The sequence below is a fragment of the Triturus cristatus genome, chromosome 8 (genome assembly GCF_964204655.1).
Source record: "Triturus cristatus chromosome 8, aTriCri1.1, whole genome shotgun sequence".
In the NCBI taxonomy this organism is placed as follows: domain Eukaryota; kingdom Metazoa; phylum Chordata; class Amphibia; order Caudata; family Salamandridae; genus Triturus; species Triturus cristatus.
Window position 1 is genome coordinate 89,521,902 of NC_140591.1, and position 72,089 is coordinate 89,593,990.

Here is a 72,089-nt window from a genome sequence, read left to right on the forward strand (position 1 = left end):
ACAAAACGTGTTTCTGCCATTAATAAACTGATGAAAAATGCCTTGCTGTTGCCCCAGCAGGGGACTGGACACAATCTTCAACCTGGATGAATGTGTGATGGTGGAGAGCTTTCAGAGGTCTGACTGTCTGCAGCCACGATGGAAGGGCCCCGCACAAGTGCTGCTGGCAACACAAACAGGCGTGAAGTGTACAGGATATAAGAGTCACATTCATGCCACACAAGTGAAAAGTGACCCCTTGCCTCAGACCTTGCCTCCAGCTGCAGCCCACAGGATAGCTCCTACGACTGTGCCACCCCAGCCCATCAAGAATGCTCGCCTTCGATACAACCTGCGCCCAAGCCTTACAGTAAATCCATCTTCTTGACCCAACCTATGATGGTTTGATCTGTTTATTATAGATTGTGTGGTTGTGTACATAGATACATATGATATATCACCATACAAAACCATCATACAGAGCCAGGAGGTAAGTACCATGTCCAAGTCGTAAATCAACCACTCAAATTTCTAGTTACATCACAAGTTTAAGCATGACTGGTAATGGCAAATGGCATATTCTGTCAATCATAGAATCTCATCCCTCCGTCCAAAAAGCTGTACAATTACGTTGTGATACATTAAAGCTACAATTATGCAATATTTGTCAAGTACACGTTTCTCGTGGCTTCACTCCTCCATAGCACAGCAATCTATTTATGGTTTAAATGTTTTTATTTATTGCAATTCAAAAACAGCATACAATATACATATAGCTTCCACCTTGTAAGGCTGCGATATAACCACTGATCTAAGTGACTGTAGAGCACCATCTCACCAGTGTGCGCTTAGCAATCTATTTATGAAGTGAAACAATTTTTATGAAAACATCCAACGTGGGACAAGCAAACAGGGGGAGGGAAGGGAAGCAAGAGCCACACAGGGGTAGTGAAGGAAACACAGATCCCAGTTGTCACAAGACAAGAGCCTATCGATTATCACATGGGTGCGCAGCCCGACTGCAAGAAGAAATAATAATGTAGTATGAGGTACAAGGGACTCTAACTGCACATCAGTACGAGGCTTGAGCCATAGGTCTACCCCTATACAACCCACTATTCATCGGAGTGGGAACATTCAACGGGTCATCCGGCACCAGTAACCCTTGCACCGCACACAAGATAGTGTTCCATGCAGAAGAGATAGGAAAATGTTTGCAAACCCAACGTATCCTCCTGTACCAAAGAAACCGCTTCAGCCCTCACTCAGTTCAGCATGGAGAGGAACCAAGCTTTTGATGGCGGGGGCTCCTATGCCTTCCACCTGCGGGTGATCAACCGCTTGGCCACAATGAATCCCAGATCCAGAAACCGGGTGGATGCTTTATGCTCTTTGTGTGTTGGAAATACACCAGTGATGCACATCTCCCATGTCCGTGGCACCTCCCTATCTGTACAAGTAGCTAACGCCCCCAGCACCCACTCCCAGTAAGCATGCAGGGCAGAGCAGGACCAGAGCATGTGTAAAAGATCAGCATTTGCCAGCTTGCATCACGGACAACATGCATCCTGATTATCCAAGGAGAGATAAGCCCTGTGGACAATGTAAAATTGGATTAACTTAAACCAAGCGTTTCTGGGGACCTGCCTGGAACTCTCGAGGACCACGGAGCACTCCTTCTCCGAATATGGCCTCCCCTGATCAGCCTCCCACTTAACTCGCAGTGGCATTAAGTCTACTACAGTATGTCCCCTAATCAACTCCGCAAACCACTTCACCAGATGACGTCCCATACCCAGCACATGTACATATTGCATTAGAAGCTGTGCCGGGGGTTCCTGCGTGATGTCTCCCCAACACCGCCTCATCGCGGCCATCCAAGAAGCATGGTTTCGAAACTGGCCCGGGGAAATTCCATCCTTGTTCGTGATAGCGAGGAATGACCACAATGTTCCCTCTCCACATAGGTCCCCCAGGGTAGTTATGCCAGCACCAGACTTGTCATACCTAATAAGGGCATACCGGGAGCGTACGGTGTGGCGCGTCTGGTGAGACGGAGCGCCCTGCAGAAACATTTCCACGACGTCAAAACTAGTAAGGGGAGAGGTTCATTTGATCTGTTACAAGGGTGGAATATGGAAAGAATTTTGTCCAGGGAATACGGGGGATCACGCTCCGCCGAATCCGACAAGTGTAGTTCCTCCACCCATTTCGCCACCCACATGACTTGAGATGCTAAGAAGTAATGTTCTAAGTTGGGGAGGGCTAGCCCCCCCTCGAACGAGGTAGGTATAACTTAGCCAATGCCACCCTACACCTTGAATTGTTCCAGATAAAACCCCACACAATCCTCTCCAGTGAGCGGAAGAAGGACACAGGTAGGTAAAGCGGCAAGTTAACAAAATAATAAAGGAGACGCAGCAATGACCATTTTGAGTAATTCCACCCTACCTATGACCGTAAGGTTGAGCGTCTTCCAAAACTCAATCTGGGACTTGAGCGCTGTAACCGCCTGTATGATGTTGCCGTCCATAAGATCTTGATCCTTGTGGTAAAAGTGGATCCCCAGATATCTGAACGCTACCGGCTGCCATTGCACTACTGTCCCATCCACCTCCCAACTCGGATCCTCTGTACTAGGATTGAAGGGTGTTAGACCTGGCACCATTGGCGTGGGTCTCCCTTCCCTTTTTTGCTGTTGCCTCCTGTGTTTTTGCTATATGTTTTGCTGGTCTGGATGCTTTGGGCACTGTGCCACTGCTATTCAGTGCCACAGTGCAAGTGCTCCATATTGTAAAATTGTGGTAATGGATTAGTGGCTCCATGATGGGCCTATTTGGTTTACTTGTCAGACCCTAGTCCAGTGCACCATGTGTGCCCAGGGCCTGTAAATCAAATACTGCTGGTGGGCTTGCAGCACTGGTTGTGCCACCCACAGAAGCACCTTGTAAAGTGTGTCTCAGGCCTGCCCTTGCAGAGCCTGTGTGCAGTACAGTACTGCCATGTTGACTTGGTAACTGCACCCACTTACCAGTCCCTAAACCTTCCCTTTTCTACATGTTAGCCACCCCTAAGGTAGGCCCCAGGGCAGGGTGCATTGTATGTGAAAGGTAGGACATGCCCTGATGTGTGTGGCATATCCTGATAGTGAATTACAGCCATTTTCGTTTTTTCCTATTGCAAGGCTACCTGTTCCCATAGGTCAGAATGGGTAGTTTGATTATAACATCTTATAATCCTAACTGACTCAGGGAACTAGGTAGAAATTTGAGTTTAGCATTCCTGAACTCTTCTGTGTTTGAAAATACCACTTGTAGAAAGTAGGTATTTTCTTCCCTAACCATCCAAGCCTGCCTCTGCTAGGTTGTGTATTCCATGTCTGGTTTGTGAGTGACAGGGGCTGGGGTGGCTCCAGTAGACAGGGTGAGTCAGCACATGGCTGAATAGACCTATCTGCATGAGGAGTGGTGGAAGGAGTAGCACCTGGACCTGAATAGGGCTGTGCCTGCCTTCCACAATGCTGGCTCCACCTCCTGTGGTGTGTCTGATGACCCTGGCCCACACTGACAAAGGAAGAAGTTGTGCACTGGCAGAATGCACCCAGAACTGGTTTGGACTAGGTACAGACACTCTCTGCCTTCAGAGACAAAGGATTTGTGTGTATAAAAAGGGGGACCCAGACCCCAGAACTTTAGATCACTTCTGGGAATCAAGACGACCCTTTGCCAAGGAGAAGAACCAAGGAAGCTGAAGGAGGAGACTGCCCCTGTGCTGTGCTGTTGGGGTTGGCCTGCAGTGGTTACTTTATTTGCCAAGGAAAGGAGAAAAGGAACTTTGTGTGTACTTTTGCAATATTGAAGAAGAATCTCCAAGGGCTTGAACTGTGCTTGCCTCCTGCCTGAAGTCTCAGGGGTACAAGACTTCACCACCAGCTCCCCTGAATTCCCTTGCAGTGGAATTCTGCCTGCAGAGAGGTGCCTACTGTTGTTTGGGCCCTCTGAGAAGACTGCGAGACGCTGGGAGCTGGAAGCACGACGCAACGAGGAGAAGCGTGTCGCCGCCGCAGCAGTTGCCGTCGTATCGCCGAAGAAGCGTGCCGCCGCTGCTCGCCGTCGCATCATCGACTAAGTGGGTCGCATCACCGAAGAAGTGTGTTGCCGCTGCAGAGGTCGCTGTCGCATTACCGGAGAAGCTTGTCGCCGGGGCCTGTCGCTGCTCAGAAGTTACCGAGTTCGCCGCACGGCCGTTGGGCGTGCACGCATCACATCCAACATTCTCGCATCGCATCAAAGACGCCATTTTCTTACATCGCACCGGATCATCGCATCGCATCGAGGCGCCATCTTGTTGCATCGCACCGGATCACAGTAATAAACCGACGCATCACCTCTTCTCCAGTAAGGAACCGACGCATCACCTCCCCTGCGCTGCAGTAAGGAACCGACGCATCACCTCCCCCGAAGAAAGGAACCGACGCATCACCTTCACTGCGACCCTTTTGTTTGTATTGCGTGACGCATCCAAGGTACTTTGAGAGTAAAGTGTCGCATTTACCATCTACATTGAACTGAGCTATATTTACCATTTTAAAGTCTATTTTTGAGTACGGTATTGTGGATTTTTGTCGTTTGGTCTTGTGTTAAGTCTAGTAAAGATTACTTATTTTTCTAAACTGGTGTGGTGTCCATTTGTAGTGTTTTCACTGTATTACTGTATGTGTTCACAAATGCTTTACACACTGCTTCTGAGATAAACCTGTCTGCTCGTGCCAAGCTACCAAGGGGGTGAGCAGGGGTTATTTTAGAAGTGTACCCCCTTACCCTGACTAGAAGCAAGGGTCCCTATTTGGTCAAAGGTACCTACCTCTGCCAACTAGAGACCCCCAGTTCTAACAAAGGGGTATAGGCAAGATTTGCCCCAATGCACCCCTAGTCCAGACAAAGACGCAAAAGACCTCAATGTAGCAGGGATAACTGTCGGGATCGCCCGAATATCCTCAACATACAACAGAATGTAATCGGCATAAAGCAATGTCGCATGTGTGCCATCCCCAAGACGTATCCCCCAGTCCGGCGCCGTGGTTCGTAGCGCCATCGCTAGTGGTTCAATCACCAGGACGAAGATCATGGGAGAAAGGGGACACCCCTGGCGATTCCCCCTTTCTATCAATATAGGTTCGGAGAAGAGAGTACCAGGCCGCACCCGAACCATAGGAGCCCTGTACAATTACTCAATTAGGCTTATGATGTAGGGCCTGAATCCGAATCGATGGAGCACAGCAAACATGAAGCCATTCCACCATGTCGAAGGCCTCCAAGTCCAGCACAATACAGCCGGCTATCGCCAGTCCCTTGCAGCACAGCGCATCACCCTGAACAGCCGCCGTATATTAAGCGACGTGCTACTGGCCGGTACAAACCCATTTTGATCTTGGTGAACCAATTGAGGGATCAGTGGTGCCAGTCTATTTGCCAGGATGCTCGCTAAGAGCTTATTGTCTCCGTTCAGGAGCGCCAAAGGATGGTAAGCCCCCACAGAGGTGGGGTCCCTACCAGGTTTGGGAAGCGTGATCAGTGTAGCCTCTGTCATGAGGCAGGGAGGGCGAGGGTCTCAAGTGCCTCCGTGCATACCTTGAGCAATTGTGGGCTTAAGGGGTCAGCGTATGACTTATAAAATTAGTGGGGGAACCCGTCAGGGCCAGGAGCCTTCCCAGATGGCAAAGCCCTCATTGTACCCCGAACCTCATCCAACCTAAGCGGGGCATCTAGTTCCACTTACTGTTCCCACGATAGGAGCAGAAACTGAAGTCCCTCCAAGAACTGCTGTATCGCTCCCTCCAAGGTCTGTTGACCCGCTTTATATAGCTGCTTGAAATGTGTGGACAGTTCACCATGGATTTCTAGCTGCGTGTACTGGAGCACTCCATCAGAAGAGCGGAGAGCCGTAATTGGCCCACCCAACTGATTCTGTTTGATCAGCCAAGCAAGAAGAGGCCCCGAACGATCGGCTTTAGCGTGCACTGACGCGGAGTGCGCTGCAAAGTTGAGGCAGCGCTGTCAGTCAAGGAGCTCCGCATGTTTCTTGCATGCCTCCGCCAGGTCAGCCACTCCCCCAACATCTACTACTGCCCTAGATTCCAGCAGCAACAGACGTCTCTCTACTTCAAGCACCTGTTGTCGCAGCCCGCAGCCCAGCCCCAAACACTTCCCTCTCAAGGTGACATTCATGGCTGCCCACTCCACCAGCGTGGAGGAGGCTGTCCCGGCATTGAGTGCAAAGTATTCCCCAAAGCCTCACCGATCGCCTCACGAAACACCGAATCTTCAAGCATGGCCGGTTGAAGCCTCCATGTAGGGACTCCCGGGATCCCACCCTCCCAAGCCAACACAACGCAGTGAGGATTGTGATTGGAGTGGGTGTGCCCCCAATATTCCGATTTCGAGACATAAGGAAAGAGGCATGGGGGATCCAAAGAACCTATCCAGCCGAACGTATAGGTTATGAGGTGCTGAGATAAATGAGTACCCTCTCTCCCCCGGGTGATGATGACTCCAAATATCTACCAGATCCCAGCCCTGTGCCCAGCCCTTCAATACTACAGAGTTGGTCGTGGCAGCCGTGCCCCTGAGCGGCGGAAAGGATCTGTCAGTCCCCACATCCAAAACACTGTTAAAGTCCCCACCCAACAACCACGGGATCTCACACCACTTCCCCATAGCAAGGAAGAACTGGCTGAAAAACTGGCCCAGGTCCACATTCGGTGCATCCACGCTTCCCAGCAGTACGTGGCGTCCATCCAATTAACCCTTAACCAGCACATACCTGCCCTCCCTATCTGTAAGGACCTCATCCAGGGCAAAAGATGTCCCAGGTCGTACTCATATCAGGGCCCCCCTAGCAAACAAGGAGTAGTCTGTGGCATATAGTTTACCCTCCACCTCCGTTGTAACCGGGTGGTCTCCAGCATGTTTAGGTGCGTCTCCTGCAACAACGCTACGTGTACGTTGTGGTGTTTCAGATAGGAATACACTGCATACCTACGGGACGGCGTGCGGAGACCCCGGACAATCCAGGTCAGTATCACATGACCCATGGCAGAGCAAAGAAGAACATACAGCAGGGAACAGTGGTCCCCCTACCCGGAAACCGATACTTAGCAGTCGGGCGTGTGCATCACCAATTCCAGCGTCCCCCCCTCTGGCTCCCGCAACAAAAAGGGAATAGGAAAAACCAATTAGGTGGGAAAGAAACCATATAAGGGCAACCCCCAGAACATTGGGGCGTCATCCAAACACAACACATAGCAACCTAGCCGCATGTCCTACTGGCCCCGAAGAAATGGGGAAAACAGGGGGTTGTGCAACCATGCAGGGTATATTCGTCCAGTCCCCAACGAGACAGGTAATAATGCATTGCCATATCACAAATTCGGCATTCAAAGACAGCAGCCCCCCCAGGCCACCGCGACACTCCCAACATACCAGCCCTCCCCCAACCCGATATATGATAGAACACAGACTTTAGGAACATTAGCAACCCCCCACAGCAATTCATCCTCAAACTTGTCGGTCATAAATTTGACAGGCGGAGTAGTCTCAGCATGGCAGATGTTAAGTTCTCTGCCATGGCGACGGAGTCTTCTTTGTTAGCCAAAATGTAAACATGGCCCTTACTAAGAACTGCTCATTTTGTTATGCAATCTAAACACCCAGCGGTTTTCAACGTGGTGTAACTTGCATTCATTCTGTTCACTTTCCCATAATACAGTACAAAACATGAAAGTGACCACATGGCTAACATTACTCATTTATTAACATCTTGTGTTGGAAGTTTCGGCACCTAGGCAAACCTGCAAATTTTTTAAAACTAGACAACCAGTGGAGTCCAGGGATTTGTGCCTTGCGTGGCACTCACCAGGTAATTTTATCCAGAAGCCCTTGCAAACATTAAACTTTGGTAAGAAACACACATTTTCCTCACGTTCATGTGACGCAAGGACCTGGAATCTGTGGGGAGCCACAAGTTTCCTACCACCCTGAGTTCCCACACGTCTCCCCATATGAACGGTACCCCACTTGTGTGGGTGAGCTAGGAGACCATGACACAAAATGCCCTAAAGAGCTACGTTGAGAGATAAGCATTAGAGGAAGCTTCTATATTTGGAGTTGTGCTATGGCACCACACATGCAAAGCTACGACCCACAGACATATTTGAAAACTAGACAACTAGGAGAGTTGAGGGTGGTGTGCCTTGCATGGATCCCATGAGGTTTTCTTACCCACAATGCTCTGCAAACCTCAAGCTGTCTAAAACTATGCAATTTCTTCCCATTTCTGTGATAAACACTTCCGGAGTCCAACGGAATCTTCAACATTCCTACCACCCATTATTACCCGACTCCTGCCAGTAAAAACGCTGCACCACTTCTGGGGCTGGGCCTAGTGCTCGGGTGAATGGCCGGTAGAGATGGGTTCAAAATCTACAGCTACCCACGTTGAAAAAAAGAGTATGTTTTCAGTGGAAAAATGTTATGCATTTATGTTGTGTTTTGGCCTGTTTCCTTGCAGGGGCACTAGGCCTACCCACTCAAGTGAGGTACCATTTTTATCGGGAGACTTCGCGAAATGCCGGGTGGAAGAAAGTTTGTGGCTTCCTGCAGATTCCAGAACTTTCCATCAAAGAAATGTGAGGAAAATTTGTTTCTTTTTTCTCCAAGTTTGCGGTTGGCCAGGGACTCTGGGTAAACAAAACCTGGTGACAGCAATGCAAGTCATCCCTCCCTGGATACCCCTAGCTGTCTACTTTTCACAAATGTACAGGTTTGCTAGGTTTCCTTAGGTGCCGCCTGAGCTAGGGTACAAAATCAATAGCTACCCACATTGGAAAAAATGGTCAGTTTTCAGTGTAAACAATTTGATGTATCTGGGTGCGTGGCCAGGGAGGAGACGAGGCAAGACGTGTCGCCCCAACACTCTGCATGAGAGCCCCTATTCCCACGTCTCCATGCAGTGAATGTCGGCAGAGGTGGACCTGGGCAGGACCCCCCCTCCAGGCAAGCCGAGTGGGGAGTGAGTTGCAGGAGCACCAGACTCTGAGCCCAGGCATAGGAAAGGCCCTGATGGGGTGCGGCAGCGGGCGAGGCAACAGCCATTTTCCTGCTGAGCGCCAGGTCTGCAACGCACTACTCCTGTGGTTTGCGGGACCAAGCCTCTGGTGAGGCCAGACGCAAGGAGACAATATGGGTGCCCCAATGCCGATGGCCCCCCCCTTGAAAGGACTGGGGTTGAGGCCCAGGACTCCATCTGGGCCCTGGGCTTGTAGCAACATGGGCCGCATTGGCAGGCGGGCCCCCGTGGAGATCCCGCGGAGGCATACGAGGCAGTGTCCAAGCCCGCAACAACACAGGTGGGCCCCGATCAAGCCGTGGGCCCATGGGGAGAGGGGCAAGTGGCCCCGGACTGAGCCCCGGAGAGAGGATGGAGCTGACGGGCTATGATAAGAAAGTGAGCCCATCTGAGTAGTTTGAGGCCCTCGAGGTGGTGTTCGTTCGGGTGGGCCCTAGCACGGTAGTGGGCCCTCTGTGGTAATTGGTGGTAGCTGGTGGAGGATCCTGGTGAAAACACAAGTACAAACCGCTATTCTGACCTATATTGCTTTTTAACAGACCTATTCAGGTTCTATCCTGCCATCACCCCTACCATTGATCACTAGCACATCTAAATTAAACAACGTACAGTTTGTTCATTTTTTAATTTTCTTTGAATGTTTGAAAGAGACATTTTCATCATTTTATATTTTTTATAATTCTAGTTGAAATATATACAGTTAGCTCATAATATATTCAACAAATGTAACGCCAGCAAAATTACTGACAAACAGTGAGTTATTATAAACTTTGAAATTAATAACCCCACAGCAACCAGCAACCATTCATTCTCAGCACACAGACTAATTCATTCATCCTACAATCATCCTAATAAAAACCACATTAGATTCAACCCTGTGAGGGCTCCAGAAAATGCTCTAGAGAAAACAAGGATTGCAGAAGCAATTTCTGGTGGTACTATTTCTCCAGGGACCGCTTCTCAAGGGTTACACTTGGTCTTGGTCTACGCGCGTTTCAGTGGACAAGCCACCTTCTTCAGGACCAGGATAAAAGAAAAGGGAATCACAGACCCAAAGAAGCCTGGGGCTGTCTGCGGGTGATCAATCAGCCCGTATGGAGCATATTTCTAGTCGTCTAAGCAACAGGTATATCGTCTGAGAATTTGAGTGCTCACACCAATTCTTGTAAGCAAAAAATCCTCCTCAATAGCTTTTTACTCAGCTGTTCTTAAATCCAAGATAGACATGGCTATAAGTAGACCCTTATTTCAATAAAATACCAAACCTTGGCGTGTGATTCACGTTTCTATGTGTGTTTGTTCAACAACTGCATATAGCTGTTTGAACGAAGCTGTGTTCCGCACTCGATAGGCGTAAAAGACGATAATCCTGGTGAGCCAGTGGAGCATACGGGGCCAGAGTCGGCAGCAGGCCCGCACCACGAGGTAGTGGCAGCCTAAGAGAGACCCCCAAAGAGCAGAAAAGCGGGTGGGCCACTATTAGGTAGTGTGCCCGCCCAGGGAATCAATGCTGCCAACAAGTGGATACCGGGCTCTGTGTGTTCTGGTGGACCCCGGCCTGTAGGTGGGGCTCTCCTGTGTCCCCTAGATGGAAGGCACACGAGGAGCAACACCAGAAACCCCACGAAGGCCCCTGTGTGGTGTTGGCCTGGGAGCCAAGGGGGTCCTCCATTCCGGGTGGGGTGTGTAGCAGAGGCTGCAGACACTGGTTGATCCCATTTGGGAATCCTGGAAGGCACATAGAATGGGACTGAGGTCTGGAGGGCTTGTAGCTCCAAGTGGAATGCCTGCTGTGACATACACCCTCAGGAGAGGCATTGCTTCCTGGGACCCTTAGAGGGGGTGCATTGGAGCGTTTGTCAGTAGGCAGATTCTCAGGGAGTGGGTCCTGTGGGACCTGCTTGCCCCTTGCAAGATGGCGGCCAACAGGGCAAATTCCCCCCATGTCGCAGAAACCAGAGCCCTCGGCCCCTAGGTACAGAGCTCCTGGCCCACGAGGATATCCAGCTGCTGCTCTCTGAGTTCGACAAAGACATTACTTCACTTCAGCAGGACTTTACTAACTGATCTCGAACAATCCCTACGTCAAACAGACTTCCGTCTGGTACAAGTGGATTTAACAGTGGTGGACCATAGACAGGACAATGTGGATCGCACATCCCACATAGAAACAGTGGAACGAGATCAAGCTATGCTACATGACAAGCTCATGACCTTGAAAAGCAATCCAGAAGGAACAAGGTACAGATCAGAAGCAACGCAACCACGGTTCCCCAGGCGGACCCGGAGGCCCGCGTACACTCTTTGCCAACATACTACAGACGCCCAATGGCCAGCCATTCCTTCTCGATCGCACCCACCGGGTGTTTTTGGCCTTCCAGCAACAAAAGAATCTCTCCCCAGACACTCTCACTCGAGTTAATTATTTCGACATGAAGGAGAAAATCTTACAGGCAGCAAGAACCGATAGTGTTCCAAGGGGACCAAATCTCACTGTTTCAAGACATCTCTGCCTACACGGTGGCCTGCCGTAGAGGGCTCAGAGAAATCACACAACACTTTCAGACTCACAAGATCCAATATCGCTGAGTATTCCTCCTCCATTTCCACTTTAGCTTCAAAGACAAGAGGGTCACAGTTCGCACAACCCAGTAAGCCATGAGATACTGGGCATGCCGCCCCCTCCACATGAGGAAATCCCCCAAGTATCTGGAACTCTTCTACCAATGGACCAAGGAGGAGGGGCCTGGTGTTTCCAGACTACATGTTCGACAAGGAAGAAAGCCCATAAACAACGACGTCAAGGAGAAAGAGACCAAAGGCCGCTGTCGTCTGCAGCAGACATGCCACCTTGACCTTTCCTAGAGGTACATTAGGTCCCGAATAGGGGTATGAAGGGCGCTACAGTATCTGTCCTTCCCCTTCTGCTGGACTTTGATGCCCTAGGACTTTGATGCACAACTTTGGAGGCTGACTTGGGGGGAGGGCTCTCTTGTTCGTTCCAGGAGCTAGCCCCATCTTCTCCGGATAATACCTGATGATGCCATTATTTTCCACCCTTTTCTTGTTTCGGGAGATATCTTCTTGGACCCAGGCCTTGAGAGAGATTGGGCAGAACGTTGCAGTTATAGTTCTTCAGTTTTTTATTAATTTTTTTGTTGTTGTTGTTTAATTTATTGTTTATTCAAGTGGCACACACTTACATCATGGCCTGAATCGAGATGGTGGGGGCACATTTCTTTAACAATTGAGTACATGTAGGCAGGGGTACCCATACAGCTTGAAATGAGAACCCTACACATAGTCTCACTTAACTTGCAAGGCTTAAACTCCCCGATAAAGCAGAGAGCCTTAATAAACTGGCTTATGCAGAAGGATGTGGATGTGGTGATTCTCCACGAGGCTGACATTAAAATTGATACCAAATGCCTGCGTTCATATTGATGCCCAACTCAGTTTCACTCCTCATACACCAGTAAGTCTAGAGGTGTGGCAGTCCTCCTCCACAGAGACCTCTCCTTCAAATTAGACAGCACATACAGGGACCAAGAGGAGCAAAAGGTGGGCATATGGGGCATACTAGGCTCTACCAAAACAACCATATCTGTTTACAGATCGAATGGAGAGTGCTAGGAGTTTTACTCCAACTTATTCCAGAGGATCTACCGCTTGGGGTATATAGTGGTGGGTGGTGACCTCCAAATACTCCCCTAGACCCTGGGCTAGACCACAGTCTCATCCTCAACGTGACAGAGAGGGACTTGGAGAGAGACACCGGAGCAAGGAACAAGGGGGATGAGAGAGCAGATTCAAGGTGTCGGAGGCCCGTCCAGGCTTGCCGGAGGACTGTCAGGGCTGGTGGTGGTTGAGCCATGGCAGTCTCTCCTTGTCTCGACACCACCTCTGCTGAACGTCCTTCACGCTCTGACCTGTCGTCTTGGTTCTTGCCCATTCCACCCAGCTCCGCTCTCGCCCAAGGAAGTTTGGAGCAGGAGAGGGAAGGAGAGAGCAGCAGTCAGCTCCGGTCCGGAACTGAGGGCAGAGGGTGAGATTTGGGGCTTCAACAACTTTAGTGGCTTCAGCAGATAACGTTGAGCCACTGGGTAATGTGCATGGGCAGGCAATAGGATGCGGGTCCTCTCAGTGTAGCGCGGCGGCCGGCATTAGATCGGTGCAGCTTGCACTTCGCAGATGGGTCGGCTTGCTCACCCACTTGTTTCAGCTTACTGATCGCCATAACCTCCTTTAGCACCAACTAGCCAACTATCTAACCTTTCATCTGTCTGCCCAGTTGCTGCCTCGCTTGTTCTACTTGCCTTGCTACATCTAGCCACCTTAAATCTTCAAACTGTCTGGCCCTGAAAATTGCTAAGCAAAACCTGGGATCACTCGAACTGGGCAACCCGCCAGCTCCCACTGCGCTACACACATACTCAACCGCGCACATAAGACCACACCAGACTAGGGCAGCTCAGTTACTCAACAATTCGGGAGTTCGCAGCTATTGCCATACGCTATAAAAAGCAAAATCTATCATCTAGGCCAGCTGCGCCATGCTCTCCAGAAAAAACAGGGGACCAGTGGTAACTCAGAGCCCCAAGAGCAGGAGAGTCCTGACCACATCCAACCCACAGGACATACTACATCGCTAACTTTAGCAACTCCCCAACGACCAGAGCAGGCATGGACAAATTATTTGAAACTTCTCAGTTCAGGTTGGAATCAAGCTCATCGCAACTGAAAATTACAACAAAGTTTATATACTTGAAGGACGCAGCGGTGAGAATTTACACAATTAACATCACAGGGCTCCCTCCCCCACTTAGTCCTATTGTGGTGGTGCAACAACAGTGGGGGGATGCTGAACTGCCAACAACAAGCTGACAGGTCTGGCACAGGGGCCTCCGGAACTAACTCGAGGTCTCAATATGCAGGCTGATGTGACCCAAGCCGACACAGACTGGGAGGCAAAACCAAAGAAACCTGTAAAGCCTAACCCACCTCTACGAGAGGAACACCTAAGGTCAGCCCCTCGGGCCCCAAATAACCTCATGCCAAAGGCCCCAAAGGGTCCAGAGCAGGACAACTCCCTCAGTTCACTCAGCTCTTTGCTGGGAGCAGATGAATTGTCTCATCTAATAAACCGCCTGGAAGAGGATGAGACCAATTGGCAAGTTTTTGGCAAGACAGAGTCATACACGGATGGTGAGGAATCCACCCGAAATGGTCATCCAACTGGGAATGAAAGCCATGAGGGTAAGCTGGACAATGGGGAGGGCAAAGCAAAAGTAAATTGTCTCTGCCCTTGGATTCATCACTGAAAGAGAGAGCAGAACTTGCTGATCACACATTGGATCAAGTGAAAGATTTCTCATATCTAAATACTAAAGAATGGGGAAACTTGTTAGCTACATACGCCAATGATTACTCCACCTTACTTTAGCCCTATGCTAGCCTGACTGATACCCCGAAACAGGTCCCAGGATGCTTGTTCCGGTCCAGGAAGGACCTGGCCTGGCAGTTCAAGCTGGGCTGTTCCTATGAGTAGCAGGGTCAAGACTGATTTGCATATGGCTATGTCCAAACTGGGATGGCATAGTGTGCAAGATCTCTTGCCTGGGGGTTAGTGGTTGAAAGGTTTTGCCACTCCGTCCATCATCTTGTGTTTGCTGTTTTCGCTTTAAGTGGCCAAAGTTATGCCCAGATGGGAGTCCCTTGCTCGCTGTGGAACTAGATTGAAGCTAACCTGGCTGATGAGGATTTAATCCCCCAAACCAGTCCAGGATGCTTGTTTCTTATCCATGGAGGACCTGGTCTGACACTTCAGGCTGGACTGTTCTCATTGGGCGCAGGGTCAAGACTGATTTGCATATTGCAGGGTCCAAACTGGGGTGGCATGGTGAGCAAAAGATCAGTGGATTCAACCCAGATGTCTTGACTGGGGGTGAGTGGTTGGAAAGTTTCGGTACTCTGTTCATCATCTTGTTGTGTTGGTGTTTGCTATATTTGTTTAAAGTACCCAAGGTTATGCCCAGATGTGGGTCCCTTGTTCGCTGTGCCACTGTATTCAAGCTAGCCTGGCAGATGAGGGGTGTTAGGATGCTTGTTTACAGTCCAGAGAGGATCTGGCCTGGCAGTTTGGGCTGGACTGTTCCCATAAGGAGCGTGGTCAAGACTGATTTGCATATGAATGGGTCCATAGTTTTTTTTGCTCACCATGCCATTCCAATTTGAACCCAGCCATATGCAAATCAGTCTTGACCCTGTGCCTCATGGGAACAGTCCAGCCCGACCTGCCAAGCCAGGTCCTACCTGGACTGGAAACAAGCATCCTAGGACCGGTTTGGGGTTTCACCCCTCTTCAGCCAGGATAGCTTGATTCCAGTGGCATGGAGAGCACGGGACCCACATCTGGGCTTATCCATCCCACTCGGGGTGACAAATGCAAAACCAATAGTTAATGGACAGAATGCAGAACAATGTCATACATTCACCCCAGTACAGAGATCTGGGCCTAAATCCATAGTTTTTTTGCTCACCATGCCATTCCTGTTTGAACCCAGCCATATGCAAATCAGTCTTGACCCTGGGCCTCATGGGAACAGTCTAGTCCGAACTGCAATGGCCTGGCCAGCAAGTTGGACGATGTGCAGACTTTTGTTTTATTTACGCTCCTTTCAACTGGTGCTCCTACAGGAGATATGGGCGCTGGACCCTGTGCCGTTGGATGGTTTTATCAACTTTTCCACCCCTGCGACCAAAGCTGTCAAATATGGGCACTGAAACGGGAGTCTTGCAGTCTACATATCAGCACCCAAGGCATTAGATGGAAAAGAAGTTGGGAAAAACACAGATGGTTTGGAAATTGTGGAGACGGTCCTGAACTCATCAGAAGGCTCCTCTACCACCATTGTAATAGTGAACGTTTATTTTCGCCCCAGCCAAAAAAGCGAGGTCGGAGCTTTCAGTAAGCCTGGCGGATAAAATCAGTAGTCTAAAAGGTGAGAAAGACAACATTGAATTCATAGTACCTGGAGACTTCATCATGTGACTCATGGACTCCCACGTCCTAAAGGAAATCTTGATAGCACAAGAGAGATATTGGGCCAATACCTCACCAAGAAAGAATGCTATGAAATAAAAAAGACCATAGAGGCCATTTATTACTAGAGAATCTAGAACACCTCGGCCTTCGCATTCTGAATGGAGGCTTTGCCCCAGACAAACCACCAGGGCTCTCATGCTATTCCAAAACAGGAGCATCCATGATAGACTATACTCTGCTGAGTCTCACTCTAATGCAGCATGTAATCTCATATGGACAGTGACCATCATCCTCAGGCACTAGCTCTGTCAATTGCCTTTAGAGAAAACAGGCCGTCTAGGCTATATGATGTTACACAATCAATGACAAGCGAATTAAATGCACGCCCACTTCTTTACCACGACTTCTCCAAGCAAATGTTGCAAGTGGTGAAGGCAGGGGAACAAAGCCCCCTGAGCATCATGGAACGTTTCATTGCTGAATTTGCTGGACAGTACCCCAAACCAGTATCTGCCCAAAGGAAGGGCCCTGGCCGTTAGGGTACCCATCAACATGTTTGAAAGTGGGATCATCTAATCAGGGAAACAAAAAGGTATGTGAATCAACACTAGAGGGCATTAACAAGGGCACCGAGCGACCTGGAGCTGTGCCAAAAAAGAAGGGAATATTTTTGTAAGGAACAGTGGTCCCATTCAAGCAGAATAAATTGACATACCGCAATTAGTACATTGAAAAATTGGGTTTTATGTTTAAGAAAAATGCAAAGAATAATAGTAATTTACAATAAAATAGTAAGGAAAAAGTTGAACAGTGAGTGAGTTGGTGGCAGGGTAAAGGGAAATCAGCCGATTTCCGGTACCCAGGCAAGTGATTAAAGGGTGACTTTTTGGTGCACAAATAATACAACGGAGTTTAGACAACCATTTCTAAACTCCGTTGTATTATTATCTGTAATGTTGGAGTATGAAATGCTTTACTGACTTTTTGTTAATACTTACCTTCGTGCACCAAAAAGTCACCCTTTAATCAACTTTTTCCTTACTATTTTATTGTAAATTACTATTATTCTTTGCATTTTTCTTAAACATAAAAACCAATTTTTCATTGTACTAATTGCGGTATGTCAATTTATTCTGCTTGAATGGGACCACTGTTCCTTACAAAAATGTACCTACCCTCGGTCCCGTCTGACTCCTAGGGTCTCCTTGTTTCTTTAACTCAAAAAAGAAGGGAAGCCAAAAAAGACCTAAAAAAATCAAAGTGGGTATTTCTGAGTACTCAAAATGATTCCCTCTGGGCTAAGTCACTGTGCGACATTAAGAGAAATAACGCCACCAGTTTTTAGTGGATGATGAGCGACATGAACAACTCCCTACCCAGATTGGCAATTTCGAATATCCCTGAACTTTCATGGGTGCAGTTTTTATCTGGACACTTTTCAGGGGGCCCTGCCCATCCCAAGAGACGCCCCTGTGCCCAATGATCTCGGTGCGGAACACTGAAGCACCAACTCCTGGCTGAGGTGCAGCCACACACTGTTGATGAGGACAAAGAGGGTGTTAGGTGCTGCCGGGAGGATGGTGTGTTATAGGAATCTTGCGGAGCGCACATTCAACATAAGACTGGTAACAGAAAACAGCAGCTTGCCTCCAGGTTAGACATAGGCTTGTCGTAAAAGCCAAGTTTTTAAAAGATTCCTGAAACTCACATAGTTAGATGACGGTCAAGACCAAGGGGAGGCTGTTCCATGTTATGGGGGCTAATATAGAAAAGCTATCCCCACCTTTGCTTCTTGGCACCGTGAGTAAATTGAGGTGAGCCGATCTAAGGTGGTGAGTCGGAGTGTATTGCTGAATTCTGGAGGATACAAAGGCTGGTCTTTTGCCATGAAAAGCCTTGAAAATAGTGCAGACAGTTTTAAAGGCGGCCCTCCGGGCCACTGGGAGCCAGTGAAGCTTTCTCATCAGAGGCTTAGGGGCCCATTAGGATGGCGGCAAATCAACTGCCTGCCGGTACCGCGGAAAAACCAGAGGTACAATTAGGCTCAACCGCCCCAAAAAAACGACCGCTGTGGAATGAGGCAAAGAAAAAACGCCCGTAGCGGGCAGAGAAGGCCAAAACCCAACCGCGGCGGTTGGATTTGCAACGGAAAATCACCAAACCGCCGCCATCACAGCAGAGACACCGCACGGAAAATTAGGATATCCCCGATGTGACCGCGGTACGTTCCGCTGTTTCCGACCGCCGCGGTCGGCAACAGTGATGAATGGGAGAGCTGGCGGAAGAGCTGCAGCAAAGCCACCGCTGTGGATGCTCTGTGACAAATATGGCTTTCTACAGAAAAAACCCACAACAAGGCCACAAAGTGCACACAGCAAACTAGCCATGCACCCAAAAACACATAATACACCCCAATGACACAACCACATGGCAACGACAAAAATACAAATCCCAGGACAACCCACACAACACACCTGACAGCAACACCCACACAGCTGAGTATAAAACCAGCCTCTTCCCTGAACACAATCCTATGCAATACTCCACAACTGAAGGGCCCAACACCAGAGTACAAAGGAGAGGCAAATCAACATACCATCACTACTCACACCACACACAGCACCACCACCACCACTTCCACAACTGCACCTCTAACCCCTCTGCACATCACCACCACCCCCACCACTTACACCCCTGTATCTATAACCCCTTTGCACATCACACACCATGGCAACACAGAAACTGCCCAAATTCACAGAGAGTGAGTTGACAGTCATGGTAGATGAGATAATAAGAGTAGAACCACAATTGTTTGGTACCCTGGTCCAACAGACACCATTAGCCACAAGAGCACAAATGTGGGCAAGGATAGTCGATAAGGTCAATGTAGTAGAGACCACCCCAAGAACAAAAAAGGAAATCATGAAGCGCTGGCATGACTTGAAGAGGGTTGTGAAAGAAAAGAGGAGAAAGAACCGTGAGCTGGCTCAGAGGCCTGGCGGTGGCCCTCCCATTCCACCAAAAACATTCACTGCATGGGAAGAGAAGGTGCTTGCCATACTGCATCCAGAGAGTCTCACAGGAATACCCAGGGTAGTGCAGGCGGGTAAGTACAAACAAATGTACACCATTAGACTGCTATGTAATGACTTGCACAACTACAAAGCTACACCTCCTAGGCCCTATTCCATCCATCAGCACCACAATACCCCACACAGGTCTCACACATGTTACATACACTCCATCTGAATCACCCCAAAGGGAGCTAGCAACATTCCCAGGGTTGCATGTGTAGAGGCAGCCAGCACCACAACTCCCACCAGCCCCCTTGTTCCACAGCTCAGCAAGATGGAGCACCCCCCCCCCACAGCCAGAAGCATGTGGCAGCTATCACATTACCCTCATCAAACTAACAGGTAGGTAGCCATCTTAACAGAGAGGGGTGTCTGTGGGCCAGCACTACAACTCCCAACAGGCCCCCATGTCCCACAGTTCAGAAACATGGAACACTCCCCCCCAACCAGAAGTATGTGGCAGCCATTGTATCACAACCAAACTTACAGGTAGGTAGACCTCTTCCCTGGGACGGCTGTTTGGGGGTGGGAGGCCTGCAACACAACTCCCACCATACCCCCTATTCCACACCTGAGCAGGATGGAGCACACCTTCCCGAAGCATGTGGCAGAGATTGCATTGCTCATATCAAGCTAACCGGTAGGTAGCCATCTGATCAGGGAGGGGTGTCTGTGGGTGGGAAGCCTGCACCACAACTCCCACCGGGCCCCCCTGTTCCACCCCTGAGCAGGATGTAGCACTCCACACCCATCCAGAAGCATTTGGAAGCCATTGTCCCACTACAAACAAACTAACAGGTAGGTAGCCATCTTCCCAGGTAGGGGTGTTTGTGAGTGAGAAGCCTGCACTATAACTCCCACCATGCCTCCTGCCCCACCCCTGAGCAGGATGTAGCACTCCCCAACACCCCACCCAGAAGCTTGTCTCAGCCATTGTATCACAACAACCAAACTTACAGGTAGGTAGACCTCTTCCCTGGGAGGGCTGTTTGGGGGTGGGAAGACTGCACTACAATTTCCCACCAGGCCCCCCTGTCCCACCCCTGAGCAGGATGTAGCACTCCACACCCACCCAGAAGCATTTGGAAGCCATTGAATGGTTCACATTCACCTAACAGGTAGGGAGCCCTCTTCTCTGGGAGGGCTGTTTGTGGGTGGGAAGCCTGCTCTACAACTCCCACCATGCCCCCCTGTCCCACCCCTGAGCAGGATGTAGCACTCCACACCCACCCAGAAGCATTTGGAAGCCATTGAATGGTTCACACTCACCTAACAGGTCGGTAGAACTCTTCCCTGGGAGGGCTGTTTGTGGGTGGGAAGCATGCACTACAACTCCCACCATGTCCCCCTGACCCACCCCTGAGCAGGATGTAACACTCCACACCCACCCAGAAGCATTTGGAAGCCATTGAATGGTTCACACTCACCCAACAGGTGGTTAGACCTCTTCCCTGGGAGGGCTGTCTGTGGTTGGGTGGCCTGCCCAACAACTCACACCAGGCACCCTTGTTCCCCAGACCATCAAGATGTAGCACTCCCTCTCACCCAGATGCATATGTCAGCCATTTCACTCTCCACTACAAACTAACAGGTAGTCAGACATATTATGCTTTCTTGTCCTGAGCAGGATGGAAGCCTACACCACACACACACACACACACAGTGATGTGTCACAAAGCCCACCCACATGTGAAAACATAACAGATAAGTAGCCAGTACATGCACCCAACCATTCCTCTCACAAAGCATGGTGCCATATGACAACACCAGCCCTCTCATCGTACAAATATATACACAAATACCATTGCCACTCACAGTGTGCAGACAGCCAAGCAAATTTAACTTTCACAGCAACCAAAGTGTGACACACGAATTAACATGCTGAAGAAAGTCTGTGCACAATCATGCACAGCACTGAATGCCATGTGTAAGTGCCATGGGGCCAGAGCAACAAGGACCATATGAAAACAAAGAAAGCATGGTTGGTGTTACAAATTCAGATATGCACATGACATTAAAAAGGTATGCATGAGATGACAATGGCCAGTTCATGCCCAGATGTAACGTCTGCCTGGGCAGAGTAATCAACAAAGAGGCTTCACAGAAAATCTTTTTTTTTGCGCCAGTCCCTAGATGGCAACATGTCCCTGTAATCACAAAATATGCACGTGGCGCATGGAATATTTTGACACTTCACACCATGGACAAGTAATGCATGTACCTCAACATATTCTCAGGAGGCACAAAAGTGCGCATACAAACAATATGATGATTAGTTAACTGCGTAGTGTACAAACAGTGAATAATACACAGCTAACACAAAGCTTATGGTGTGCACTGCAATGACCATTTCCCATCTGATCCCACAGATGACCAAGAACTGACTGCAGAGGACAACACCAGCAACCTGCAGAGCCAGTCTCCCCCGGAACATTGACTCTCGGATGTTGACTACCGGGATTCAGAGGACCAGGAGCTCGGAGCCAGGCCCATCTGGTATGCCAGGGCGCAACAGGTCCCAGGACAACATCGTCCCCGCGCCACATCTGCAGCAACACCAACCTCACTGCAGACCCCTGCTTTTACGGCCTGTGCGTCCTCCGCCGCCACCACTACCACCACCACCACCACCAGTACTGCCTGCAACACTCTCCCTGTCCCAGAGGGTGACCACCCCACCCCACCAACTGAGGAGGGCAGGGAGAGGATGCAGGTGCCTACAGTGGTGAGGCAACAGGTCCGTGGCAGCAGAGCAGGTGGGAGGGGCAGGGTCACTCACAGACAATCAGAGCCTGGGACCCAAGCCCTGGCCAACATTAACAGAGTAATTGGGGCCTATGAACAGGCTCATGGACGAACGGGCCGGTCAGAAGACGTTTTCAGCGAGCTCATCCTGCTGATGAGGTCCATCGACACCTGCATGGGCCAAATTGTGGACCTCTTGGGCCAGCAAGTGGCGGTACTGAGAGACAGGCCTGCACCACAAACAAAACCTCCACCTCCCCCTGGTGGGCTGCAGGATGACAGTTCAACATCCTCCCCTGCGGCCACAGAGAGGGGTGAGTCTTCAGACCCCACTGGCCCTACAGCAGAGGCCACCCTGCCAAGCGACGAAGGGGCTGTCCCAAGAAATCCCTGGGAGTCTCCCTGGACAAAGCAACTGCCAAACGTAAGTCACAGAGCCAGCCATGATGGCAACACTCTTCACTACTGCATTGACATTTTGGACTGTCTTTCCCCACACTGCCTTGTGAATGGCATCTCTCTGTTGGACTGGGTCACCACATCAATGTGCTTCACTAATCACCTCACTGTAAATGTCCCCCCCTCATATGTCACCATTGCAAATACATACTCCTTACACACATGTTGTTGTTTCTACTCCGTCTTTATTTCAGGATGTGCAATCTTCACCATGATTACAATGTACCAGGAGTATGGAATGTATGTAGGCAAGGAAAGGCTGAAGGGACGTAGGAAAACACAACAGAACACGATTCACTAGTCTGGGTGTGGCATCACAGACATCACACAACACTTACCATCAAGCTAATCTAACATGCACACATCACAATGTGCAACAAGTGGCAACATACACATCCTGTAGATGTTCCAAACTACCTTGTCCCAGAAACATTATCAGCCACCACTGAGTACACAACCGGCTGCAGTCACAAACCTCACGTACACCTTCACAACAACAGCAACATCATCAGACAATGGGTCCGTTGTACATTGTTACTCACCTTCAAGTGAAGTAGCGGTTGATGAGCTGTTGACGCAGGTCAACACCTTCCTCCTGTACGCTGTCCTCGTCACTGGACATGGGTTGGTTTGCGGGCGAAGGACGTGGCTGCTCATCATCATCCAGGATCAGGGGATCTCCTTGCGAATGGCTAGGTTGTAGAGCATGCAGCATGCCACTATAATCTGATGCACCTTCCCGGGCGAGTAAATCAGTGTGCCTCCGATCTTGTCCAGGCAGCGAAATCGTGACTTCAGGAGACCAAAAGTACGCTCCACCACACAACGTGTCCTCATGGGCATCATTTTAACGGACATCAGTTGGTGTCCTGGGATTCCGCAGTGGGCTCAGCAACCAAGGACGGTTGGGATATGCAGAGTCACCTAGGTGTGAGGAACACAGAGAAACCCTGTAATGTAACTGTTGCAGAGGACAGCAAGTCACACACACAGCACACTATTTTACTATGCATACTCACAATCCATGCACGCTCAGGAAGCAGATTAGCCATCAGCTGTGGTACAATGCTGTTACGCATGATGTATGAGTCATGGGCTGAGCCTGGAAATTTGGCACACACGTGCAAGATAATCATGTCCGCCTGGCACACCACTTGCACATTTATGGAGTGGAAATGTTTAAGAATCCTATAGATGTGCTCACATGCCTGTGGTGGATCAAGCCCAACATGTGTGCAATCAATAGCACCAACAACATGGGGGATGTGTCCAAGGGCATAAAAATCTCCCTTCACAGCCGCCAATTCAGGCCCCCTGGGGAAATGGAATATCTGTCCTTGTAGATCATCATGGCGGACATGACATCACGCAGCACCAGGCTGAACATAGGTTGCGACATCCCACCTGCGCTGGCCACCGTGTGCTGGAATGATCCAGTGGCAAAAAAATGCAGGGCCGCCATCACCTTAGACGTTGGTGTGAAAGCTGTCGGATATGTTCTGCGAGGCTGCAGGTGGGGCTCCAACATAGCACATAGGTTCTGTAGGGTGGCTCTATCCAGACGGAATTTCCGGATGATCTCCTCATTCTCCATGTCTGCCAGCACTGTGAAGGGACGATGCAGATTTGGTCTCCTCCTAGTTGAGTTGAAAGTGGACACATGTCAATACAATACACCATGAGATGTGCACAACATCTTACGGTTTGACTGACACAACACCAACAATGTCTGTCATTACAATTGAGTTACAGAGCATCTTACATGTAGGGACACCTTCAGCTACACTACTCGTACACTTGTCCCCTTTCACACAGCAAGTACCTCCGAAGCAACATCTGACTATGAGAATGCACATAGGGATATGTCAACATCTAGTATGAGCACGCCTGAGAGTATTTCATCCAGCATATGTGTAACACTGCAACACTACTGTCTCATACCTAGCTGCTGTACCTCCCACACCTTCAGTCGTAAGTTGAACATGGCACACATCAACACCACAAGCGTAAACAACACGTGTGTGCATGATCCAAGAAAAGAAGACATTCAAATATGCACATTGGGACATACATCACTGTGATAGTCACAGCACTTTCACACATTGACATGTGTACACATTGGAGAGTCCATAAAAACACTGTTCTGTGTGCATGCCCATCAATATCACAAGTGACATGTGAGGGAGTACATGCCAATGTACTAAATCACATACACAAACATGGCATGTGTAGTCAGCAGTGGGTTAAATGTGACATTGGCATTGTGTGCACAATGATTTGCCATTAATCATGCGGCCACTGTTCACTGTTGAGAACTGCCCATTGGCCATTGACACAGCATGATGTATCCATAGGTGCTGTCAAAGTGCTCCGCCCCCCAAATCACGGTCACTCATGCCAATGTATGGCACCTGAATCGCGGTAGCTACCGCCTGGCACCAGCGGTGTGTCACCACCAATGCCCAAGACACAATCGCGGTAGTGAAAGGCATATGAGCATTGCCAAATGGTGGTTGACATGCTCTGCCACTCAAATCACGGTCACTCATTTCAATGTATGGCACCCAAATCGCGATAGCTACCGCCTGGCACCAGCGGTGTGTCACCACCAATGCCCAAGACGCAATCGCGGTAGTGAAAGGCATATGAGCATTGCCAAATGGCAGTTGGCATGCTCTGCCACTCAAATCACGGTCACTCATGTCAATGTATGGCACCCAAATCGCGGTAGCTACCGCCTGGCACCAGCGGTGTGTCACCGCCATGGACCATGCCCTTACAGCCAATGGGATCCGCATTCGCGGTAGCCTAATGCAATTTTGAAAATCGCGGTAGGCATGCTCCGCCACCGCGGAGCCGGTCATTGGATGCATTTGAAAAAGGCTGACCTAGAACACCAATTGCAGCAGCTTAGAACCACAGAAACTAGTCCAGGGGGCTATAAATGTGTGGGAGAGAGCCTCAAATTTCCACAGCTTCCAGTGCCTGCTGCCTGAGACCCCTCACCTACCGCTGCTGCTGCTGCCTCCAGGGACTGTTGCCTGCTACCCCTCAACACCAACAGCTTCTGCCTCCAGGGACTGTTGCCTGCCACCCCTCAACACCAACTGTAGCAGCAGCTGCCACCTGGCCACAGTGATGGCAAGGACTGAGAAGATCCGCGCCAGTCCCTTCACCAGCGAGGAGCTGGAGGTCCTGGTGGACGAGGTGATCACACACTATCCAAGGCTATATGGGGCCCCAAATGTCGTGGTAAGTCTTCAACAGTGTGAGTGAGAGTGCAGGGGGGCACACATGAAGTTGAGATGCTACAGTATGTGCCTGAGAGTGTGGGGTTTTGTCATGCACTGCCTAGCATGCTTTCCCCAGGGGGAAGGGGTGTGTAGCCTATGTCACACGTTTCCCTGCCTGCACGTCAAGATTAGAGGTACATGTATTGTCTTGTCAGTCATACAGTGACGCAGCAAGTTGGTAATGCAGGAGTCAGGACAGTGATTGCTTGTGTGAATGGCTGTGTGAGTCCCTGTTGTCCCTCTCAGTGTGAGCCCACCTGTCCTGCACAGTCACCACCCAATCTGACAAGGACACATCACTGAATGTACAGAGTGTGACATGTGTCTAATTTTCCTTACTCTCCATCAATGAGCCGTCTCAGCCCTGTAGATTGCACATGACCGGCCTTGTGAGACGGGTGTGGGTTTGTGAGATCATGTCCCTCAATATGACATCCATGACACAGTGAGCCATTCACTGGGCAAGGACATTGAGGGCTGCGCAGTGTTGGACACAGTGAGTCTACCCCCAAACTAATGTTGATATGTAATGTATGTCTTGCTCTACTTAAAAATGGACTGTAGATGTGGGCAGACTACACATGGCTTTAAGTGCTGGCATCCTGCATGTGTATAGAAATTGGCAGGTGCTGTGTCCACCCTCACACCTGCATGCATTTACGAGTGGTTCTCCCATGCTGATGTACCATGTGAGATGCATTCTTGTCTCTGTGAGACATATCTGTGGATTTGTGATGAGTCAGTATCATGCTACTGTACTGAGAGATATTGGTAGATAACACTGTGTCACTGATGTTTTCCCCCTCTTGTCTCCCATGCCTGCAGCTCAAAGTACACCAGCGTAAGGCCGTGTGGAGGGCCATTGCATGCAGGGTGCGGGCTCTGGGTGTCTCCAACCGACGGCGCACCCACTGTCACAAGAGGTAGGATGACATCTGCCGGCTGAGCAAGAACTTGGCCTAGATGACACTGGCTGATCCATCAGACTGACAGGTTGGTGCGGCCCAGCATGACACCACTAATGGCCCGCATCTTGGCCGTGAAACAGCCTGAGCTGGATGCACGTTTGAAGGAGCAGCAACAGTAAGCTAGCGGTGAGTATTCTGGGAAGGGTGACTTTGGCTGTGAGTGGTGGCATGTGTACACAGCCTGGGCTAGCGCTGGGCTATGTGATATTGGTAGTGTGATGCAGTGGCTTGTAAGTGGCCTCTGTGCTGGGTGCAGCTGTCATGCATTTCCCCTACCTGTACTTCCTAATGTAATTAGATTACTGGGCATTTACATTGCATTCTGAGTCGTGGGCTTCAGGTATCGTCTGCATTGGATTAGTCTGGTAAATCACATGGAAGGGAACGGCAGTGTGCCTGTTCTGAGTGTGCTTTCATCAATGCGTGCATTGCCTGACCGCAGATTTGTGAGTAACCCTGGGCGTAGTTTGCGTAGTAGCGCTACATGTAGCTAAGCAGAGTGCACTTCGTGAGATACGCGTAGCGCTACGCGAACTGCGTAGTACACTGTTCGCAATGATTGCACAGTGCCGGATGCTTGTCCGTACTGTGCAATCATTGCAAACGGCATCTTGCACAGTGCAAGCGGTCGTTTTCTGCTGCTCGAGTAGATTTTTACTTAACGTGGACTGGTAGTTTATCGTCGCTCACGGTCGCCAACTTGACGTTGAGGACCGCAAGCGAGCAAAAAATGCCAACTACGCTACACGATTTTGCACTGTGCTACGTGCAATTTGTGTAGCGCGAAGTAGCACAAACTACGCAAACTTCGCGAGCGTAGTGTAGTTGTCCGCCCAGGGTTATTTGTGAGGCTTGGACATCTGACGCCAATGTGCAACAGAAGTGAGTACACATAAGAATAGCTCCAAGGCAGATTCACCCACAACCTCGACTCCCATCCAAAGCCCAGTGAAGCAGGGGAAGGAGGGCACTGTAGGGGGAACACCTGGTAAACAGGGGATGGAAGTGCTAGGGCAAGGCCAGGCCAACTGAACTGCAGGATCCAGCATGTCCTCAGAGGGTGGGCCACTGTCTGCACCTGATGCAGCTTTGGTGGTGAGTGTGCCTGTTGTGTCCACACCACTTCCCATTAATCCCAAGACAGGGAAGACATTTCGTGTCCCCAAGAAGTGGAAAGGCACCTCTCCACAATCTCCCACCCACACTGTGTCTCACGGCAGCATGACTTCACCTCCACGTGCCACTATACCACCTGGTCCAAGCAGCCCTCCGGCTTCCCAAGCCACTGATGCCTCTGCCTCAGCTGGGCCTCTCTCTCCAACTGTCCCCGGCACACAGTCAGCTCCCAGTCCGACTGACAGAGAAGTCTGTGTGGTAGTCACCCTCACACACCTGTCTCTCTTACAGCGATGCCTGTACTGCCCATTCTTACCCCCTGACTGTGTTGCTGACCATGGCAGGGTACAGTCACACACATTCCCTGTGCAGCTTCTCATGGGCCCACTCTGCACTTTGTGCTGGCCACTGGCCTTGTTGTTCACTGCTGGTTACCCCTTGCCTGTGCAGCTTCTCATGGACTCACTCTGCCCTTTGTGCTGGCCACTGGCCTTGTTATTCACTCCTGTTTGCCCCTTGCCTGTGCAGCTTCTCATGGACTCACTCTGCACATTGGACTGGCCACTGGCCTTATTGTTCACTCCTGTTTGCCCCTTGCCTGTGCAGCTTCTCATGGACTCACTCCTGCACATTGGACTGGCCACTGGCCCTGTTGTTCACTCCTGTTTGCCCCTTGCCTGTACAGCTTCTCATGGACTCACTCTGCACATTGAGGAACTTCGATTTTCGATCGTGATCGAATCGACCCACACGCCATCTTGTGCTCCGCCGCCAGTTTGTGTTGCCATAACTCAGGCAGCACGGCGAGAAAAGTCTATTCTGCTTTTTCTGCAGCTTTGTGTCAGAAATTGTCCTTCTGCCTCTATTTGCAAAGCTGTGTTAGGTTTAGCCGAGTACACTAATCCCTGTCTGGTTTTTCTAATTCCCGTCTCAATTATCTGTTGGTTCATACTATTCTTTTCCGACTTTATCTTATCGTCTGGCCTTCACTGTCCTCTGCTAGCATTCTCTCATTTCACAACTGTCCTCCAACACACAAACGTATCTCGCCACCTGCAAGTTAGTTACAAATCCGTTAATGAATTAGTTTGAGGGAGGGGTGACAAACACAGTTGGAGGAGAGGTATCTTCGAGTCATCTGACACTTCTGTTTTCAAATCTCTCCTATTGGTTCCGTCCTACTTTCCAACTTTCCTTATTGGCTCTTTCTTGTATGCTCTGAGTGTCCACTTGGTTAATGTATAAGTTATCTATGTTCTATAAAAGATTGTGCGCCACAGAGTGAAGTGGCAGTCTCCTGAGAACCTACCTTGTGTACTTCTGGGACAACTGTACTAGCTGCAGCTAATAAATCTGATCTTCTAACGCCTAACAGAGTGTCCCGTGTCTCTGTGTAGCTGAGCAGGTGAACCCAGGAGATTAAGGCGTACCCTGCGCCACCAGGTCCAAAAGGTTCTGGTTCTTCAACATTGGACTGGCCACTGGCCTTGTTGTTCACTCCTGTTTGCCCCTTGCCTGTGCAGCTTCTCATGGACTCACTCTGCACATTGGACTGGCCACTGGCCCTGTTGTTCACTCCTGTTTGACCCTTGTCTGTGCAGCTTCTCATGGACTCACTCTGCACATTGGACGGCCACTGGCCTTGTTGTTCACTCCTGTTTGCCCCTTGCCTGTGCAGCTTCTCATGGACTCACTCTGCACATTAGACTGGCCACTGGCCTTGTTGTTCACTCCTGTTTCCCCCTTGCCTGTGCAGCTTATCATTTAACTACTCTGCACTTTGTGCTGGCCACTGGCCTTGTTGGTCACTGCTGGTTACCCCTTGCCTGTGCAGCTGCTCATGTAAATACTCTGCACTTTGTGCTGGCAACTGGCCTTGCTGTTGTCTATTATTGGTGCCTATCTGTGCAATATGTGAATAGACAGTTGCTCCTGTTGTCTGTTGTGTCAGTGTCCTTACTGATTAAAGTTTTTTCTGTGTGTGTATGGTTTACTGTGCCACATGCTCTGTATGCCACTTAAACATTGCCAATGGCTTGTCTCACTTTTTCTCGTTTTTACAGGGGTGACAGGGACTTCAGTTCTTCCTGACTCTGATGCTTGTGGGTGCAATGATGTTTTTTTTTTTTTTTTTTACTTGAGTTTTATATAGCGCTGGCTAGACCCGGAGGTATCGGAGCGCTTTACATGATGAGAGTTACATAGATTACAAGTTACACATTGTTACAGAAGGTACGTCAATTACAAGTTACATCCGTTGGTTCAAGGCGTGTAGAGGGGAAGGGGGTAATGTAAAAGGGCGACAGGGAGGGAGATTAAGCGGAGAATTGGCACAAGGAAAAACAGAGCAAGTAAGGGGTGAGAGATTCAGGGGAGAGAGGAAAGGAATGGGGGAGGCAAGCAAAGAATGAAGGACGGAAGAGGTGGGGGGTAGAAGACACAGCGAGGAGACGAGGAAGTAAATGTGTCTGATGTCCGGCTGGGTGGGAGATGGCTCCCCGTAGTAAAGGGATCATTCCCAGTCTTCCATTTAGTGTGATCCCCTTGTCACGGTGGACTCTCTCAGCGGGGTCCCTGAGACTCCAGGGCATAGATGCTGGATCTCTTCCCCAACAAGGGGAGAGGAGTTCTTTGGTCATGGGCACATTTAGAAGAATGAAGGAGGGAGGAGGAGGGGGAGGGGATAGAAAACCCAGCGTGAACACAGTGTCAGACTTCCGGCAGGGTAGGAGATGGTTTCCAGTGGTAAGAGGATCAATCCCAGACCTCCAATATGGGAGACTCCCTTGTCACTGTGGACTCTCTCAGAAGGGTCTCTGAGACTCCAGGGCAAACATGCTGGATCCATCCCCAACAAGGGGAGTAGGAGTGCTTTGGACAAGTGCATACTAGATGGGGCCATAAAAGGGAGTCGGGCTGGTAGGGTTGCATAGGTTACAAATTACACATTATTACAGAAGGTACGTCAATTACGAGTTACATCCATTTCTTCAAGGCGAGAAGAAGGGTATGGGGATAGTATAAAAGGGCGACGAGGAGGGAGATTGAGCAGAGCATAGGCACGAGGATAAACAAAACAGGTAGGGGGAAAGAGATTCAGGGGAGAGAGGGAAGTAATAGGGGAGACAAGCAAACAATGAAGGAGGGAAGATGTGGGTGGGTAGATCCGGAGGTATCAGAGCGCTTTACATAAGGATCCACAAGATTACAATATTACATCAGTTACAAGTTGCATCAATTACAAGAAAACATTTCAAGAGTGTCGGAAGACAAAATAAATGGAGCTTAGAAGGGTAAGGGGGTGGGGTAAAGGTATCAGAGAGAGAAAGGATGGAGATGGGATGGGTGGAGAGACGAAGGAGAGTCTGCCCAAAGTCCGGCCGGGTAGGTGACGGCCGAGGGTGAAGTCCAAAGCCCATCTCCTCTATAGTTATCAGGTAGTTCCACCGGGCATCAGTCAAGCGGCTAGGTCTCAAAGAGAAAACACTAGGAGAGCAGAGAGGAGGGATAAATGGAGCATAAAGGAGAAAGTGGGTGGAGCAAAGGGGGAGGAGAGAGAGTACAACAGAAATACTGTTTGAAATACTGTTGTCATTATCATACTTTGTTCATGTTAGCTATATTGGACACATGTCTGGTTTGGAGGCACTGCCAGCAGAGAGTGGGATTCTATCCACAGGATTGCAGGCAGGCTGTCCAGGCCCATCATGTATGTGTGATCATACTTTATATGTTCCTCAGCAGTGTAGGTGTATAGTCATCTTGTGCTGCTCAGTCATCCTAGTCACATGATTTACTTTCAATGTGTGCACTTGGGTGGTCTAGAAGTGTGCAGTGTGAAGGGGGTGGATTTGTCGGGAGTGTTGATGTGTGTGTGCCCCTGCAATGTCAACTACACACGTGTCACCCAGGAGTAGAGTGCCTGTTTGTGTGATTGTTCAGCCCTGTGCTTGTGATTGTGTGCACATGTGTGTGTTTTATGTTGTGCACTGTGCAGTGTGTTGGTGTGTCCTTGCAGTTCTGGTTGACTCCTACCTGTTGTTATTGGCAATTCTGATTATGCCGAGTATGTGACTGGCAAGTCAGTGTTGTGTTTTGTTGATCATCCATGTGTCTTGATGCTGTTTGTGGTCACTGTGCATACCTGCTCAGCCACACTGACATTGTGGGTGTGTTTTCTCATGCATTGCTGTCACATGGGGCTTTATTGCCTCCAGTATGGCATGTGGGATGTGGTGTCATACCATCCCCTATCTGTGCTTCAGATGCCTAGCCATTGTGAGTCTGCACTCCATCTATTTGTGTATGTACACTCCTGCCATGTCCACTACTGACGTACACACCACTCCACTTTCATGTCAGCTGTTCCCTTGGGTTACCTGTGTGTGTGCCTCCCCATCACTTCATTTTTGACACTGTGCTTTGTGGTGCAGATCTTTGCGCAGGAGCAATGTGCCACTCAGGACATTTTGCCACATGTTTATATGTGATTCTCTAGTACTGTTTAGCAGTCATGGTTGTTCATATGCAGTTCAACTGTTTGTGCTGCACAGTCCTCTGGTCAGGTTATTTACACTTTGGTGTCCCAAACTTGTGCATCTGTGGGTGTTGGGTTAGGTGTATGTGTGTTTGGTGAGGTACTGCTTCACTTCCTGACTGGTGTTGTCTGTGTGCTGTTTTGGTTGTTGTGGGTGTTCATGGTGTGTCACTAATGTGTGTGAGTGACTGGTATGTTTGGTGTGCACACACTGCTTGGTGTGCATGCAGTGCTGTGGGTGTATGTTGCCTTGTTCATGCCTGGTATGCATCCCCTGATGTCCTGCTGTGTTTGCAATGTGATTTATTGGCATGTGCATCTGTTGTGTGTTTGATGTGGCTGTGTGCAGTATTAGGACTGTGTTTTCTCTTACAGCTGACAGATGCTCTGTTTGTGGTGTACTATTTGCATGGCAGTGTGTGTGTTTTGTTGGTGTGGTGTGTTTCATTCAGATGTGTGTTGCAGGTGTGGTGTGCCTTACTTGTGTGTCTGTCACATGAACTTAGGTCTATTCTAGTTCCTGTGCTTGTGTTAGGTGTGTCCTTGGTGTTTTCTCCTCTCATATTTGAGCTGTCTCTTGTCATTCTTGTGCATGTACAGGCATGTGGTACACTATGACACTATGTTGACCTGATGGGTGGTGTGGTATGTCTGTGTGTGTGTCATTGTAGGCCCATTTCTCCTAGTTTGTGTCCCTGATTGTTTTGTGATGGTGCACATCTTGTCTGTGTTGCGGTATGTTGTATGTGCATTGTTCCTGACTGATGGGTTTGTGCACTCCTGTTCTGCCTATGCTCCCATTGCCTTTCCACAGTTTTGCTGCACAGGTCATGTCTGGTCTTGTTGTGGTTCTGTGTGTGTTTTTGTTGTTTTATGTGTTTGGCTGTTGTTTTTGTGCAGACATTGGTTCTGGCATCCCTGTGTGATGTTTGTGGATACCACACAGGGAGTGTGGTTGTTTATCTGTGTATTGACTGGACATTGTTGACCCCTTCTGTGTGTCTAACACTGGTGTTGTGTGCTGCAGGTGTGATGGGGGTATGTGTGTAGATTCCTACATGTGTTTGACAGTCATGGAGTGTTGTAATGGGTCCTGTGTGTTGTTACATACTCCTGTCAAATAGTTGGATACAGACATGTTGTTATTCACTGTTTGACTTCATACTCTTCCTTTCATCCCTGTGCCTATACATGGGTTACCTTGCTGTCTCCCTGGGTTGTTGCACTGAGGTGACTGTGGTTTGACTTCACTCACTGTGCCAGCCATGTGTGATTTGATGGGCTGAGGGTGTTCTTATATGTTTCTTGTCTTGCATGTGATGTACACATGCTTGGTAGTTATCTCCTTGTCCTTCAATTTGTGTGCACCTCACTTTAGCTTTCCTATATGTTGTACTCTATTGCTGCCGGCATTTGGACTGTGTATTTGGCTGTGTGTCAGTGTGGACTCAGTTTTCTAGCCATGTGTGTGGTGTTGTTGTGGGTTGCCCTGGCCCTGTGCTTCTGTGCTGTGTGCTCCTCTGCAGCCACACCTGCTGGGGCTGTCTCCCTAGTTGTTTGGTGTGTGGTGTAGGGTGTGGGTTCACCTGGTTTTTGGCATGGGGGAGCACAGGAGGGGCACATGGCATGTCTCTGCATGTTTGAGGGGGGGTCCTAGTGTGTGGAGGATGGAGGTGTGGCCCTATGATCTTTGTTCACTGCCCATGCCTGGCACAGGCCCTGCCTTCTGCATTGTGCGCATGTTTTCCCACGTCTTCTCCACAGCGGTGACGTGACCGGGAAATTGCATCAATATCGTGGTAGATGGGTGTCCTGGATGCGGAGGGGTGATTTGGTGACAGGTAGGACAGGTGTGGGTACACTTGTGGATGTGTTCATCTCCCCACCAGGGTGTCTGGTGTGGGCAGGAACCCTGTATCAGCCCATGAGTTGTGTGTTGTAGTTGTGTGCGGAGTTGTGTAATTGCGTACTTGAGGCGTCGTCCGCGACGGTCCATAACTTCCTGGTAGTGTATCACCTACAGCACCGGAATACTAAGACACCACCGCTGCACTGGACAGTAGCACGGAGCGAGGACAGAGGATCGGCAGTAACGGTTGCTATAACAACTGCCATTCGAGAGGTGAGTGGCGACAGTGAGAGAGCGCATGGCCGATCCCCTTTGAGGTCAGAGAGAGGACACTAAAACCACAGCTCCCAGAGCTGACCACTGCCGGTCATCGTCTCCGCTGCTGAGAGATTGGGGTGCTGCCCCTGATGGACCTGTGAGAAAGGGACCTGCTGCTGAGAGAAAATTTGTGCTCGACCCAACACACGAAGTACAACAGCAAACGTACCACGTCTTGACATGGTCCCCCTGGCTGATCGAGCGCTAGTCTGCTCCTTTACTTGGGGATAGTGAGCCAAGGGCATGGGGAGAGCTGAGGGCAAACAAACCAAACTTTCCTTTGAGGCCCACAAATCAATACGAGGACCGGCTGGGGACTCAGCCATGGGCACGGCGGACACGCTGCATGCTGATATGCGTTTCCTGCTGCTTACCATGCGCCACTGCCTAAATTCCATGGAAGCCAAAGTGGACTCCATGTGTGTGCTCATGGATTTTATCACACAACGCTTGGAAAAACAAGACAGGCACATTGGCGAAGCTGAACAGAGGATTTCCAATGGGGAAGATACATCTGCGCAGAGAGGGGACCAAGTGCAACACATGGAGCGTCTCCTGCAGACAATTGCGGCCAAGAATGAAGATTTGGAGGCAAGGTCCCGGAGAAACAGCCTCTGCATTCTAGGGATTCCAGAATCTACAGCTACTGGGTGGATGGAGGACTATGCTGAGAACATGCTGGTAGTGTTGTTTGAAGCCTCCGCTCTGTCCAAGCAATTAGTGGTAGAGAGAGCACACAGATCTTTGTCAGCAAGACCCCCTCCTGGTGCGACACCCCGACCTATCATATCTAGGCTGCTGACTTACCGAGACCGGTATATGGTACTCCAACTGGCCAGGGAGAAGTGTGACCTTACTTATGAGGGGACTGCAGTATCGTTCTATCCAGCTATTACGATGGCAATGCAGGAGGCACGCAAGAAACTTTTGCCTGTGAAGCGGAAATTGCAGCAAGCAAATATACCTTATGCCATGCTATTCCCTGCAAAGATGCGTATCACCATCTAAGGCAAACAATACACCTTCAGCACACCGCTGCAGGCCCATGAATTTCTCCGAAGGGAGGGCGGTCGGCGAATCCCAGCGGCGAAGGAGAAGCCTGCTTCCAGACCTGCGACCCCGCTGTCGGACATTGGCTGATATATGCTCTGTGATCTCACTAAGGAGGTTAAGGCTCTCTCTCACCATACTGTACTTTCGCTGTTTTGTGTTGCCCCCTCAAGTCGTGAATCTACATACATGAAGGCGGAACTGTGACACGCGCAACGTCAGTTACTACGCCCAGTAAACCTGTACAGGACAAACAGGGTTGAAGCCGAGCACCAAAGACACCTGCTAATCATTGACTTTCTCCACTCTGAAGGGTTCCATGGGGAACTTGAATAACTCTGAAGTTTTAGGGAACTGATCTTTGCCCCTGGAACCCACGTTCAGTTCAGGGCAGAAGGCTGGCTCTCTGGAGGAAAGCCCCCAAGTGGAAATTCACAATTGAATGTTAAGGATTGAAATTGCTTTTTGGTTTGTTTTCTCATTATGTCTTCCATTCTTTCCACACTATTTGCTGTCCTTGACCCTCTATCACCCTCTTCTGTCCCATATTAACTGCATTTTCTTTCTATTGCCTGCCTTCGACAACAGGGTGGTTTTGGAACCCTGGTGTCAGTTTTCCAATAGGTTCTACTCAATATGATGAAATGGCAGGTACTGGTTCTTTTTTTCTGTGATTGTGCCATTGGTGTGGTTGGGGGGAGGAACGAAGCAGTGAAGACTTAGGGGCTGATTAGGATGGCGGCCGGAAAACCACCCCGACCGCCATGGAAGCGGAAAACAACGCCCGGCAAAATTAGGATCATCCGCCAAAAAACACCGACCACAGCGGAACGGGGCCAAGAAAAACCGCCCGTAGTGGGCAGGGATGCCCAAAATCTGTCCGCGGCGGTTGGATTTGCAGCGGAAAAACACCAACCTGCCGCAAGTATAACGGAGACACCGCACGGGAAATTAGGATATCCCCGATGGTCCCGCGGTACGTTCCGCTGTTTCTGACCGCCGCGGTTGCACACTGGGATGAATGGAAGAGCCAGCGGAAGAGCTGCAGCATAGCCACCGCTGCGGACGATCCGTGAAAAATATGGCGGACGAAGCATAAAACCCACAATAAGTGCACACAGCAAACTAGCCATGCCCCCCAAACACAAAACACACCCCCATGACACAACCACATGGCAAAAAGAAAAATACAATTCCCAGGACAACACACACAACACACCTGACAGCAATATCCCATTTGGACACACCCACACAGCTGAGTATAAAACCAGCCCCTTCCCTGACCAGAATCCTTTGCAACTCTCCAGAAGAGAAGGGCATTCACCAGATCAGAGAGGAGAGGCAAAGGAATACAGCACACACACATCTCCACCACGACCATCACTACCACACCTGCACCACTAACCCCCCTGTACACCACACACCATACACATCACAACCACACCCACCACTCACACCACTGCACCCACAACCACTTTGCACACCACACACCATGGCAACACATAAAATGCCCAAATTCACAGGGAGTGAGTTGACAGTCATGGTAAATGAGATAGTCAGAGTGGAACCACAACTGTTTGGTAGCCTGGTCCAACAGACACCATTAGCCACAAGGACACAAATGTGGGCAAGGATAGTTGAAAGGGTCAATGCAGTAGGGACCACCCCGCGATCCAAACAGGAGATCATGAAGCGGTGGCAGGATCTGAAGAGGGTTGTCAAAGAGAGGAGAAGCAAGAACCGTGAGCTGGCTCGAGGGACTGGTGGTGGCCCTCCCATTCCACCAAAACCATTTACACCATGGGAGGAGAAGGTGCTTGCCATACTGCATCCAGAGAGTCTCACAGGAGTACCCGGGGGAGTGGAGGCTGGTAAGTACAAACAAATGACTACCACCACACTGCCATGTACTGTCTTGCACAACTACAAAGCTGCACCACCTAGGACAAATTCCACTCATCTGCACCACACACCCACAAAAACATGTCTCACAGATCCAACATTCACTCACTCCCATTCACTCCAAACATAGCTAGCAACATTACCATGGGGGCATGTGCACAGGCAGCCAGCACTACAACTCCCACCAGTCCCCCTTGTCCCACAGCATCTGCAAGATGGAGCCCTCCCCCTACCCCACCCAGAAGCATGTGTCAGCCATTACATTACCCTAATCAAACTAACAGGTAGGTAGCCATCTTCCCTGGGAGGGTGTTTGGGGTGGGAGACCTGTACCACTACTCCCACCATGCCCCTGGCCCACACCTGAGCTGGATGGAGCACTCCCCCACCCAGAAACAGTTGGAAGCCATTGCAGTACAACTAACAAACTTACAGGTAGGTAGCCATCTTCCCTGGGAGGGTGTGTGTGGGTCAGAGGCCTGTACCACTAATCCCACCATACACCCTTGTCTCCAGTACAGCAGGATGGAGCTTTCCATACCACCCAGATGCATGTGGTATCTAATGGCCCACCTCAAACAAACTAACAGGTAGGTAGACATATTATTCTGTCTTGTGACCCCATTGATCAGGATGTAAGCCTCCACCACGCACACACAGATGTGTCACATAACAAAGCCAAATGTGAGCACATAACAGGTAAGTAGCCAGTACGTGCACCCACCCATTTGGCACAAAAGAAATGTTGCCATATGACAACACCAGCCCTCTCATTGCACAAATAGGCTCATTGACCCCATTGCCACGCACAATGTGCACACAGGTAAGCAAAGGAAACTGTCACAGCTACCAAAGTGTGACCCACCAATGCACATGTAGAAGAAAGTCTGGGCACCATCATGCACAGCACCTATTGACATGTGCAGTGCCCTGGGGCCAGGGCAACAAGGATCAACCGAAAAATAAGAAAGCATGTGTGGTGGTATAAATCAAGATATGCATATAACAGGACAAAGGTATGCAGGAGATGACAATGGCCAGTCCATGGCCAGATGTGACGTCTGCCAGTTCAGACAAATCAACAAAGAGTCCTCAATGAAATAACATGTTGTGCAAGTCCCTAGATGTCAACAGGTCCCGGTAATCATAAATAATGCACGTGGCACATGGTATGTATTGACACCTCACACCATGGACAAGTAGTGCATGTACCACGGCATCATGTCAGGAGACACAGTAGTGCACAGAGGAAACAATGTGATGATCAGTCAATTGTGTAGTGTACAAACAGTGAATGACACACAGGTGACCAAGAACTCACTGCAGAGGACAGCACCAGCAACCTGTAGAGCCAGTCTCCCCCCCCCCCTCCCCCCCGGTACATGGACTCTCGGATGTTGACTCCCGGGATTCTCTGGAAGGTGAGCACGAAGCCGGCCCATCTGGTGTGCCAGGGAGCAACAGATCCCAGGACACCATCGTCCCCCCATCTCATCTGCTGCAATAACAACGTCACTGCAGACCCCTGCTGTTATGGCCTGTGCATCCACCGCCACCACCACCAGTGCTGCCTGCAACACCCTCCCTGTCCCAGAGGATGACCACCCCACACCACCGACTGAGGAGGGCAGGGAGAGGATGCGGGTGCCCACAGTGGTGAAGCAATAGGTCCGTGGCAGCAGGGTAGGTGAGAGGGGCAGGGTCACCCACAGACACCAGGAGGCCGGAACCCAATCCCTGGAACACATCACCAGAGTCCTTGGGGCATATGAGCGTGCCCAGGGACGAACAGGCCGGTCGGACGAACTGTTACGCGAGCTCATCCTGCTGATGAGGTCTATTGACACACGCATGGGACAAATTGTGGACCTCTTGGGCCAGCAAGTGGCGGTACTGCGGGACAGGCCTGCGCCACAAACAACACCTCCACCTCCCTCTGGTGGGCCGCATGATGACAGTTAACCATCCTCCCCTGCGCCCACCGAGAGGGGTAAGTCCTCAGACCCCACTGGGCCTGCAGCAGGGCCCTCCCCTGCCTAGCGACGAAGGGGCCGTCCAAAGAAAACCCTGGGAGTATCTGGAGGCAAAGCACCTGCCAAACGCCAGTCACAGAGCCAGTCCTGATGGCAACCCTTGATTATCTCATTTACCATAACTGTCAACTCACTGCTCCACCACCACCTCAATGTAAATGTACACCCCCTCACATGTCACCATTGTAAATAAAAAATCCTTAAACATATGTTGTTGTGTCTGCTTCGTCTTTATTGCAGGATGTACAGTCTCCAACATGATCACAATGTACCAGGAGTATGGACTGTATGTAGGCAAGGAGAAGTTGACATCACACAACACCCACCATCAAGTTAATCCAACATGCACACGTCACAGTGGGCAACAAGTGTCAACATACACATCCTGTAAATGTTCCTAAATGACCTGTCCCAGAAACATTGCCAACCACCACTGAGTCTACAACTGGTTGCTGTTACAATTCTCACATACACATTCACAACAACAGCAACATCATCAGACAATGGGTTTGTTGTACATTGTCACCCACCTTCAAGTGAAGTAGCGGGTGATGGGCCGTTGACACAGGTCAACACCTTCCTCCTCTCCACTGTCCTCATCACTGGACACGGGTTGGTTTGCAGGCGGGGGCCTTGGGTCCTCATCATCATCCAGGAGCAGGGGAATCTCCTTGCGAATGGCTAGGTTGTGGAGCATGCAGCATGTCACTACAATCTGACACACCTTCCCGGACGAGTATGCCAGTGTACCTCCAGTCTTGTCCAGGCAGTGGAAACATGACTTGAGCAGACCAAAAGTACGCTCCACCACACAACGTGTCCTCCCATGGGCCTCATTTTAGCGGACTTCAGCCGGTGTCCTGGGATTCTGCAGTGGGCTCAGCAACCAGGGTCGGTTGGGATATGCAGAGTCACCTAGGTATGACAAACACAAATAGACATTGCAATGTCGCTGAGGCAGAGGGCAGCAGGTCACACATACAGCACGCCATACGACTAGGCATACTCACCCACAATCCATGCACGCTCGGGAAGCAGATTAGCCATCAGCTGGTGCACAATGCTGTTCCACAGGATGCAGGAGTCATGGGATGAGCCTGGGAATTTGGCACACACGTGGGAGATGTTCATGTCTGCCAGGCACACCACTTGCACATTTATGGAGTGGTAATGTTTGCGATTCCTGTAAATGTGCTCACTTGCCTGTGGTGGCACAAACCCGACATGGGTGAAATCAATGGCACCAACAACATGAGGGATGTGTCCAAGGTGATAGAAGTCTTCCTTCACAGCTGCCAATTCCGGACCCCTGGGGAAATGGATATATCTGTCCTTGTATATCGTCATGGCGGACAGAACATCATGCAGCACCATGCTGAACATCGGTTGTGAAATCCCATCAGCGCTGGTCACTGTCTGCTGGAACGATCCAGTGGCAAAAAAATGCAGGGCCGCGATCACCTTATAAGTTGGGGTGAAAGCTGTTGGATATGTCCTGCGAGGCTGCAATTGGGGCTCCAACATCTCACAAAGGGTTTTTAGGGTGGCTCTATCCAGCCGTCATTTCTGGATGATCGCCACATCCTCCATGTCCTCCAGTCCTGTCAAGTGACGAATCAGATTTGGCCTCCTCCTAGTTGAGATGAAAGTGGACACATGTCAATTCAATACATCATGAGCTGGGCACAGCATCTCACGTTCTGGATGACACAACGACAACAATGACTGTCATCAAAATTGAGTTACAGACCAGCTTACATGTAGGGACACCTTCAGCTACACAAATGGCACAACTGTCAACTTACACAAAACAAGTACCTCAAACACCACCTTGGTCAATGTGAATGCACATAGGGATATGGCCACATTTACCATGGGCACGCCTGGGAGTATAGCATCCAGCATATGTGTAACAAATCAACCATACTGTCTCATACCTAGCTGCTGTACCTGACACACCTTCATGCGTCATTTGAACCTGGCACACATCCACAACACAATGACCACAGTCGGAGCAGAAATGACGATTGTGTGCATGATCAGACATAATAGGACATGCAAAAAAGATCATCATTCATTGAGACGAGTATTGCTGTGATTGTCACTGCACCTCTACACATTGACATGTGTACACATTGTAGAGTCCAGAACAACACTGTCCTGCCTACACGGCCATCAAATTCATAAGTGACATGTGAGGGAGGACAGGCCAATCAACAAAATCACATACACAAACATGGCATGTGTAGTCACCAGTGGAATAAATGGAACATTGGCATCGTGTGCACAATGATGTGTCATTGACCATGTGGGCACTGTGCACTGTTGGTGTTTGCCAGATGGCCATTGCCATTGTATGGCACCCATATTGCGGTAGCTACCGCCTGTCCCCAGCGGTGTGTCACTAGCACCCCCCATTCACACAAGTGCGGTAGCGATAGGCATGGAGACATGCCCAAATGGCGGTTGGCATGCTCCGCCACCCAAATCGCGGTGCCTCGTGTCACTGTATGGCACCCATATCGCGGTAGCTACCGCCTGTCCCCAGCGGTGTGTCACCAGCACACCCCATTCACACAAGTGCGGTAGTGATAGGCATGGAGACATGCCCAAATGGCGGTTGGCATGCTCCGCCGCCAAAATCGCGGTGGCGCACACTGGGCCCCTGAGGTGTGTCACCGCCATGGAGCATGCCCTTACAGACAATGGGAACCTTGATTGCGGTGGCATGATGCAATTTTGGAAATCACAATAGGCGTGCTCCACCACCGCAGAGGCAGTCATTGGATGAACTTGAAAGATGCACCATCGCGTTAGTGCACACCGGGCCCCAGCGGTGTGTCACCTCCATGGAGCATGCCCTTACAGCCAATGGGAACCTTGATTGCGGTGGCATGATGCAATTTTGAAAATCGCGGTAGGCGTGCTCCGCCACAGCGGAGGCAGTCATTGGATGCATTTGAAAGAGGCAGACCTGGACCACCAATTGCTGCAGCTTGGCACCTTTGAAACGACCCCAGGGGGCTATATATGTGTGGGAGGGAGCCTCACATTTCCACTGCTCCCAGAGCCTGCTGCCAGAGAACCCTCACCTGCTTTTGCCTCCAGGGACTGCTGCCAGAGACCCCTCACCTGCTGCTGCCTCCAGGGACTGCTGCCAGAGACCCCCTCACCTGCTGCTGCCTCCATGAACTGCTGCCAGAGACCCCCCACCTGCTGCTGCCTCGAAGGACTGCTGCCAGAGACCCCTCACCTGCTGCTGCCTCCAGGGACTGCTGCCAGAGACCCCTCACCTGCTGCTGCCTCCACGGACTGCTGCCAGAGACCCCTCACCACCCAATTCCGCCATTGTTGTCTCATGTCCACAGTGATGGCAAGGACAGAGAAGATCGGTGCCAGCCCCTTCACGAGCGAGGAGCTGGAGGTCCTGGTGGACGAGGTGCTCACAGAGTACCCAAGGCTATATGGTGCCCCAAATGTCGTGATAAGTCCTCAACAGTGGGGGGGAGGGCAGGGGGGGCCAACATGTAGTTGGACTGATGCAGTATGTGCCTGAGAGTGTGGGGTTGTGTCATGCACTGCATAACATGCTGTCTCCATGAGAAAGGTGTGTGTACCGAATGCCACAGGTTTCCCTGCCTGCACATGTATGTATGAGTGACCTGTGTTGTGTTGTCAGCCATACCGTGACGCAGAAGGTTGTTCATGCAGGAGTGTGGACAGTGATTGCTTGGCTGAATGGCTGTGTGTGCCCCTGCTGCCCATCTCAGTGTGAGCCCAGCTGGCCTGCACAGTCCCCGCCCACAAAGACAAGGACACATCACCACTTACAGAGTATTACATCAGTCTTTTCTCATTGCACTCCAGCTATGGGCCATCCCAGCACTGTAGATTGCACACGACCGGCCTTGTGATGAGGATTTTGGATTTGTGAGATCATGTCCCTCAATGTGACATCCGTGACACAGTTATCTATTCACAGGGCAGGGACATTGAGGGCTGCGCAGTCTTGGACACAGTGAGTCTACCCCCAAACACAGGTTGATATGTGAGGTATGTGTTGCTCAACCCAACTAATCAATGGAGATGTGGGCAGCCTACATAGGGGTTTCAGTGCTGGCATCCTGCATGTGTGTTAGATGTGCAGGGACTGTGTTCCCCCTCACACCTGCATGCATTAAGATCAGCTTTTCCCATGCAGATGTACCATGTGAGATATATTCTAGTCTCTGTAAGACATAACCTTGGATTTGTGATGAGTTTGTATCTTGCTGCTATACTGATAGATGTCGGTACATAACACTGTGTCACTAATCATTTCCCCCTCTTGTCTCCCATGCCTGCAGCTCAAGGTACACCAGCGTAAGGCCGTGTGGAGGGCCATTGTGGGCAAGGTGCGACAAGAGGTGGGACGACATCAGCCGGCTGGCAAAGAACGTGGCGGAGATAACCTTGGGGCTGATTCCTCGCACTGGGTGTTTGGCACGGTGCAGCATGACACCACTAATGGGCCACATTTTGGGGGTGACACAGCCTGAGCTGGATGAACGTTTGAAGGAGCATCAGCAGCAAGCCAGGGGTGAGCATTCGGGGAGGGTGACTTTGGCTGGGAGTCGCTGCATGTGTACAGAGTATGTTCCAGCGCTGGCCTATGTGATGTTGGTAGTGTGATGCAGTGGCATGTAAGTAGCTGCTGGACTGGGTGCCGGTGTAACGCATTTGCCCTACCTATACTCACAAAGGTAATTTGAATGCTGTGCATTCCCATTGCATTCTGAGTCGTGCTCTTCGGGTTGCTTCTGCATTGGGATAGTCTGGGGAATCCCATGGGAGGGAACGGCAGTGTGCCTGATCTAACTGTGCCTTCATCAATGCGTCCATTTTAGGCAACCAGATTAGGGAGGCCTAGACATCTGACAACAATGTGCACCAGTCTTTGGACCCCAAAGTACAACATGGTGGGTGGCATGGGCTCATGGCTATTGTGGAATGTCATGTTGTAGTCTGTGTCTGTCTTGTCCCCTCCTGTTCCATCCAGATCTGTCAGTGGCAACAAGTAGTGTGCCCCCATCATGTCCCTAGGTGTGCTCAGAGCTAGTTGTGTGTCTGGTCGAACTGAGCCACTAGCAGGGTGTTGTGCTGTGTGGTCATCACATGGCTCACTTATTCCTGAATTTCCAGTTTCGAAGCACTGTTTGAGTCAATATAGTGAGTTAGCACAATGTGATTGCACAGGGTGGTGTGCAACATGTAGATTTAGTCATCTTTTGTTATGCATTGCTTGCATATGTTTGTTCTGTTGCTGCCACTGAACTGACCCTACATCTCTCTCTCTCTCATGCAGCATCTCCTGTGGTCACGGAGGGACAGGAGACGGACACCGGTGGCGGTGAAACAAGCACAGCAGCTGCACAGGAGCCCAGTGACACAGAGGTCACCAGCGCCTCAGAGGGGGACAGGAGTCTGCTGGAGGAATCCCAGCCTGAGACACAAAGTACCACATCATCTGATGCCAGCGGAGATCCATGTTGGCATGGGAATGGGGAATGGGGACTCTGCATCATCTTCCACCACACAGCGGCCAGTGCCCACCCTCCAAGCCACTTCCTCCGGTGCTGCCCGTGTCCGCCTCAGTAAGAGGGGAAGAGTGTCCTTCACCCCTGGCACCGCTGCTCCTGCCCCTGTCCCCCCTGCTGCCATCAGTGCTGAGTCTGTGGACCTTTTGCGCCAGCTGTGAGTAGGCCAGACAGCTCTCCTCAATGCCTTCATTGACCACGACAAATAATTGGAACAGGTGGTTGCTTTCAAGGAGGGCATACATTTAGACATGGGTGGGCTGCACCGGACTGTCCAGGCTTTGTTCTCCACAGTGACGTCAGCCCTTCAACAGGCACATACTCACAGTCCACCTCCGGTCCCTTTGTCCACCCCCCTGGCATTGGCCATGTCTGACGACAGTGACCAAGGTCCACATACATCAAAGTCACGATACAGCACACAAAGCACACAGCAGCAGCAACCCAAGCGGTCCCGGGCGCAGACACCATCCCCACAGAAGACCAAAGCCACCCCCGAGCGCAGGGAAAAAAGTCCGTTAGGTGACACCAGGGAACAAAAAGCAAAGCAGCAGACCTCAGGCACACATGCCTCAAAGGCATCCCCATCCAAGGACTCTCCTGTCCCTAAAGCATCTCGCAAAGAGAAGCATACAGTTTCTGTGCGCACCGAGGAGGTGGCGCATGCCAAGGGTACACCTTGGAAGGGCTCCAAGGAAGATTCACCCACCACCTTGACTCCCATTCCAAGCCCAGTGAAGCAGGGGAAGGAGGGCACTGTAGGGGTGACACCTAGTAAACAGGGGAAGGGGGGGCAGAGGTGAAGCCAGGTAAAGAGTTCCGCTGGATCCAGCACATCACCAGCTGGGGTGCCAGCGTCTGCACCTGATGCAGCTTTGGTGGGGAGTGTTCCTGTGGTGTCCACACCACTTCCTATTGATCCAAAGTCAGGCAAGCCATTTAGGATCTCCAAGAAGTGGAAAGGCACCCCTCCACAATCTCCCAGCCACACCGTGTCTCCCGTCTGCATGACTCCGCCTCCACGTGCCACTACACCACCTGGTCCAAGGAGCCCTCCAGCTTGCCCAGCCACTGATAGCTCTACCTCAGCTGGCCCGCTCTCTCCCCGGTCAAGTGCCCCGACAGTTCCAAGACACAGCCAGCTCCCAGTCTGTCTGACAGCCAAGTCTGAGTGGTATTCACCCTCACACACCTGTCTCTCTCACAGGTGGGCCTGTACTGCACATTGTTACCCCCTGACTATGTTGCTGACCATGGAAAGGTACAGTCATACACATTCCCTGTGCAGCCGCTCCTGGACATACGCTGCACTTCCTTTTTGCCACTTGCCTTGTTTTTCTTTGCTGTGTTCAAGTATTCCCTGTGCAGCTTCTCATGGACATACTCTGCACTTCGTTTTTGCCACTGGCCTTGTTGCTCTTTGCTGTGTTCAAGTATTCCCTGTGCAGCTTCTCATGGACATACTCTGCACTTAGCCCTGGCCACTGGCCTTGTTGTTCACTGCTGTTTTGCCCTTGCCTGTGCAGCTTCTTATGGACATACTCTGCACTTAGCCCTGGCCACTGGCCTTGTTGTTCACTGCTGTTTTGCCCTTGCCTGTGCAGCTTCTCATAGAAATGCTCTGCATTTTGTGCCTTGCTCTTCTCTACTCGTGGTGCCTATCTGTGCAATATGTGAATAAAGACAGTTGCTCCTGTTGTCTATTTTGTCAGTGTCCTTACTGAATAAAGTTCTTTTGCTGTGTGTATATGGTTTACTGTGCCACATGGTCTGTGTGCCACTTAGTCAATGTTTTGGGTCACTTACTCTATTTTTTACAGGGCTGACAGGGACTTCAGTTCTTCCTGACCCAGATACTTGTGGGGGCAATGATGTCAATTTTAAATGGAAAGCAGTTGTCAGTTTCTTAATTTGTTCATGTTGGCTAGATTGTACACATGTCAGGTTGGGGGACACTGCCAGCACAGAGTTGGATTCTATACACAGTATTGCTGGCAGGCTGGCCAGGGTAATCATGTATGTGTATTCTTCCTTTATGTGTGCCCAGTGGTGTATGTGTGTGCTCATCTTGTGATGGCCAGTAACCCTGGTCCCATGGCTTACTTTCCATGTGTGCTCATGGATGGTCAGGAAGTGTGCAGTGTGAAGGGGGTGATTTTGTCGGGAGTGTTGATGTGTGCATACCCCTGCATTGTCAACTACACACATGTGTCACCTAGGAGTTGTATGCCTGTTGTTTGGATTGTTCAGCCCTGTGGATGTAGTTGTATGCACATGTGTGAGTTGCATGTTGTGCACTGTGCAGTGTGTTGGTGTGTCCTTAGCAATTCTGTCTGACTCCTACTTGTTGTTTTTGTCATTTGTGAGTATGCAGAGTGTGTGTCTGGCACGTCAGTGCTGTGTTTTGTTGATCATCCATGTGTCTTATTACTGTTTGTGGTGACTGTGCCGACCTGCTGCTCCACACTGCCATTGTGGTTGTGTTTTCTCATGCATTGCTGTCACATGGTACCTTCTTGCCTCCAGTATGGCATGTTGTGTGTGTTGTCATACCATCCCCTATCTGTGCTTCAGATGCCTACCCATTGTGGGTCTGCACTCCCTCTATGTGTGTATGGTACACTCCTGCCATGTCCCCTACTGACATGCAGTACACTTCACTTTGATGTCAGCTGTCCCCTTGCTTTACATGTGTGTGTGCCTCACCATCACTACATTTGTGACACTGTGCTTTGTGGTGCAATTCTTTGGCCAGGAGCAATGTGTCACTCAGGGCATTTCCCCAATGGGTTGTATGTGATGTTCTTGTGCTGTTTGGCAGTCATGGTTGCTCATATGCAGTTCAACTGTGTGTGCTGCCCAGTCCTCTGATCAAGCTGTTTCCACCTTTGTGTCGCAGACTTGTGCATCTGTTGGTGTTGTGTTGGATGTATGTGTGTTGGCTGTGGTATTGCTTCCCTTCCTGGGTGTGCTGTTGTGTTTGTGCTTTGCAGATTGGTGTTGTGTGGGTTGATGTTATGTCACTCATGTCTGTGTGTGGCTGGTATGCTTGGTGTGCACACACTGCTTGTTGTGCATGCAGTGCTGTGTGCGTATGTTGCCTTGTCATTGCCTGGTGTGCATCCCCTGGTGTCCTGCTTTGTTTGCTATGTGATTTTTTTGCCCGTGCAGCTGTTGTTTGTTTGATGTGGCTGTGTTGTGCTGTGATGGTGCACTTCTTGTGTGTGTTGTGGTATGTTGTCTGTGCATTGTTCCTGAGTGATGAGGTTGTGCACTCCTGTTGTTTCTGTGCTCCCATTGCCTTTCCACAGTTTAGCTGCACAGGGCATGTCAGTTCTTGTTGTGGTTCTGTGTGTGTTTCTGTTGGGTTATGTGTTTGTCTGTTGTTTTTGTGAAGACATTTGTTCTGGCATCCCTGTGTGTGTGTGATGTTTGTGGCTACCCCCAGGGTGTGTGATTGTTTGTCTGTGTATTGACTGGCAAGTATTGCCAGCCTTCAGTGTGTTTGACACTGGTGTTGTGTGCTGCTGGTGTGAGGGGGGGTATGTGTGTAGATTCCTACTGGTGTTTGGCAGTCAATGGGCCATGTGTGTTGTGCTGCTGGTGTACTCCTGTGAAGTAGTTGTATACATGCGTGGCTGTTCACAGTTTGACTACAGGGCCTTCCTTCATCCTTGTGCCTGTACATGGTTTGCCTTGCTGTCTCCTTGTGTTGTTGCACTGTGATGTCTGTGGTTTGACTTCACTGACTGTACCAGCCATGTGTGCTTTGATGGTCTGAGGGTGTTGTTCTATGTCCCTTGTCTTGCATGTGATGTACACATGCTTGTTGTTGGTCTCCATGGCCTTCCATTTGTGTGCACCCCACTTTGGCTTTTCTATTTGATGTGCTCCATTACTGTTGGCATGTGGTGTGTGTGTATGTGTCATTGTGTCAGTATGGGGTATGCCTGTGTGACTTGGCAGGCTGTGTGTCCATTTGGATGTTTGTTCCTTGTATGTGTTCATTTGGTGCTTGTACTAATTTTTGTTGCGGTGTGGTGGTGTTGTGGTGTATGTGTTTCCCTGGCCCTGTGCTACTGTGCTATGTGTTCCTCTTTAGCCACTCCTGCAGTGGCTGTCTCCCTGGTTGTTTGTTTGTTGTGTGGTGCAGGGTATGGATTCACCTAGCTTGTTGTTGTGCCTGGGGCGCGCACAGGAGGGGCATATGGCATGTGCCTTCAGGAGGTGTACTAGTGTGTGGTGGGTGGAGGTGTGGCCCTGTGCTCTTTGTGCCCTGCCCATGCCTGGCGCTGGCCCTGCCTTCTGCATAGTGCGCATGTATTCCCTTGTGTTCGCTGCTGCGGTGACGTGACCAGGACTTTGCAGCATGGTCGCGGAACATGTGTGTCCAGGATGCGGAGGGGCGACTTGGTGGCAGGTGGGTCATGTGTGGGTAGCATTGTGGATGTGTTCCTGTCCCCACCAGGGTGTCTGATGTGGATTTGGACCCTGTGTCAGCGCATGTGTTGTGTGTTGTGTTTGTGTTATTGCGTACCTGCGGCGGCGTCCACGAGTTGCTGGTGATGTAGCAGGTACCGCACCGGAAAAACGTGTAGAGCTGGATCCATGGCGGTCAGGACCGGGTGGTGTGGACCGGGACTCTGGTTTCGCGCTCCGCTCTCGAGCTTCCACCATCTCTGGTTGGGCGGTTTCTCCGCTGTGGTAAGTCTGCTTGTTTGGGGCATCCTAATTTGTGGAGCGGGTGGACGTCATTCCGCACGGCGGTGAGTCTCCATTGGCTACCACCGCCGCTGTGGCGGGTGCACTTTGATGGCGGTGCGCGTCGCACCGCGGTGGACGGGAAATGGGCTATGTTTGGCCATTCTAATATGGCGGAGGTGAGAACTGCTCGCGGGCGGAAAAATGCATTTGTTCGCACCGCCAGCACCGCGGTGGTGCCACAGCCCGACATCCTAATAGACCCCTTATTGTTTTACTATTGCACCTTACTGTTGTCCCCAAATGAGTAACAGTTCTTCATTATGGGTACGAGGTTTCACACTCACTCAGCTAAAGGCACATACAAGCTACCCGACACATGAGTACACTAGATCCTTCTAAGAGCCCCAATTATAAATTCTTGACCTTGATCTGTCCAAGCTACGACCTTGAGTTAGTCACGGCTTGGACGGTTCTTCCCCCACCCCTACCCCTGACAGCTAACCTCTTGGCGAATTAGCAAAGCATTAGGAGAAAACAAGCGTTCCCGATCTACCCCTCTCTCCTCACCCCACTAGGTAATAACCCTGACTTCCCCCCTGGCATGTCAGACCTCAGTTCTTTTTCTTGGGACCACAGCCGGTCACCTACTTTGAAGGATTTTTAAGATGATGATGATCTTTGGACTGGAGGGAACCTCATAGAGAAATATGCACTAACTCAACATGATGCCCATAGGGTCACCCAGGCACTACACTGGGCGGGGAGAGACCAGGCTCGTAGAGCCATGCAGAGAGAGGAATCGCCCATTGAATCCCTATACACTAACAACATTTGCTGTAAAGACATTTGATGGCTATACCGCTTTATTCTTGCTCCTAACACCACTAAAAAACTAGGCCTATCCGCACAAGTGAGGTACCATTTTTATAGTTTGGGGAATGCCAGGTGGACAGAAGTTTGTGGCTCCCTGTAGGTTCCAGTACTTCCCATCCCAAAACTCTGAGGAAAATGGTTTTTTTTGTCAAAGTTTGAAATTTGCATGGTATTCTGGGTAACAAAAAACCTGGTGAGAGCCACACAACTTACCCCATTCTGAATACCCCTAGGTGTCTAGTTTTAAAAAAGGGTAGGTTTTCGTAGGTTCCGGCTGATCTAGTGTCCAAATCTACAGTACAATGGAAAAAAAGTGTCAGTATTCAGACGAAAAATGTGGTGTTTCCATGTTGTGTTTTTGCCCATTTCCCATCGCAGGCACAAAGCCTATCCACACAAATGAGGTACCATTTTTATTGGAAGCCCTGTGGAAACAGAATAAAAGAACATTTGTTATTACCAATTGGATTTTTGCTGCATTTGTGTCTTTCAAATGTAAGCCAGTGTATAAGAAGACGATTTGAAAAATATCCTCTAACTCAAATGCTAGTACAATTACCCATAAATTCAGAGATGTACATATAACCATTGCTTCTAAACTTCTTGTGCCCATTTAAGAAATACATAGGTTTCCATGATACTCATTTTTCACTCTACATATTTCACTATATGAATTGGTCTATACTCGCTACTCCATGAAAAACCATTGTACGGTGCAGATCAGTTGTTGGCTCTGGGCACCTTGGGTTTTCAGAGAACCTACAAACCCCATATATCCCCGCAAACAGAATGGTCTAGCAGACGTAATGGCATATTGCTTTTGTAAATCGTCCATCATGACAATACGTTACAGATGAAAACGTTGTCCCAAATGGCAGTTTATTCCTGCTCATTTTCAATATTTCTTTATTTCAACAGTTATTTTCCTTGGGAAAACCTTGGGGATTTACACATATGGCCCCTTGCTGAATTGGGACTTTTGTCTAGTTTTCAGAAATCTATAGCGTTCCTAGATCACCCTTGGGTTTCATACTGGTTTCCACCACAAACTGGAAGTAGGTTGACAGCACAAAAAGAGGAAAAATGGGCTACTTCTTTGAAAAATGACAAAACTGTAGTACAAAATTAGGTTTTTTGATTCAGCTCTGCATGTTCCTGAAAGCTGGAAAGATTTAGGGCCCGATTCACAGAACTAACTTAAGACAAAATCCTAAACTTACTACCATTTTGGTATTCACAGAAGGCACGTTTTCGGTATTTACAGAAGTTAGGAGTCCTAACCTTAGGACTCCTAAATACTTTCTGTGAAACTGAGAAAAATCCTAACTTTAAGACTTTTGGTTTTCACAGAGGGCATTTAGGAGTCCTAAAGTTAGGAGTCCTAACTTTACTACTCCTAAACTGAGAAAAATCCTAACTTTAAGACTTTCAGTATTCACAGAAGGCATTTAGGAGTCCTAAAGTTAGGAGTCCTAACTTTACTACTCCTAAACTGAGAAAAATCCTAACTTTAAGACTTTTGGTATTCACAGAAGGCATTTAGGAGTCCTTAAGTTAGGAGTCCTAACTTCTGTGAATACCGAAATGAGTAAGTGCCTTCTGTGAATACCAAAATGGTAGTAAGTTTAGGATTTTGTCTTAAGTTAGTTCTGTGAATCGGGCCCGGTGACTTTAAAACAGCAAACAGGAAATAAAGCAGACACTTTTATCTGGAGCACTTTTTTCCTAATCTTCTAAAAAAAACCTCAAACGTTTGCTATATTTTGCTATATTTTGTCTATTTTCTCGGTTCCTTGCAAGGGAATCCTCAAATCGTGGATAACTTTAGAACCCCCAGTATGTTGGAAAAAATGGAGGCAAATATGGCATGAATATCTTAGGGGTGATCCGCCCACCATCACAACCACATTTAACCCCTGCCATATTACCATGGTGGGGGGTACCGCGGTGGACGGAAAGTCCGTCTACCGCTTTTCCGCTTGTCGGCATAATATGGTGGGCATCGCCATCCATATTATGATGCCTGGTGGTGAAGGCCTTTACATGGAGGCCATGCCGCCATGGAAAGGCTGGTGGGAATTGCTTTGGGGGCCCGTTGTAGGCCCCTGGGGGTGTGGAGGGGGGTGAGGGGCTGCACTTGGGGGGTACCCATGGTGCCCCTCTACATTGCCATGCTCAAGGTGGCAGGCACCGCGTGGTGCCTGTCACGTTGTGCATGCCTCTTTGGCATTGCGGTGGGTGCTGCTTACAGCAGCACCCGCCGCAATGTTAAAGATGCGGGATGCGACCACCAGGGTGGTGGTCGCATCCTAATTGGCGTTGCGGGACCGCCGCACCACTGGTGGCTGGTCCCAGCACCGCAAGGGTGGCGGGCGGACTTCAGTCCGCCTGCCATCCTAATGGGGCCCCTTATGTGGAAAAAAAGTTATGTCACCCTAAGAGCGAACTATCCCAAATAGCCGGAAAAGTTAAGGGGTTAAATGTATTAAGGAAGTCCAATGTTATCCCACGGGAAAGGTAGGCCTTGCAGTGGTGAAAACTTAACTTAAGAGTTTTTCACTACCAGGACAAGTAAAACTGAAAAGTACATGTCCAACTTTGGCTTTTGAGCCTAAACTAGGGGTAACGTGTATTAAAAAGGAAGGATTTGGCCTGGCAAAGAGTTTATTTTGCCAGATCGAAATGGCAGTTTAAACTGCCCACAGAGTCTGCATTGGCAGGGTGGGGGCATGTCTAAAAGGTACTTTAGTGAGTGGCACTATCAGTGCTGCAGGTCCACTAGTAGTGTTTGATTAACAGACCCTGGGAACATGTAGTACCACTTTACTAGGGATTTCAAGTAAATTAAATGTGCCACTAGGGTGTAAGCTAGTTTAACCATGTTTAAAGGGGAGCACACAAGCACTTTAGCACTGGTTGGCAGTGGTAAAGTGCGCAGACTCCAAAGTCCAGCAAAAACGTGTTCAGAAAACAGGAGGTTGAAGGCAAAAGGTTTGGACATGACCCTGCAGAAAGGTCTTAGTCCAAATGCAAGCAAGTGTTAGATAGGGCACAACTTTGTTGTGTACATAGGCCACCAAGTTGGTGGGGCCATGTACAGCCTCTTCAACCCAAGATCTAGACACTTCTGGCCTAGGTAGCTCCTAAGGCTCAATCCCAAGTCAGAACCTTTTTTGGTCTGACTTGGTACTACAGCAGATTTTTGAAAGGGTATGGTATCATAAGGTATTCAGACAAGATATTGAGTTTAAAATGTCGACCTACACAAATATCGAGTTGTAAATATCGTGACACAGAAATATCAACAGCAAGAATATCGTTGTCAAGAGTATTGAATTTAAGGTAAGAAATATCGTTTTCAAAAATATAGAAGTCATTAATATATTTTGCAAAGATATAGTTGTTTAAAATATTGATTTTTTTAATCAGTGTTATGTATTTAAGTATATATTTTAAATGTATGTGATGTATTTTTTTGTATAAGTGTTGATTATGTTTTTTGATCTATGTGTTACATTTTTAGAGGTTATCAATTTGCATTTTTTGGTTACGTAGCAGGTTGTGGGTTTATAGGGGAATAGGGTGGGAAGTAATTTAATTATAATAAATTATTTTTTTTTTTAAATGTATTAATATTTATTTAATTGAGATTTTATAGTGTTAATTGTGTTTTGTTTTTTTATTGTAAATTTTATGTGTGGGTTGTGGGGTTTATCTGGGGTATAAGGTGGGGAGTAATTTATTTGTAATTAATTATTGATTGGTTGTTAATTAATATTAATTAATTATGGTAAATGTGTAAAAATAATTGGGTGCAGGATGTGGGGTTTATAGGGGTAAAGGGTGGGAAGTAATTTCTTTTTAATTAAGTAATATTTAGTTGATAATAAATAATTGATAATTTTGTTAATTGTTTATATTTTTGGAGGGTGGGTTTTGGGTTTATAAAGGTAAAAGATAGGAAGTTATTTATTTTTATTAATTAATTAATATTTGTTAATTAATATTAATGAATTAATTGAAAATTAAATATGGAAATTGTGTTATTAATTTTAGGTGCGGGCTGTGGAGTTTATAGGGGTGAAGTGTGGGAAGTAATTTATTTTTAATTAATTAATTAGTTGATAATTAATATTATTTAATTGATAATTAGGGTATTTGTTTAAAACAAATTGTGCATGGGTTTTGGATTTATAGGGTAAAGGGTGGGGAGTAAATTAATTTTACTTACTTTATAATTAGTTGTTAAATACTATTAGTTTTTTAATTGAAAAATAATTTTAATTGTGTAATTAATGTTTTTACAGTTTCATTTTAGGTGTGGGTTGTTGGGATTCTAGGGGTAAAGGGTGGGAAGTTGATTAATTTGTATGTGTTTTAATTTGTTTTTAATTAATTATATTTCTTTAATTGATAATTAATTATGTTAATTATGGGAGTACATTTTTTTTATTTAGATGTGGGTTGTGAATTGTGTGGTGTTATAGGGTATGAAGTAAATAAACTAAGTTTCTGAAATAATTAATGTTTTTGTTCATACTTAATTTCTAAATAAAAATATTTATTTGTTTGAAAAAATTTTTTTTATTTTATTTAATATAATATTTGTAGGTGTTTGTGATATGTATTTAACAATATAATATGTTTTTATTATTTTATTTTTAATATTAAAAAATATTTGTATTTTAATTTTTAACATATGTGTTTCTTTTTTTTATTAAATTTGTTTGTAAAATATTTGGTTGTTTTTTTTTCTTTCAATTTGTTTATTAGGGTTTTGCATGCATTTCATTACATTAAACTTTCGCTTATATATGCTCCAATCATTACATTACATCATCATCAACCTTTGCGTGAGCTATAGTGAGTGGGTGCTGTAGTTCGTTAGTTGCCGAAGGTATCTATTATAATCGGTAAGGCTGGTCGCCCCCTAGTGCGCTCTGCTCGGTCCCCGTGTATGTCTGCATGGTAATGTCGCCAGCGTCCGTCTCTATCGGGGTCAGCACTACCTCCCCAATGTAGTGTATGCAACATTCCCTTCTTTCCCAGGTTCACTGTCAGGTCATGTATCTAGGACCACGGCGTGTAAGCCGTCAACCGGGGCAACTACCGCCTACGGGGCGGTTTGGAACGGGCCCTAGGGAGGGGGGGGGACCCTTAAACTTGGAAAAAGAAGGGGAGGGGGAAGGAAGGGAGTAGGAGGTGAAAAATGGAAGGGGGGGTGGGAGTGCGGGACTGGTGGGGGCGAGGTTCTCGTGCCAGATTGTGGGAGGACTGATAGCTAGTGCGAGCGATCCGTCCTGAGGTCTACCTGGGAGAGGGGGGGTCAAGCCTGTCGGTCGTCGCTTGTCGCGACACAGGGGGCCGGGTCCGCGCTCGCTCTCGCAACTAGGTACGCTGTCTACCTGCGGAGCGTAAAATATTTGGTTGTTGACATTTTGTTTGTTTTTAATTTTGAACTGACTGGTGTGAGAATAGTACACTTTACCCCTCCGCAATCCAACACTTTCCCTACTGTTGCACTGACTGTAGTGGGAATAGTAAATTTTATCCTTCCGCTATCCAACACTTTCACTACTGTTGCACTCACTGGAGTGGGAATAGTAATTTTTATATCTCACTATCAAAGGAAAGAGAGAGGACTAGGTAGCTAGTCCGTATCCCCGGGGTTTATATGTGAGATCAAAAAGGACTAGCCTATTTGTGAATTTACATAGACTCAAGACTGTAAGGCAGGGTACAAACCATTTTGTTTGTTCATGAAGCCCTCACCCACCAACCTAGTTGGTGGCATGCTTCATCATCGGGCCCACCCAGTGACACCGAGTGTGTCCCGGGTGTGCTTCGACGCCTGGATACAGCGGAGCAGGTATGTATCTGAGTGTGCAGTGTAGTGACGTGAAGGTGACGATTTAAAAGCTATGCAGGGATCCCAGTACCCAAGGGTAAATTATATTTTAATAACTGGGTCACTGCTAGCATTAAAAAAGGCTGCTGGATGTTATAGGAATGTTAATTAGGGTTTCCTACATCCAGGTGTGGTCTACATGTTTCAGCAAGGCCTTTATGATTAAAACTGGCTTTCCTCAGGACCGAAGTGTGTAGGTGCAAATTACTTAGATTTAAGTGATTGTGTAATTTTGAGAAATGTGTAGCACTCGCTAAGGTGCTTTACATGTGAGAGGGGGATTCCCTCTTAGAGCATTAGTTGGCTTGTTGCCAAACATGCCCCATGGAGTAGTCCGGCAGAGGAATGGACCGATACTTTCGGTCAGTGTCTGCGTTGAGCCTCCAGTCGTCTCTGCGGCCTTCACAAATAGGCTAGTCCTTTTCAATAGTAATTTTTACCCCTCCGCTATCCAACACTTTCCCTACTGTTGCACTGACTGTAGTGGGAATTGTAAATTTTATCCTTCAGCTATCCAACACTTTCACTACTGTTGCACTCACTGGAGTGGGAATAGTAATTTTTACCCTTACGCTATCCTACACTTTCCCTACTGTTGCACTTATTGGAGTAGGAATAGTAATTTTTACCCCTCCGCCATCCAAAACTTCCCGACTGTTGCACTCACTGGAGTGGGAATAGTAACTTTTACCCCTCCGCTATCCAACACTTTCCCTACTGTTGCACTCACTGGTGTGGGAATAGTAATTTTTACCCCTACGCTATCCAACAGTTTCCCCTATGTTGCACTGACTGGAGCGGGAAATTTAAGTTTAAAGAATTATAAATAGTTTAATGTATTCATTTATAACAGAATGTTTTTTAAATAGATTTTATGTTATTAGTATATATATATATATTTAGGTGCCGATTCCGATCCATTAAAAAAATGTACAGTCCGACTCGTATCCGTATTTTTTTACGTACGAATTGTACAAGTCCCGTACAAATGGCGAAGTACGATTCGTACGTGAAAAATACATACGAATGACCTCGGGAAAAGTCCACGAGACGTCCCTGGACAGTTTTACGTACGAGTCGTAAAACTGAAGTCCGAGCGCACAAGTCCGATCCGTACCGGTGTTCCGAATACACAAGCGCATGGAAAACGTCCCGCACGGAGCGAACTTCGTACGACCCCTACCCCGAGTACTCTTGGGCCCGGGATACGAGTCATCTGGCCCCCCCAGCCTCCCACCCCTCCCGAGAACGTCTGCACCGTACCCCCCACCCCCATATGTACGGCACGTACCCCCGTATGTACGGCGCGTACCCCACCCACGTATGTACGGCGCATACCCCCAGCCCCGTATGTACGGCACGTACCCCCACCCCCCCGTATGTATGCACCGTACCCCCAGCCCCGTATGTACGGTCCGTACCCCCACCCCCCGTATGTACGCGCCGTACCCCCAGCCCCCTATGTACGGCACGTACCCCCAGCCCCGTATGTACGTGCCGTACCCCCATCCCAGTATGTACGGCGCATACCTACGGGGTGTGGGGGTACGGCACGTACATACGGGGGGCTGGGGGTACGGCGTGGACATACGGGGGGCTGGGGATATGGCACGTACATACGGGGGCTGGGGGTACAGCGCGTACATACGGGGCTGGGGGTACAGCGCATACCGGGCCCCCTTTTCCTCATGCATCGCGGCGTACTTAGCTTTTCCGGCACTTTTTGGCTCCCGGAAAAATATAGCCGTGCGGAGAGCTGTGGGTACAAATCGTACCTGCTGGTCCGTAAAACGCTGCCTGACTCCGTGCGGACGTCGCGTACGCGCTGTCCAGGATCGGAATTGTATGTATTTTTTGGCCGTACGGTGTTTTTTACGATTCGTACGGAAATGGTATTTCTGTACGAATCGTACTTGCTGGTTTGTACGGTAGAATTCCCAGGTACGAGTCGTACGGAGAAAACGCTCTGTACGACCATTTTTACCCGGGTTTTACAGGATCGGAATCGTCACCTTAGTTATAATTTTAAAATTATAAAATAAATTAAAATTAATAGTTTAATTGTTTTAAAGTAAATATATATATTAATTATTATATATGTGTGTTTAACTTTTTTTATTAAGTTTATTTGTTGTATTTGTTAAAATGTATACTAATCTAATAATTTTTTTAATTAATTGTAATATTTAATATATTTATTTATTATGTTATTTTATATATATAAAAAAACTATATTGTGTACCACTATATTTATGACATCAATATTTTTTCCTATATTTTTGTACTCTCCATTATAAATATAGGATGTCAATATTTTTGACACCAATATTTATAACTTGATGTTGTGATATGGGGATATTTTAGGTGTCGCTATTCTGTCAGAGAACCGTATCATAGTGGTACCATTAACCGAACTTCCTCCAAGAAGCAACCTGTAAACTTTATCTGGACTGAGCAGTGTCAGAAGGCTTTAGACACCCTCAAGGAAGCTCTGTGCCCAGCTCTTGTCCTGAAGGCACCTGACTTCAGTAAGGAATTCATTGTTCAGACAGTTGCCTCTGAACATGGGATAGGGTCAGTGTTGTCACAGGTAAATTATTTTGTCCGGGATCAGCCAGCTGCCTACATTAGCAGGCAACTTCTCCATAGAGAGCAGTGTTGGAGTGCCATTGAGAGGGAAGCCTTTGATGTGGTTTGGTTGTTTAAGAATCTGAGACCCTAACTGTTTGGGGGTCACTTTAGAGTTCAAACCGACCACAGACATCTTAGATGGTTGGTACAGATGTAAGGAGAGAACCCTAAATTGTTGAGGTGGTCTATTACCCCACAGAGTATGGGCTTTACAGTGGAACACAGACCTGGGACTGACAATGCCAATGCAGATGGCATTTCCAGGTTCACCCACTTAGATAATGAGAAGTACCAGGATAAAGGTTAGTTGCTTATCACCTTTCATCTGTAGGGGCCATGCTAGGAAAGGCCTCTTTTTGTATGGTCACCTCCACCTTACGGCTAGAGCGGTCGACCTCGGACCTGGGGAACCGGGTTTGAGTCTCGGCAACAATGCTCAACATCCTGTGATTCTGGGCAAATCTCTTAATCTCCCTGTGCCCCAAAAAATTAATGTGTTCATCTGTAACGAAACTGGTGCTCATGTAAAGCGATCTGATACCCGATGTCTCGGGTCTAGTTCGCGCTATATAAAACTCTAAAAAAAAAAAAAAACACTGGACCTCAGTGTCAGTGCCTTGACCCCAAAACGTGTATGTGACATTGGCTGTACCCAATTGGCATAGGCTAACTTACCTGTAAGTCCCTAGTATATGGTATTGAGGGTATGCAGGGCCTGTAATTTAGAGAGTCACCCTAAGAATTGCAGCAATGGTTGTGCCACCCTGGGTATGACAAAGGTAAAAACGGTCTCTCACTCAGCCACTGCAGACTGGATGAGCAGTTTGAAACTTCTAGCCTAACTTTTCCATTTTAAGCCATGACAAAGTCAAATGTCCTCCTGAAACATGTGTATGTCACCCCTATGGCTGGCCTACCAAGCCCTAAGGCAAGGAGCAGCATATTTCATGGGTAGAACATGTATTTTTCATGTTCTGACAGTAAGAACGCTAACCTGTGGAAAGACTTGCTTGCTCCGTTGGCAAGTGCAGAATTACAGGCTGACCCTTCAACTGTGCTAACTCCAGAACGGTGCGACCAAAGTTGATCCTCCTAGGTATCAAACAACTCGTTGCATCAAGCCCAAAGTGGTTCTCAAGTTGAAATTAATGTAACAAGTTACAATGTGCAACTGTTACAAAGTTGCCACTTTGTTGTCTTCAATCTTCTCTGCTCTTAACGAGTGGACATGGAGCTTGAACCTGAGACAGATGTCCGCTTTCCCAGGTTGATGTACTAGTGACTTCCAGTAAAGGAGAAAATAAGGGCCTGCACTGGAGAGAGGTGTTACTTCTCTCCTGCAGTAAGCCATACAGGTGTTGGCCCAAAATGCGAGTTTCAAAGTTTAAGCCTCCTTTGAAGAGCGAATGGGGAACACTTGGGAGAGGGGTAACCCCATTGTTTAGGGGATTCTAGGTAGGAGAATGTTGGGAGACCCACGCAAGCCATACCTTGCTGGACTCTCCTGGGTGTCTAGTTTTCTGAAATGTGTGGGTTTTGCAGGTTTTCCTAGATGGCCGCCGAGCCCGGGACCAAAAACTCATGGGACCCCCCTTGCAAAACCAGGTTAGTTTGTGATAGGTAATTTTGATGTCGCCTCAATAGGTTTGGGCCCTTGCCTGTCGTGGGTACTTGACCCACCCACGCAAGTGAGGTACCATTTTTCTTGGAAGACTTTGGGGAATGCGGGATGGGTGGAATTTTGTGGATCCACGGAGATTCCAGAACTTTCCACCACAGAAATGTGAGGAAAATGTGTTTTTTTGACAAATTTTGAGGTTTGCAAGGGATTCTTGGTAACAGAACCTGGTGAGAGCCAGTCAAGTCACCCCGTCCTGGATTTCCCTGGGTGTCTAGTTTTCAATAATTTATAGGTTTACTGGGTTTCCCTAGATGCCAGCAGAGCTAGGGTTCAAAAACTACTGCTAGGCACTTTGCAAAAATAGGGTCCGTTTTCACTGTGAAAATGTGGTGTGTCCACGTTGCGTTTTGGGCCGTTTCCTGTCGCGGGCACTAGGCCTACCCACACAAGTGAGGTACCATTGTTCTCTGAAGACTTTGGGGAACGCGGGGTGGGTAAAAGTTTGTGGATCCACGCAGATTCCAAAACGTTCCACCACAGAAATGTGAGCAAAAATATGTTTTTTGACAACTTTTTAGGTTTGCAAGGGATTCTGGGTAACAGAACCTGGTGAGAGCCAGTCGAGTCACCCCCATCCTGGATTCCCCTGGGTGTCTAGTTTTCAAATATGTATAGGTTTGCTAGGTTTCCCTAGGTGGCGGCAGAGCTAGGGTTAAAAAACTACAGCTAGGCACTTTGCAATAAAAGGGTCCGTTTTCACTGTAAAAATGTGGTGTGTCCACGCTGCGTTTTGGGCCTTTTCCTGTCGTTGTGTTCCATTTTGGGCCGTTTCCTGTCCTGTCAGAAGACTTTGGGGAATGCGGGGTGGGTGGAATTTTGTGCATCCACGCAGATTCCAGAACTTTCCACCACATAAATGTGAGGAAAATGTGTTTTCTTGATACATTTTGAGGTTTGCGAGGGATTCTGGGTAACAGAACCTGGTGAGAGCCAGTCAAGTCACCCCATCCTAGATTTCCCTCGGTGCCTAGTTTTCAAAAATGTATAAGTTTGATTGGTTTCCCTAGGTGCCAGCAGAGCTAGGGTTCAAAAACTACAGCTAAGCACTTTTCAAAAATAGGGTCTGTTTTCCCTGTGAAAATGTGGTGATTCTACGTTGTGTTTTGGGCCGTTTCCTGTCGCGGGCACTAGGCCTACCCACACAAGTGAGGTACCATTGTTCTCTGAAGACTTTGGGGAATGCGGGGTGGGTGGAATTTTGTGGATCCACGCAGATTCCAGGACTTTCCACCACAGAAATGTTAGGAAAATGTGGTTTTTTGGACAAAGTTTTAGGTTTGCAAGGGATTCTGGGTAACAAAACCTGGTCAGAGCCAGTCAAGTCACCACATTCTGGATTCCCCTGGGTGTCTAGTTTTAAAAAATGTATAGGTTTGCTAGGTTTCCATTAGTGCCAGCAGAGCTAGGGTTCATAAACTACAGCTAGGCACTTTGCAAAAAAGGGTCAGTTTTCACTGTGAAAATGTGGTGAGTCCACATTGCATTTTGGGCTGTTTCCTGTCGTGGGCACTAGGCTTACCCACACAAGTGAGGTACCACTTTTCTCAAAAGACTTTGGGAAATGCAGGGAGGGTGGAATTTTGTGGATCCACGCAGATTCCAGAACTTTCCACCACAGAAATGTGAGGAAAATTTGTTTATTTGACAATGTTTTAGGTTTGCAAGGGATTCTGGGTAACAGAACCTGGTGAGAGTCAGTCAAGTCACCCCATCCTGGATTTCCCTGGATGTCTAGTTTTAAAAAATGTATAGGTTTGATAGGTTTACCTAGGTGCCAGCAGAGCTAGGGTTAAAAAACTACAGCTAGGCACTTTGCAATAAAAGGGTCCGTTTTCACTGTAAAAATGTGGTGTGTCCACGCTGCGTTTTGGGCCTTTTCCTGTCGTTGTGTTCCATTTTGGGCCGTTTCCTGTCCTGTCAGAAGACTTTGGGGAATGCGGGGTGGGTGGAATTTTGTGCATCCACGCAGATTCCAGAACTTTCCACCACATAAATGTGAGGAAAATGTGTTTTCTTGATACATTTTGAGGTTTGTGAGGGATTCTGGGTAACAGAACCTGGTGAGAGCCAGTCAAGTCACCCCATCCTAGATTTCCCTCGGTGCCTAGTTTTCAAAAATGTATAAGTTTGATTGGTTTCCCTAGGTGCCAGCAGAGCTAGGGTTCAAAAACTACAGCTAAGCACTTTTCAAAAATAGGGTCTGTTTTCCCTGTGAAAATGTGGTGATTCTACGTTGTGTTTTGGGCCGTTTCCTGTCGCGGGCACTAGGCCTACCCACACAAGTGAGGTACCATTGTTCTCTGAAGACTTTGGGGAACGCGGGGTGGGTGGAATTTTGTGGATCCACGCAGATTCCAGGACTTTCCACCACAGAAATGTGAGGAAAATGTGGTTTTTTGGACAAAGTTTTAGGTTTGCAAGGGATTCTGGGTAACAAAACCTGGTCAGAGCCAGTCAAGTCACCACATTCTGGATTCCCCTGGGTGTCTAGTTTTAAAAAATGTATAGGTTTGCTAGGTTTCCATTAGTGCCAGCAGAGCTAGGGTTCATAAACTACAGCTAGGCACTTTGCAAAAAAGGGTCAGTTTTCACTGTGAAAATGTGGTGAGTCCACATTGCATTTTGGGCTGTTTCCTGTCGTGGGCACTAGGCTTACCCACACAAGTGAGGTACCACTTTTCTCAAAAGACTTTGGGAAATGCAGGGAGGGTGGAATTTTGTGGATCCACGCAGATTCCAGAACTTTCCACCACAGAAATGTGAGGAAAATTTGTTTATTTGACAATGTTTTAGGTTTGCAAGGGATTCTGGGTAACAGAACCTGGTGAGAGTCAGTCAAGTCACCCCATCCTGGATTTCCCTGGGTGTCTAGTTTTAAAAAATGTATAGGTTTGATAGGTTTACCTAGGTGCCAGCAGAGCTAGGGTTCAAAAACTACAGCTAGGCACTTTGCAATAACAGGGTCTGTTTTCACTGTGAAAATGTGGTGTGTCCACGTTGCGTTTTGGGCCGTGTCCTGTCGCGGGCACTAGGCCTACCCACACAAGTGAGGTACCATTGTTCTCTGAAGTCTTTGGGGAATGCGGTGTGGGTGGAATTTTGTGGATCCACGCAGATTCCAGAACTTTCCAACACAGAAATGTGAGGAAAATGTGTATTTTTTGACAAATGTTTAGGTTTGCAAGGGATTCTGGGTAACAGAACCTGGTTGGAGCCAGTCAAGTCACCCCATCCTGGATTCCCCTGGGTGTCTAGTTTTCAAAGATGTATAGGTTTGCTAGGTTTCCCTAAGTGCCGGCAGAGTTAGGGTTCAAAAACTACAGCTAGGCACTTTGCAAAAAAGGGGGCCGTTTGCACTGTGAAAATGTGGTGAGTCCCAGTTGCATTTTGGGCCGTTTCCTGTCGCGTGCACTAGGCCTACCCACACACGTGAGGTACCACTTTTCACGGAAGACTTTGGGGAATGCGGGGAGGGTGGCATTTTGTGAATCCACACAGATTCCAGAACTTTCCACCACAGAAATGTGAGGAAAATATGTTTTTTTTTGACAAAGTTGTAGGTTTGCAAGGAATTCTGGGAAACATAACCTGGTCAGAGCCAGTCAAGTCACCCCATTCTGGATTTCCCTGGGTGTCAAGATTTCAAATATGTATAGTTTTGCTAGGTTACCTTGGGTGCCGGCAGAGCTAGGGTTCAGAAACTACAGTTAGGCACTTTGCAATAAAAGGGTCCGTTTTCACTGTGAAAATGTGGTGTGTCCACGTTGCGTTTTGGACCGTTTCCTGTCGCGGGCACTGGGCCTACCCACACAAGTGAGGTACCATTTTTCTCGAACGACTTGAGGGAGCACGGGGTGGGTGGAATTTTGTTGATCTACGCAGATTCCAGAACTTTCCACCACAGAAATGTGAGGAAAATGTGTTTTGTTTGACAAATGTTTAGGTTTACAAGGGATTCTGGGTAACAGAACCTGGTGAAAGCCAGTCATATCACCCCATCCTGGATTCCCTTGGGTGTCTAGTTTTCAAAAATGTATAGGTTTGCTAGGTTTCCCTAGGTGCCGGCAGAGCTAGGGTTCAAAATCTACATCTATGCACTTTGCAAAAAAAGGGTCAGTTTTGACTTAGGGTAACACAGAATTGTAGAGCAACTGTTATTACCTGTTGACTTTTCATGCATTTCTGCCTTCCAAATGAAAGACAATGTGTAAAAAAGAAGTCATTTTGAAAAATGACCTATAATTCTCATGCTAGTATGGGCACTCACAATTTTGGAAATGTTCAAATATCTACTGTTTCTAAACTCTATGTTTTGTTCCAATTTCAGAAATACATAGGTGTCTTTCATACCGATTTTTCCATGTATATATTTTCCCAAATTAATTGCTATATACTCGGCACATAATAAAAACCTTTGCAAGACGCTGCTCAGTTATTGGCTCTGGGTTCGTGGGGTTCTTGGTAAACCTACAAGTCCTATATATCCCCACAACCAGAAACGTCCAGCAAATGTAAAGGTATATTGCTTTCAAACAGCTGTCATAATTAGAAGAAGTTACAGGTGAAAACGTTGACACAAATGGCTGTTTTTTTCAACTAATTTTCAATTGTTCCTATATTCAACTGTTAGTTTCTATAAAGAAACCTTGAAGGGTCTACACAAATGACCCCTTGCTGAATTCAGAATTTTGTCTACTTTTCTAAATTGTATAGCTTTCCAGGATCCATTATTGCTTTCATACCCAATTCTACCATTAACTGGAAGGAGGTTGAAACCACAAAAAATAGCAAAAATAGGCTATGTCTCAGAAACATTCCAAAACTGTGTAAGAAATGTTGGTTTTCTGAAAAAAGTCTGCTTGTCCCTGAAAGCTGAGAAGATTGTGATTTCATCCCCACAACCCCTTTGTTAGTACCATTTGCAGGGAAAAAAACAGACACTTTCATCTGTAGCCCTGTTTTCCCATTGCCCCCCCCCCCCCAAAAAAAAGAATGTAGCTGTATTTTGGCTAATTTCTGGGTCCCCTCCAGGGGAATCCACAAACCTTTAGTATCCCCATGATGTTGGAAGAAAAGGACGCAAGTTTGGCGTGGATACCTTATGTGGTCAAAAAGTTACAGGGGCCTAAGCGCGCACTACCCCAAATAGCCAAAAGAAGGCTTAGCAAAGGGGGAAAAGGCCTAGCAGCAAAGGAGATAACGGACCTTCAGACCTTTTTCTTAGACCACTGAATTTAGGACCATGCTGATTTAATGTGACACACAGGGGCCGATTCCGATCTTGGAAAAATTTTCTCCGTACGAATCGTATCCGGATATTTTTCCGTCCGAATCGTACAAGTACCGTACAAACTGGCAAGTACGATTCGCATGGGAAAAAATACATACGAATCGCATTGGGAAAATTCCCCCACATGTCCTCGGGTCGGAAAAAGTGTCCGACACGTCCCCGGACGATTTTACGTACGAATCGGAAAAATGAAGTCCGAGCGCGCAAGTACGATCCATCCCGTCCGTCCGATTGTACAACCGTATGTAAAAAACACCGCACGGAGCGAACCTCAATAGCAACCATGGAGACATGTGCCCGCATACGCGCCGTCCCCCCCAGCCCCCCGTATGTACGCGCCGTCCCCCCAGCTTCCCCCGCGGATGGACGCGCCGTACCCCCTGCCCCCCTCCATGTATGTCCGGCGCGGAGCCCCACCCCCGAATGTACGGTGCGGACCCCCACCCCACCCCCGAATGTACGGAGCGTACCCCCACCCCCGTATGTACGGCGCGGACCCCCACCCCACCCCCTGAATGTACGGTGTGGACCCCCACCCCACCCCCGAATGTACGGAGCGTACCCCCACCCCCGTATGTACGGCGCGGCCCCCCACCCCACCCCTGTATGTACGGCGAGGACCCCCACCCCACCCCCGAATGTACGGAGCGTACCCCCACCCCCGTATATATGGTGCGGACCCCCACTCCACCCCCCGAATGTACGGTGCATACCCCCACCCCCGTATGTACGGCGCGGATCCCCACCCCACCCCCCGAATGTACGGTGCGGACCCCCACCCCCGAATGTACGGAGCGTACCCCCACCCCCGTATGTACGGCGCGGACCCCCACCCCACCCCCGAATGTACGGAGCGTACCCCCACCCCTGTATGTACGGCGCGGACCCCCACCCCACCCCCGAATGTACGGAGCGTACCCCCACCCCCGTATGTACGGCGCGGACCCCCACGCCACCCCCCGAATGTACGGTGCGGACCCCCACCCCACCCCCAAATGTACGGAGCGTACCCCCAGCCCCGTATGTACGGCGCGGACCCCCACCCCACCCCCCGAATGTACGGAGCGCACCCCCATCCCCGTAGGTAGGGCGTGGACCCCCTACGCGCTGGGGGTCCGCACCGAACTTACGGGGTGGGGGTACGCTCCGTACATTCGGGTGTGGGGTGGGGGTCAGCGCCGTACATACGGGGGTGGGGGTACGCTCCGTACATTCGGGGGTGGGGTGGGGGTCCACACCGTACATTCGGGGGGTGGGGTGGGGGTCCGCGCCGTACATACGGGGGTGGGGGTACGCTCCATACATTCGGGGGTGGGGTGGGGGTCCGCACCGTACTTTCGGGGGGTGGGGGTCTGCCCCATACATACAGGGGTGGGGGTACGCTCTGTACATTTGGGGGTGGGGTGGGGGTCCGCGCCGTACATACGGGGGTGGGGGTGCACTCCGTACATTTGGGGGTGGGGTGGGAGTCCACACCGTACATTCGGGGGGTGGGGTGGGGGTCCGCGCCATACATACGGGGGTGGGCGTACGCTCCGTACATTCGGGGGTGGGGGTCCGCGCCGTACATGCGGGGGTGGGGGTACGCTCCGTGCATTCGGGGGTGGGGTGGGGGTCCGCGCCATACATACGGGGTTGGGGGTACGCTCCGTACATTCGGGGGTGGGGTGGGGGTCCGCACCGTACATTTGGGGGGTGGGGTGGGGGTCCGCGCCATACATACGGGGTTGGGGGTACGCTCCGTACATTCGGGGATGAGGTGGGGGTCCGCACCGTACATTCGGGGGGTGGGGTGGGGGTCCGCGCCGTACATACGGGGGTGGGGGTACGCTCCGTACATTCGGGGGTGGGGGTCGGGGTCCGCACCGGACATACGGGGGTGGGGGTACGCTCCGTACATTCGGGGGTGGGGTGGGGTCCGCACTGTACATTCGGGGGTGGGGGTCCGCACAGGACATACATGGAGGGGGCTGGGGGTACGGCGCGTACATACGGGGGGCTGGGGGGGGGACGGCGTGTCCATCCGCGGGGGGGGCTGGGGGGGGAGGACGACGCGTACATAAGGGGGGCTGGGGGGGGACGGCGCGTACATACGGGGGACTGGGGGGACGGCGCATACATACGGGGGACTGGGGGGGACGGCGCATACATACGGGGGCTGGGGGGGGACGGCGCGTACATACGGGGGGCTGGGGGGGGTACGGCGCGTACCTGGCCCCCAGTTCCGCTCGCATCGCGGCATACTTCGCTTTTCCGGCACTTTTTAGGTGCCGTAAAAATATTGCCGTCCGGACTGCTGTCGGTTCGAATCGTACTTCCTGGTTCGTGAAACGCAGCCTGAATGCGTCCCGACGTCACGTCGGCGCTTTCCCGGATCACATTTGTATGTATATTTTCGTCGGTCGGTGTTTTTTACGATTCGTACGGAAATAGTGTTTCCGTGCGAATCGTACTTGCATGTTTGTAATGTTTTTTTCCCGGGTACGAGTCGGACGGAGAAAACGCTCCGACCGACGGTTCTTACCCGGTTTTTCCAGGATCGGAATCGGCACCAGAATTGAGAGCCAGTGATGCCTATGCCTCCTGGTCAGTAGTATTTTGAGATATTATGGCCCACATGCATCAAAGCAAAAGCCAGTCGCAAATGGGCAGATTCTCAGAATCTGCCCCTTTGCGACTGGGATTTTTACTTTTGGGATGCATCATCCCAAATGCAAAAATCGCAATTTAAGCAATCTCTAAATTGCGATTCCTTAAATTGCTATTGCATTTAAGGAATCCCAAATTGAGATTCCTTAAATGCAATGCATGAAAGTTTAAAAATTAGCATTTCGCTAATAGGGGGAGCAAATTACCATGAAGTTGAACCTCATGGTAATTTGCAAAAACTTTGAAAAATGCACTAAAGTGCATTTTTAAAAGTTCCATTTTACACACACACATGCCCTTGGGGCATGTGTGTGTGCAAGATGTATTCATATGCAGATTTCAGGGATGCAACAGGGTGTCTTTTTGACGCCCTGGCACCCTTGAAATAGCATGAGCAATTTGCGATTCTCTAATTGAGATTAGCAAATTGAGAAAGTCTTCCCATTCATTCCTATGGGCCTCTAGGCCCATAGGAATCAATGGGGAGGTATTCCTTAATTGCGACTCGCAATTTGCGAGTAGCAATTAAGGAATGTTTAGAAATCGCTATTTTGTAAGCGATTTCTACATGCATAGCCTTTTGCTATTCCTTATTAGCGAATCCTTATTTTTCGCTATTAAGGAATCGCAAATGGCATTGTTGATGCATGTGCCAGATTGTTGTTTAATTTAGTGACTTTATTTGTTAGCATGTCATTTGTTTCAATTTGTGAATCGGATTTCATACTTCTCGAACTCTTTTGGTAACTCTACAATTCGCTTTTCTTCTTTTTCATATTTTCCTTATTTTAGACTTGCTGGCCGCTCGGGATTAAGTTTCAGTTATAACCGTGGGTCCGCGTGTTGCATCGGTCACGTATTCTTTTTCACCGGAGTGTTTATACCTGTTTAATATTGGAAAGCAGGGGAGAGGGTCTGATTTCGAAGACGTCTCCTAATCTGCAGGTTTCTGAGAATAACTTTCGTAGCGAGTATACAGTTCCTTTCTCTTTTTCCGTTTTTCCATTTAATTTTATTTTACCTGTTTGAGTCTCGTTTCACTTATTATGAGGATTTCATTCCGGCACGAGTTTTACATCACTGGCAGGATAACATTTTGAGCTCTTATTTTATTTCTTTTCTTTAGTGTCGGAAGCAAACCATTTTAACAGCTAAAGATTGGCGTTTGAATTTTGAGGCTATTTTAGGAATCACAAGTCACAATCAGAAGCTACCTTCTCAAGGAGTTTTAAAATTGATTCAAGTATTCTTTGCAAAGCCTGGGCGGCTTCAGAGAGATTGACATAGTTTCTGGAGTGATGGAAAGAGATAGTTAGATGAAAGTTAGGCGAGGGTGAGAGATCCTATACACACTCAGAGCCATTTAATGTTATTTTACCTGTTTAAGTCAAGTTTGACCTTTTTGGAGGATTCCATTCCAGCATGATTTCTGCATCAACTGGCTAGATAACATTCTGATCTCCTATTTTATTTATTATCAGAAGCAAGCCATTTTGGCTAGTTAAACATTTTTAAATTACCGTTTGAATTTTGAGGTTATGGTCAGAATCAGAAGTTGCCTTCTCAAGGAGTTTTAAGATTGATTCAAGTATTCTTTGCAAAGCCTGCGTTGTTTCAGAGAGATGGACATAGTTTCTGGAGGGATGGAAAGAGGTAGTTAGATGAAAGTCAAGGTGAGAGATCGTCCTCACACACCGGGGTCGTTAATCGGTGTGCTGTTCAGGAGCTCTAGAGTCTCTTTTGCAGATAAAGTCCTAGCCGTGTGGGGCAACTGGGTCATATCTGAACCTGGTATCGTAAAGTCCAATCCGAATGTTAGTGATGGTTTAACCTCCGTGACGGGAGACTGACCAGCTTTAAGTGGAGAGCGTGGACTACATGCTTCCACGGCTGGAGGAGCTTTTAATGCATTGGCATTCATCATCATCAAATAACTTTATTCGGTTATTTGTTCAAAAACCATCAAAGTGTACAAAAAGTAAAAACATTTGTCTATTTACAGTTTAAAAATATAAAAACTAGTACATTTCCAAATCACAAGTAAATCACAGCCAAACATACATCCGAATATATTAAAAAACACAACTGTAGTAAAGGTTTCCTACTGGGAGCCATACTGCTTACGAATTCATTAATACATAGAATACATATACAACATGAGACAGTTAATATTGCAGTGCAAGCTATGATAAAAGCTTCTGTCGGATTATCCAGAAGGCAAATAAAAAGCGGCTAACAGCAAAAACTATCGGCCCAGAAACGTCCGCTTTTAGAATTCTATACGCAATCTGATGCTGCCTTGCTCCTAAATTGAGGCAAATTGGTTTTATCCACTTCCTACGTATCTGTTGATATCTGAGACAAAAAAACAAACATGTTCTTCAGTTTCTTTAACTTTAGTACAGGCAGGACAGGAATCTAGTAATAAACCAACCGCCTCCTTTCCAGGAAATTTTAGGAGCAGATTGCCGTATCTGAATCGAACGTATAAACTTTTAGCACGGGGGGGCGATATTTGGTTCAGGAAGGGTTCGAATTGGGAGCATGATTTATAGCTAAATATTTAGATGCTAACTGACCACTAGTTAAATTATTAGTATAGTGATCTCCCACCACCTCCCTGTACCCGACTTTTAATCTCAGTAAATCACCTCTTGTAGCCCTATCTGGGTGTTCCCACAGATCCAACATATTCATTGACTTGCACCAATCTGCGATATGTTTAAACCATGGTACTTTTTTGCACCATTAATCATCATAACCTCCCGTAAAGAGTTTCGATAATCAATAAGTTGGGGGGTTATTCATAGACGCAACCAGTAGATTAAGAGTTTCAGGGCAGCCAAATCACCAATTCCCTTCAACCCAAGATCGCAAAAAAAGGGAATTAGAGGAGTTGTGATAGGTACCGAAATGAGGGACCTAACAAAGATGTTTTTGCAAATCCTTAACTTATTAACAGTAGTATAGCCTCAGATCTCGGCTCCGTATAGGGCTCCGCTTTGGGCTTTTGCACGATAGATTTCCAATGCTTTCTGTTTTCCCGCCGCTGCGTCCCCTGCGGCCCCACCCCCCGCTCGCCCATTCGTCCACTCCCTCCTCCCAGCTGCTCCTCCCTCCCACCTCCCCTTCTTATGGCGGCTGCTGCGCGGTGAGGAGAGCGACCCTTGACCCTGCTTCAGGCAGGTCGCTCCCCACGCCGCAACAGCACCACCTGTTGTGCCCGTGTTCCCTGCTCACTGCTGCTGCTGCCGCGAGTTCAAGGCCCTCCTCCCCACAGGTT